The following is a 66,912-nucleotide window of genomic DNA, read 5'->3' as shown; positions in this document are numbered from 1 at the left end:
GCCACGCGAGGAAGAAGGAGGCCTTCCGTTCCTTGTTTCGCCAAGAAGCCCACCTCAATCTGTGGGGTCTCCCTTCACAAAGAGGGGTTTAGACTGGTTAGCAGGTTGGTTGCCCTGAAAGTGGTTTGGGGAATAACCCCCCCCCCCAGACCTCCCCAGTCCTGTATTAAAGCTAAAGTTCGTATATCAATCACAATTTACAAGCCACAACGTTTGAATCAATGTACAATGATAAGTCATGGTTTGTGGCAATAAATGTCCAGTTCATCCGTCACAAGAAACCTGGGAATATAATCTGTATATCAGCCCTGAAGCTGGCCTCAGCAGCTCCAATATGGCTCCTGTCAGGTCATCCTCAGGGTTGACGCTGTCGTGGCTTGACCCTTAGTGACTGACACGAAATAGCCAGAAACCAAATCAATCTCATTCGGTGTCAGTCAGTGGTGTGAACCAGGCTGGCAGCATGGCTTAGACATCATGAAAATGTCCCGCTATCTCTTTTGAGTCATCTACACCTAAGTACCTTCTAAGTCTGGTTTGCAAATCCCAGTAGCCACACATTCACACAACATGGGGACTCAAAAAAACCAGTGCACTCCATTCCCATGGGCTTTTTTTGGCTCCGTGTCTGAATGCAGCCCCTCCTACATGGAAAACAATTTCTTGAAGTTGACTTTCCCCAGAAAATGAAGCCTCTGAGTTCACCCCCATCCAGGGGTGAAATCCAGCAGGTTCTGACAGGTTCTGGAGAACCAGTAGCAGAGGTTCTCAGTAGTTCGGAGAACCGGCAAATGCCACCTCTGGCTGGCCCCAGAGTGGGGAGGGAATGGAGATTTCACAGTATCCTTCCCCTGCCACGCCCACCAAGCCACGCCCACAGAACCAGTCGTAAAAAATATTTGAATTTCGCCACTGCCCCCAACTGTTATTCCAGGTTTTGCTGGGCACTGCAAATCCCATCTCGACTGCCTTCCACGACCTGTTAAAATGTGATGCAACATTTCCTGAGCAAACAATGATAGCTGACATTTCGGTGGTTTCCTTGCCATCCAAGGGAGTCACAGCCTTTGGGTCTCCCTCCTGCGCAGTCCGGACACGGGTGAATCGTGTTCTGGGTTGCAGTTCCCATTATTTTTCTTTCCTTTTTTTTCAAGTTGTTTGTTTTATATTTATGCATATCAGTGTGTGAATGGTGTCATACTTGGGCATCATACATTTCAACACAAATAAGCATAATTTTATTACTCATAGTTATTACATTTCATTTTCATTGTTCCATGTTGTTTACACATACCTTTTACTATCGCCCTTCAGTTCTAAATCTCCTTTTTGTTCTTTCATCTATCTATCTCTATCGCTCTATATCTACATCCATCCATCCATCCATCCATCCATCTATTTGTCTGTATGTCTGCCTATCTATTCTATCTATCTATCTATCTATCTATCTATCTATCTATCTATTCTATCTATCTATCTATCTATCTATCTATCTATCAATCATCTATCTATCTATCTATCTATCTATCTATCTCTATCTCTATCTCTATCTCTATCTCTATCTCTATCTCTATCTCTATCTATATCTATATCTATCTATCTATCTATCTATCTATCTATCTCTATCTCTATCTCTATCTCTATCTCTATCTCTATCTATATCTATATCTATATCTATCTATCTATCTATCTATCTATCTATCTATCAATCATCTATCTATCTATCTATCTATCTATCTCTATCTCTATCTCTATCTCTATCTCTATCTCTATCTCTATCTATATCTATATCTATATCTATCTATCTATCTATCTATCTCTATCTCTATCTCTATCTCTATCTCTATCTCTATCTCTATCTCTATCTATATCTATATCTATATCTATATCTATCTATCTATCTATCTATCTATCTATCTATCAATCATCTATCTATCTATCTATCTATCTCTATCTCTATCTCTATCTCTATCTCTATCTCTATCTCTATCTCTATCTCTATCTCTATCTATCTATCTATCTATCTATCTATCTATCAATCATCTATCTATCTATCTATCTATCTATCTATCTCTATCTCTATCTCTATCTCTATCTCTATCTCTATCTCTATCTCTATCTCTATCTCTATCTCTATCTATATCTATCTATCTATCTATCTATCTATCTATCTATCTATCAATCATCTATCTATCTATCTATCTATCTATCTCTATCTCTATCTCTATCTCTATCTCTATCTCTATCTCTATCTCTATCTCTATCTATCTATCTATCTATCTATCTATCAATCATCTATCTATCTATCTATCTATCTATCTATCTCTATCTCTATCTCTATCTCTATCTCTATCTCTATCTCTATCTCTATCTATATCTATCTATCTATCTATCTATCTATCTATCAATCATCTATCTATCTATCTATCTATCTATCTCTATCTCTATCTCTATCTCTATCTATATCTATATCTATATCTATATCTATCTATCTATCTATCTATCTATCTATCAATCATCTATCTATCTATCTATCTATCTATCAATCATCTATCTATCTATCTATCTATCTATCAATCATCTATCTATCTATCTATCTATCAATCATCTATCTATCTATCTATCTATCTATCTATCTATCAATCATCTATCTATCTATCTATCTATCTATCAATCATCTATCTATCTATCTATCTATCTATCTATCTATCTATCTATCTATCTATCTATCTCTATCTCTATCTCTATCTCTATCTATATCTATATCTATCTATCTATCTATCTATCTATCTATCAATCATCTATCTATCTATCTATCTCTATCTCTATCTCTATCTCTATCTCTATCTATATCTATATCTATATCTATCTATCTATCTATCTATCTATCTATCTCTATCTCTATCTCTATCTCTATCTCTATCTCTATCTCTATCTCTATCTCTATCTATATCTATATCTATATCTATATCTCTATATCTATCTTGAGTTGTGAGCCGCCCTGAGTCCCTTCAGGGAAAAGGGCGGCATACAAATAAAGCAAAATGAAATATCATCTATAGCTACATCTACACCTCCATCCATCCATCCATCCATCTCTATATCTACCTCTATCATCTATCTTTCTATCTCACTATCTATCTACACACACAATTATTCCCCTCTTACTTCTATCTCTATTTTAACTTCCCCCCCAGATTACTGTAATATTCAAATGTGTTTTTTCTTTCTATTTTCCATATTTCACCTGTTTTATTATTCGTATTTCCCCCTTTTTAGCTCTTCACATCTATTTATGTTAAAGTCATTTCATTATTCAATATCTCAATATATACTTCTAGTACCAATCACAACCAGTTCAATATTTTTCTCTTCTGAGGTTGCCAGGAGGGCCTAGCTGGGCTCCAGAGATTCTATTTTCTTGGAAATTCCAGGAGTTCGCACTTTGCTTACGTGCGTTTATCTTAATGAAAAAGGAAGGGGGGCCCATGCAGGGCAGGTGCTGAGTGAAGAGTCCTGGGGTTCTTCCTAAGATGGGCAAGAGAGGGAGAGGCAGGACTGAAGCAGCCCTTGGATGTTGGCCTTCCCTGGAGAACTCTATCTGATGGACTTGGGATCCCTGGGAAAACTCCAGCCGTTCTTGGTTTTATGACAGGCCTGAGAAGCCCTGATGAGAACATTCATAATAAGTGACAAGTCTTTGGCACAAGGAGGCATAGAAGATGATGCACCTGGGCAGAGGAGGTTGGCAGTTGCACAAGCAATTTTGCTGGGTCACCTGTGCCCTATTTAACCGCAGTGGTTAAATGCAGCACTGCAGGCTACTGCTAGATCAGCAGGTCAGCGGTTCAAATCTCACCGGCTCAGGGTTGACTCAGCCTTCCATCCTTCCGAGGTGGGTAAAATGAGCACCCAGATTGTTGGGGGCAATATGCTGACTCTCTGTAAACCGCTTAGAGAGGCCTGAAAGGCCTATGAAGCGGTATATAAGTCTACTGCTACTAAATCAAGGGAGCAGCTCCGGAAAAGCTCAGAGGAACGATCACCAAAGTCCAGGGGCCAAAGGAACACACACCCCCTGGAAACACACCGCTCCTGGATGATTCTTGCAGCTCGTTTTCTCAGACACAACCCTGGAAAGGCTCCAATTTCCTTGCTGGAGAAGCTGACAAAATTGCCTTTTGCTCCAAGGACCTTCTGCAGCCAAATAGTACATGGAAAGGCTGCCACCCGCTGGCCACAAAAAATATTTCACCTTGGTGACTTCTACAATAGATGAGTTTGTTTGATAACACTTTTTATTAAAAGCTGGAAAGTGGAAATGGATGATTCTGTTAGCTGAAATGCAGGCCCCACATTCACTAATTGCCTCTGTACTACTTACAGCCCCTTGGCAGTGTGCACTGTCGTTCTCTGTATATCCCTCCCCTCCCCTATTTTAATTTTGTTCTCGGGGTTATGAAGAACGGTTGCAGGAACTGGGTATGTCTAGTTCAGTGTTTCTCAACCTTGGCAACTTGAAGATGTCTGGACTTCAACTCTCAGAATTCCCCAGCCAGCGAATGCTGGCTGGGGAATTCTGGGAGTTGAAGTCCAGACATCTTCAAGTTGCCAAGGTTGAGAAACACTGGTCTAGTTTAATGAAAAGAAGAACTAGCAATAGCAATAGCAATAGCAATAGCAGTAGACTTATATACCACTTCATAGGGCTTTCAGGCCTCTCTAAGCGGTTTACAGAGAGTCAGCATATTGCCCCCAACAATCTGGGTCCTCATTTTACCCACCTCGGAAGGATGGAAGGCTGAGTCAACCCTGAGCCGGTGAGATTTGAACCGCTGACCTGCTGATCTAGCAGTAGCCTGCAGTGCTGCATTTAACCACTGCGCCAACTAGGGGAGACATGATAGCAGTCTTCCAATATCTCAGGGGTTGCCCCAAAGAAGAGGGAGTCAAACTATTCTCCAAAGCACCTGAGAGCAAGACAAGATGGAAACTGATCAAGGAGAGAAGCAACTTAGAACTGAGGAGAAATTTCCTGACAGTGAGAACAATTAACCAGTGGAACAGCTTGCCACCAGAAGTTGTGAATGCTCCAACAGTGGAACTTTTTAAAGAAGATGTTGGATGGCCATTTGTCTGGGATGGTACAGAGTCTCCTGCTTGGATTAGAAGAAGTACTTTTCAAAAGGCAACTGGGTTTTGTTTTTCCTTGAAGATGTTTTGCTTCTCATCCAAGAAGCTTCTTCAGTTCTGCTTGGGCGAGAAGCAAAACATCTTCAAGGAGAAACAAAGTCCAGTTGCTGTTTGAAAGGACCTCTGAGACAGCCATGACCTGGGTGACAGAGTCTCAGGCACTTTGTCTGAAGAAGTCCGACATCAGATGCCTCCAGCGAATTTTGCACCCCAACAAACCTCAAATGTTGCTCTGCTCTGGGGAGTTCCAAGCCCCTCCTTTGGCTATTCCAGGGGCTGGAAGGGAGTTGAGGGAGGGGTGAGAAGTGGGGGCGCATCCACTACGAATTGCACCAGAGTTTAAGAGACCCTTCCCAACAATGTCCTTGCTGTTGATTAAACTGCCTTTTCATCCATCAGTAGCTCCAAATTATTTTATTTATTTATTTATTATTTGTCGACAAGTACAAGGAAACAAGTATTAAAACACATGAAGAAATGGCAGAAATAAATGGGTATAAATAAGCAAAACACAGGCCATAAACCCATAAAAAGAGTCCATGTAATCGGGGACAGTAGGACAGGGACGGGAGGCATGCTGGTGCGTTTATGCATGACCCTTTAGGGACCTCTTACGAAACGTGTAAGGTCCACGGGAGGCAGCTTAAGGTCAAAGGTAGGGGGATTAGAGGAACCAACAAGGGGATCAGGTAGGGGTTCCACACATTTACTACTCTATTGCTGAAATCGTTTCTCCTGCAATCAAGATTAGAAGACTTAGTTTGTCAATCAGTTGAGTCAATCCATTTCAGGAGGGGTGGGGTGAAACTTGCAGCCTGTCTGGAAATGCCATATGGCACTCCAGAATTGAATTGAATTGAATTTATTGCATTTATATGCCCCCCTTTTCCCCGAAGGGGACTCAGGGCGGCTCACAATCCAAGTCAAGGGAAGGGGGTACAGATAAGGGATAAAAAAGACAAACAGAACAATACACAATTTAAAACCACACAACAACCATACCATTCGAGGGGAGGGGGCAAAAGCTCTTTAGCCCCAGGCCTGTCGGAACAGCCAGGTTTTAAGGGCTTTGCGGAAGCCTGGAGGGTGGTGAGGGTTCGAATCTCCACGGGGAGTTCGTTCCAGAGGGTCGGAGCAGCCACAGAGAAGGCTCTCCTCCGGGTAGTTGCCAGTCTACACTGGCTGGCGGATGGAATTCGGAGGAGGCCTAATCTGTGGGATCTAATCGGTCTATTGGAAGCCCACCTTCTCCATCTCAGCTGCAGGGGAGTGGGCTGGGCGACCTTAGAAGAGAGAAAGGGGGATTCCTGCCCCACGGCAGCCTCCTTCTTCCTGGTTGCTCCCACACGCTCCATCTGAGAGGCTTGGCACCATCACCAAGGTTTCTGACTCCCCACTGCTCATCTTCAGCGGGCGATGGCACGATGGCAATTAGTTTGCTGGCACCCATTTCCAATCAATTAACTTAGAAAAGCGGCTCTCTTTGGAGGCTGCCAGTAACAGCCGCAACCTTGGATGCCCGGTGTTGGCGTGACAAGCCAGCGCAATCAATCCCAAGGTTGGGTCTGTGGGAATGTGCCACTCTGGAGAATCCCCAGCTGATTCCCCAGCATTTCCTGGTTCAAAGGCTACGTGCGGCTGTGAAAAGCTCAGCTCGGCCTGCAATCAACAAGGGGAGGCTGCCTTCGGAGACCAACGGAGATGGTTCCCGTAGTCAAGGAGGGCCGCGCAGCTTCCTCGTGCAGATGCTTTTCAGACCTTTGAAATTTCAACCTCCTGGGGGTAGGGGTGGAATCCAGCCGGTTCTGACAGGTTCTGGAGAACCAGAAGCAGAAATGTTGAGTAGTTTGGAGAACCAGCAAATACCACCTCTGGCTGGCCCCAGAGCGGGGAGGGAATGGGGATTTTACAGTATCCTTCCCCTGCCATGCCCACTAAGCCACACCCACCAAGCCATGCCCACAGAATCAATAGTAAAAAAAATTGAATTTCACCACTGGTGGCGAGCCCTCTTGAGTTTTCCCTTTGGGGATTCTGATAGGAAGGAAGGAAGGAAGGAAGGAAGGAAGGAAGGAAGGAAGGAAGGAAGGAAGGAAGGAAGGAGGGAGGGAGGGAGGGAGGGAAGGAAGGAAGGAAGGAAAAGAGGGAGGGAAAAGAAGAAAATGGAGAAGGAAGGAAGGTAGGAGAAGGAGAGGGGAGGAAGGAAGAAATAAAGGAAGGAAGGAAAGAAAGAAAAAAGGGAGGGAGGGGAAGGAAGTAAGGAAAATGGAGAAGAAAGAGGAAGCGGCCACTTTCATGGGTGAAATCCAGCAGGTTCTGACAGGTTCTGGAGAACTGGTAGCAGAAATTTTGAGTAGTTTGGAGAACAGGCAAATGCCACCTCTGGCTGGTCCCAGAGTGGGGAGGGAAGGGGGATTTTGCAATATCCTTCTCCTGCCACGCCCACAGAAACGGGTAGTAAAAAAAATTGACTTTCACCATGCCCAGGGGAATCACATACGGTCAGCTTGGGCAGGCTGATGGAAAGCTTGTAGCTAGAGGGCAGGGTAGAAACACCCAGGGGAAAAGATGGAGTTGCCACCAGCCCCATATGCAAGATTCTCCCGTTTCCGAGGTTATCTCTAGTAAATTAACCCCAAAGGTCACTTGCTGAGGCTGTGCCCCCCTTTTGTCTTCCTTTGCCCTGGAAATTCTCCTCTTTACCATTCTTTGTGGTTCTAGCATCCATAAGATCTAGGAAAACTCTCGTTGTTTATTTCATAATTACTTTCACAATATGCTGGCCAAAACACTGTATATCTGCAAACCACATTGATTAAACAAAGTTGGAACTTTGGGACTACGACCTCCAAAATCCACAGCCAACCTCAATTGCTTCCATGCCAAGGGCCCTCTGTGCCCATTGGGCCTTGCTGCCATCCGCCCTTCTTCTCAAATTCTTCTAAGTCCCGTTGAGGGAGTTCTGAAGGACATCGCGAGAGCACCAAGGCCCCGTGTGCCACCTTCCCAGCCAACCAGGGTCCTCCTTTCTACCCCAAGGGGTGCCAGGTGTCATCCCCTTCTAAAAGGTGGGCATTGTTTCCTTTACAGAAGGCCAGCTGCCCCACTGATACCAGTAGCCGAAGCTCACAGTGGCTGACAGAAGGGATGTTCTCCCCATTATCGCTGAGTAGTTCGAACAAAGCTTTTCTCGGAACTCCTTGAAAATGTGGAATGAGTCAAGAATTCCCACCTGGTTCCATCGTTTCAAAAGCTTTCCCATCATTATCTGAACCCACCTGTCAGTAAAGTGCAGTGAAGACGACCGGATGGTTCATCTCCTCCACAAACTACCTGGGTCTCTTCGCAACTTTGACAGGCACATCATTAGGTGAGCAGACCTGAGGACTGACAGCAGGAGAACCAGAGGAGGGGGAGGAACCCTGTGGATTTTTCTCCTGCTTGCAGGTATATTTGTTCAATCAGGTAAAGATAATCTCGCTCCGTATTCACTTGAACACCTGTCCCCGTGGTCTCTCCCCTCCCAGAGAGCAGCAATCAGACCTCGCCTCCCAAATTAATTGGTTCAAAGGAAGATGCTTGTCCTGCCAGCAGCCAAGTTTCCAAGCGTTCCATTTGAACAACAAAATTCACAACATATAAATACAAAATTTCCACCCGGGCTTTTGTCTTGCAGGAAAGACGTTCCGGAGATGTCCAAAAGGAAGGCTGCCGTTTTGAATGGTCTGGATGCCAGAACTCAACAGTTTCCCAGGCTTTTAAATATTCAAACCATAAAGTTATATTTCATGGGTTTTTTGGGGGGGGGAGGGAGGGGGGAAGTGGGACGCTAAAGGCCTGACTTTCCGCCTCGACTTTAAACAGTGCAACTGCCTTTAACAATGCAATCCATCATTTTTTAATCATCTCGTAAGATTTTAACGGTCTCAGGGATGGAATTAAGAATGAGATGCTAGCAGTTTGGTTGACGGTTTTTAGGGAATTATGTTAAATAAAGAGTTGCTGAGCCCTTTCATTCAAACTGATCCAGCCACGAAAACATCTCTGAGTGGCAGGTTTTCACGTTAAGTGGACCAGCCCAGGTTTTGTAAAGCAGAGGTGCTGACCCCGGGAACCAGATCTTGGGTGCAGTTCCCATGTAAGCCAAATATTATTACCAAATTGTAATTATTCCCTTCCCTTCTCTCCCTCCCTCCTTCCTTCCTCACCTACCTATCTTCCTACCTCTTGTCCTCCTTCCCTCGGCCTTCATCTTCCTTCCTTCGCTCCTCCCTCCTTCCCATCACTTTTCCTTCCTTCCTTCCTTCCTTCCTTCCTTCCTTCCTCACCCACCTACCAACCTTCCTACCTCTTGTTCTCCCTCCCTCGGCCTTCATCTTCCTTCCTTCCTTCACTCCTCCCTTCTTCCCTTCATCACTCTTCCTTCCTTCCTTCCTTCCTTCCTCACCCACCTACCTATCTTCCTACCTCTTGTCCTCCTTCCCTCGGCCTTCATCTTCCTTCCTTCGCTCCTCCCTCCTTCCCATCACTTTTCCTTCCTTCCTTCCTTCCTTCCTTCCTTCCTCACCCACCTACCTACCTTCCTACCTCTTGTTCTCCCTCCCTCGGCCTTCATCTTCCTTCCTTCCTTCACTCCTCCCTTCTTCCCTTCATCACTCTTCCTTCCTTCCTTCCTTCCTTCCTCACCCACCTACCTATCTTCCTACCTCTTGTCCTCCTTCCCTCGGCCTTCATCTTCCTTCCTTCGCTCCTCCCTCCTTCCCATCACTTTTCCTTCCTTCCTTCCTTCCTTCCTTTCTTCCTTCCTCACCCACCTACCTACCTTCCTACCTCTTGTTCTCCCTCCCTCGGCCTTCATCTTCCTTCCTTCACTCCTCCCTTCTTCCCTTCATCACTCTTCCTTCCTTCCTTCCTTCCTTCCTTCCTTCCTTCCTCACCCACCTACCTACCTTCCTACCTCTTGTTCTCCCTCTCTCCCTCAGCCTTCATCTTTCTATCTATCTACCTATCTTCCTTCCTTCTTTCCTTCCTTCCTTCCTTCCTTCCTTTTCTTTTGATAAATACAAATATTGTGGTCCTTTGAGGCGATATTAGAATCTTTGGAGTTCTTACTGCAAGAAATAAACCGAGTTCTCTTTTGGAAATTGCATATTTTATCATTCTACATTCTAAATATTTAGACAGTCTATATAACTTACAAGCCACGTATAGGACCCATGCTAATTCAGCTAATGCAAAAACCACACACACAAACACACACACACACACACACACATTTTGCTTCATACTTCTAGCAAGCCTTTCGTAAATGACTGTGTAAAATGGTGCCAAATTAAATGTGCAAGAAAGAACAGCAACAAAAAAAACCACTATGGAAGAAGATGAAATTTTCGGTGGCTGTTTCAAAAACGAGAGTTTGTGGATTTGTGACAACAGTGCAGATTCAGCCAGTTCACCTGAGACATTCATAAGGCCCTTCTCCTTGTCTGCCTCCTTCCCTAATCCCAACAATACCCCTCCAGCTGGAAGCCGGTGTGAATTAAGTTCAGCGAGTGTTGCTCTTGGAAAGATGCTGTGCAGGCCCAGTTAATGAGTGGACCGTGGCGGTTAACAAGGAAGAGGGTGGTTCATTTGCCAGGTATCTCTCCTTCCGCTCTTAATTCCTGCACACCTGGGCACCTTTAGCAGCGCTGTCAGTTGGCGTCTTTGGGGAAGCAGCTATGGAGGGTAAAATGCAAGTAAGCCAGAGAGGAGAAAAATGAAGAGCTTTAAATGGCCAAAGTAAAGATTTGGAAGGTCGTTTTCTGAGGAGCTGTTTAAACCAGAGGAGGGCAATCCTCGGCTGCAGGCATAGCTGTGGGGCAGAGAGAGAGGGCGAGAAGGGGCTCCAGCACTGAACACTTAGAACTGTGGGGCCCGGCCGACTCAAAACAATATTTAAAAGGGGAGGTTGGCTTTAAAAATGAGAGAGAAGGAAAAACACCATGAAATGATCACAGGTGCCCATTCCAAGCATCAACTGCTGAGCTTCTATCTCAAGTTAAACATTAATCTGGAGTTTGTTTGGGGGTTTTTGGGGGGTCAAATGTTAAAACAATTTTTAAGGGCTGTGCTAAGGAACAGCCTGTAGTGAACAAAGGTGGTTTGTTTGTCCAGTTGCCTTTTGGGAAAGCACCTTTGGACCAAACTGGACGAGTTTTCTAAAGTTGTTCCTATGGAGACAGTCAGCTCTGTTAGGGGGGGGGGCGGGTGTTCCCAAAAGATTACACCAGATTTCCTAGACCAAAATGACCGAATCTTTTTAAGATTCAGCATCGCCCTGGGCAGCGAAGGATGCAATACACTTGGGAGGCAAACCTATTGCTTTGCTGGAGATTATTCGCAGAGTTTTACAATCCACACACCACCTGTCTCCATATTCTCCTTCTATAACAGAATTAGAGAATTAATCTGACCCAGGAAGTAACTGAAGAGTAGATGGTGAAAGGCAGCGTAAACAAGAGCCTGCTAATGTCCCCACATCCTCCTCCTCCTCCTCCTCCTCCAAGAGAACCAAAATTGAGCCACAGAAAGCAAGGAAGAAGGCAAGCGTTTTGCAGAGCGGTTTGATTTTAATTCTAAAACAATTGAGGGGTGTTTGGGGCCAAATGGAAGCCATTCTCCAAGGACTGCAAGTATTCTCTACTTCTCAACTGAGGCAGCCTTGAAATGCCTCTCACACCCGGGATCCTGTCACGTCGCCCTTCTGAGAAAGCGACGGAGCTGAAAGGAGGTTCTGTTCTTCAGCAGGAAGACTGCCCCGGGCTCTGGAGGTTCTCCTAAAGGATCGGGATGCGGGATCAACTAAGAGGCTGTTCGCTTTCCCCGTTTTCCAACAGTTTCCTTTTCTTTTCGTCTGTTCTCCTTTTGAAGATGTGATTCCTGTAGAAATGCAGCTCTTTGATGCTCTCCCGGATGTCATCCAGGGCCCTAAAACAAACGATTCAGTAATCAAAGCAAATACTCTGAAGAAAGGATACAATAACCACAAAAATAGGAAAAAGAAGAAGTTAGGAGAAAGGGAGAGAAGAAGAAAAAGAATTAAACGTGGAATTTTGGAGAGCCCAAATGGTTAAAAGAGAAAGAAAGCGGAAAAGAGTTACATTAGTAGATCAAAGGGAATAGTAGTAAGACTGTTATTGTTATGTAATTAATTAAGAAATAAAGAAATTATAGTACATTGTTAATTGTAGAAAAATTGAAAGAAATGCTCTCTAAATTTAAATTGAATTGAAAATAAGAAATGAAAATTTGGTGTAATTTTGAAGGGGCAATTGAAGATACTGTTTATGTATTAAGGAAAATAAGTATAAAGATGAAAATAATAGAAGAGAATAACTTGGCTGAAAGTGAAAACAAAACTATGATATAAAATGGACTATGTAAATGAGAGGACGTAAAAAAAAACGCTTTATTCCTATAATATGTATAATTTGTATTTTTTTAAAAAATCTTGAATTACAAATAATAATAGATGGGGCGTGGCCAGCCAGAGGTGGTATTTACCGGTTCTCCAAACTACTCAAAATTTCCACTACCGGTTCTCCAGAAGTGGTCAGAACCTGCTGAATCCCACCTCTGCTCAGTGGAGACCCCGACTCAGGTCTCACAGTACTTGAGCACCTCTTCAAATGGTTCCCTGCCAACTCACACTTCCGCGCCAGGAGGGTCGTGAGAAACGCCCCTCAGCAACTCACAACTGCCATTCTGGGAAGTCTGAAGAAGTGAATGGGGTGGGGTAACGTGACCCAGCCTTCCCGCAGCCCCACGGCCTGTGGAGATGCTGGAAGTGGCGCTCCTATCGGTTGGGAATCGTGGAAATTGAAATCCCAATGTCACTGAAGGCCTTTGCTGAAGGAGGAGACCATCCCTGCTTGCAGACTGCGCGGCCCTTCCATAGATGCTGCACGCAGGGATAACTCTGGTGGCTGCCCTTAAACCCTTTGCCCAAATTATGCTGTGCAGGAGAAGCAGGAATGAAATGCTGGACGTTTAGGAGCGGAGAGGGCCCCTCTGAGGAGCCTTACCTGTGAGCAGCAGACTTCTTGGGAGCGGCCTCGTAGTCCTCAGGATACCAGCGCCTGGGTGAGAAGAAAGAAGGAGCAATTGTCCCCATGCTGAGGAAGCCAAAGCAGGAGGGCCTGCAGAGGCTTGGAAGAACTGTGGCCACAAGAGGAAATCAGCTTTACCAAAGACCCTTTAAGGTCCTTAAAGGCTTTTTCTAAAAATGTGCATTATTTGTCAACCTCAACTCCTCAAAAAGGCGATGACAAAATACAGATAATCTCAACTTACAATAGTTCATTTAGTGACTGTTCAAAGTTACAACGGCATTGAAAAAAATGACTGTCAGGCTTGGAAGCCATTGTTGATTGACCATGGGATGGACATGTGGGTGTTGGGGCAGGGACTGTAGCCATATTTGCCTGGGGATCTCTGGCCTGCCGCACTTTCTATTATTCCACTATGCATTTTCTATGGTGGGAAAATGGGGGGTGGGGGATTGTACGGAGTTAGATGCTATGTAGCCATAACAACATTCTTTCTAGAAAGCCAAGGTCATCGTTTGTCTTTGCACTTCTGCACCTGGCTGGAACTGGATAGGTGGAAGATGCCAGCATGGCGGTGGGAGATTGGACCATGGGATGGGCTTGTGGGTGGGGGGGTGGGGGGGCAAGATCTTGAACTTTCAACTGGGTGAGGGAAACCGGGAAGCTTTCAGATTTGGGTTTTCCCAGATGTGTCAACATGGCTCCCTTCATCAATTGGAACTCTGAGGAATCCTTTGCCTTGGACTCTGATTTAATTTTAGATGCTATTTGGGACCTGACAGTGACTTATGACCATTTTTTACAATTATGACCATTGCAGGGTACATATTTATGATGGTTGTAGTGTCCTGGGGGGGGGGGGGGGTCAGGTGTTCCCGTTTTGCAACCTTCTGACAAGCAGATGGGGAAGCCAGATTCACTTAACAACCTGTCTCATTGACAATTACGGTGATTCGCTTAACAACTATGGCAAGAAAGGAAATAAAACAGGGAAAATTCACTTTAACAACTGTCTTGTTTAGCAACAGAAGTTTTGAGCTCAATTTTGTGGTGGTAAGTCAAGGGCTCTCTGTACATTTTCAGCAAAGTTAAGTGTAAGCTATAAAGCAGTGTTTCTCAACCTTGGCCACTTGAAGATGTCCGGACTTCAACTCCCAGAATTCTGGGAGTTGAAGTCCGGACATCTTCAAGTTGCCAAGGTTGAGAAACACTGCTATAAAGCCTTCAAAATTCCCACCTAATTCGACAACCTTGACGTAGCACGTAAAACGCCAGGTATTTCCCCGAAGACAGCTCTCTGTCTCGCTGAGCTCCCCTTCCCAACCTCTGCTCATCCCAATTCCACCCTTCCATCTCTCCCACAAGTGGGGATTCTGGGGGGGCGCCGCCAGGCAGCTGAAGAAAAAGGGCCCCCTACTCCACCACTGAGCATTCAACAACCTGCAGAGCTCCTTCACGGTGCTGACGTCGATGATCCGGTAATGCAGGTGTTTCATGAACTGTGGCATGTGCTTGTCAAGAAACTTCTTGTCGGCATGAACAGAATTTCCTGCCCAGAAGGGAAAAACACCCAAGTGAAGCCAGGATTCTCAGCCAGGAGAGGCAAAGGAAAAGGGCAACATTTCCTTTCTACCCATCACAGTCGACTCTGGATTTAACAGACTAAATGTCCCTTAAAGCCAAACGCCCATTAAATGGAGGGTTGCCCTGAATACCAAAGGAACAAGTTGAAGTTAATCAAGTCCTGGCTGCCTTCTTGCCCCCCACCCCCACCCAGCAGCCCCTGCCTGGCCACCCCATTGGCCTGGCTCCCCCCCGCCACCTCCAGGTGCCAGGGCCAACGTCCCAGCACCATGGCATTCTCTTCCAGGCATCGTCTCCTTAAGTCCCTTAAGTCAACCACTGGAGTCTGGTTCCCAACCTCTCCCACTTTTAAGCCACGCAAACTTCAACTCCCAGAATTCCTCCAGACAGCTGGCTGGCTGGGGATTTCTGGGAGTTGAAGTCCAGGCGTCTTTCACCTTGCAAACCTTGGGGAACCCCGGTGGAAATGGACGGGGGGGGGGGGACCCAGTCCAAGGCTCCAACCTGCGAGAGGGCAGACCCCCGGCGGAGTCTGTTGTCGGATGAAGGACAGAAACTCGTACTCTGCTTGGCGCAGGGAGACCGTGCTCTCCTTCACTGCCTTGGTGAGACCGGACTGTGAAGAAAAGAGAACGGAGACGCTCAGACTCAACCGCCACAGCCTTCAAGGAGCCCATTTCTGAGGGTTGTTGCCTAAGAGCCGAGGTGGCGCAGTGGTTAAGGTGCAGCACTGCAGGCCACTTCAGCTGACTGCTATCTGCAGTTCGGCGGTTCTAATCTCACCGGCTCAAGGTTGACTCAGCCTTCCGTCCTTCCGAGGTGGGTGAAATGAGGACCCGGATTGTTGTTGGGGGCGATATGCTGACTCTGTAAACCGCTTAGAGAGGGCTGAAAACCCTATGAAGCGGTATATAAGTCTGGCCCCATTGCTGGGGGGGAGATATTCCTTTGCAACAGAGACATCAATGGCCTTCCCACCCATGAGCTCCTATCACAGTTCCTCTAATAAAGCATCGAGAAAAAGATTTAAATTCAGATATCAGGTCGCAGCAGGAATGGGCGATCTCCGAATCCCCAAGCTTTGGTTCTGCTGGCTGCAGCTTCGGTGCCCAAAACCCAAGGAAAAGGGTCCCTTCCTCAGGAGGGGCAGAAGGAACCCTAGGAAGGGGCAGGAGGGATGGTGAAGCCAAGAAGATGAAACCATTTCCTTACTTGGGCAGAACATACTAAGAAATTGGAGGTCTTACCTTCCCATGATGCTCTTTGCACCAGTCTGACATGCCATCAAGTAACTCATCTGGCTGGTTGATGATCAGGTTAGGACCCTATCCACCAAGAGAGGACATTTATGAATGAATGAATGAATGAATGAATGAATGAATGAATGGAATGAATGAATGAAATGCCTGGAATGCACTACTCAGTGGTTTCTTCCCCAAACCCTCAACTTTAACCTAAAACTGTCTACTGTTGATCTCACTCCATTCCTAAGAGGTCTGTAAGGGGAATGCATAAGCTCTGCTGGCTGGAGAATTCTGGGAGTTGAAGTCCACAAGTCTTAAAGTTGCCAGGTTTGGGAACCCTGCCTTTAACTAACCGTCAGGAGAGCCAGGAGGAGCTGCAACTTACTTCGGCCAAGATGTTCAGCCCTGAATCTGTGACAAGGCAGGCCATCTCCAGGATCTGGTCCTTCTCAATGTCAAGGCCGGTCATCTGTGTCCGAGAAGTTTAGTTTAGTCTACCTTATTCCCATTGCACAATGTGCAACAAAATTAAATGCCGTCTTCAGCGCACATTACAATTATGAAAATAAAAACACAAAACATCAAATCCTGTACATTCTGTATAACTGAAATTGAAAACCCGATATTGCACTGCACAGTTTTGGTTACTGCCCTGGGACAGAAGCTGTTTTTCAGCCCATCTGTCCTTGTTTTTATTGTCCTGTACCGTCTGCCAGATGGTAATAGTTCAAAAAAAAAAGTGCCCAGGATGAGAGATGGATCTTTAGAGCCGAAGTGGCGCAGTGGTTAAATGCTGCACTGCGGGCTACTTCAGCTGACTGCAGTTCTGCAGTTCAGCGGTTCAAATCTCACCGGCTCAGAGTTGACTCAGCCTTCCGTCCTTCCGAGGTGGGTAAAATGAGGACCCGGATTGTTGTTGGGGGCGATATGCTGACTCTGTAAACCGCTTAGAGAGGGCTGAAAGCCCTATGAAGCGGTAGATAAGTCTAACTGCTATTGCTAATTATTCGTGGGGGACAGTGGGGGCAAGTGGAGTATCTGCTATTGATGTCGGAGAAGAACACACGGGAGCCAGAGTTAAATGCACCATCAGCTTGGAGTCATTACGTTCCCACAAATGGTTTATATCAAACCCTGCTGAATTCTGTGGGCCCTTCTCAGGCCCCAGTTTGAGACTGAGCTTTGCTTGAAGAGCCGAGGTGGCGCAGTGGTTAAATGCAGCACTGCAGGCTACTTCAGCTGACTGCAGTTCTGCAGTTCGGCAGTTCAAATCTCACCGGCTCAGGGTTGACTCAGCCTTCCATCCTTCCGAGGTGGGTGAAATGAGGACCCGGATTGTTGTTGGGGGCAATATGCTGACTCTGTAAACCACTTAGAGAGGGCTGAAAGCCCTATGAAGCGGTATATAAGTCTGACTGCTATTCCTATTGCTATTTAAGGATGTTTTGAACTTTCTTAAGGCAGCGGGAGCTCTAAAGCTCTTCCAAAGAGGGGAGGGGGCAACCCATGATCCTCTGGACAATGACGTTGACCCTCTGGAGTGCTGTCCTATCTTCCAATCTTCCAATTGGCAAACCAGACACAGGCGCAGCAAGTTGAAATACTCTCTATGGTGCAGCGGTAGAATGTCACCAGCAGTTTTCCATTCATTTGTTGTTTCCTGAGAAGTCTCAGGTCGCCTCATCTCTGCTGGGCCCTTTTGACCAGAAGCAAAGTCAGCGAGGGGAAGATGGCGGGAATCAGGCCGGACCTTAAGGGAGGGCTCGCTAATTGATGGGGGAGGAAGGGGAGGAGACCTCCAGGTCTGTGGTTGGTCAGGAGAGATTCACCGTCATGCATTCAAGGGAAGAAGGCAACGGGGTGACGCTCGGGATGGGGAGCATCGAAGGGCCATCCGGGGAGGTCGCTCCACACCTTCTCCCCTTGCAGCTGGGCTGGGCACCCTGCCTGGTCAAGCCAGACCGGCTTTTGACCGACCACCTTGGAGGAGCCTTTCCGGGGGGGGGGGGCAAGACCCCAATGCAACTCTGGGGTCCCCCCAAAGGCGGGGAGAATTCTGGCACCAAAGGAAAACCCCGACTCCCCGTCCAATGGGGAGCAAACAAAGAGGGTGGGGGCCTTCTAGGCGCTTTAAAGCATGCAGACCCCATAAATCCCCCCCTTCCCACCCCCCTTGGCTTCTGCCTGCCTGTGACGATGATGGGAGGGGGATTGAGGGGACCCTCCCTCCAGCAGAGGGTCCAGGAAGGAGGCGCAGCTGCCCTAGCAACAGCATCCCCAGACCCAAGACCCCCCCTGCAGCCCCCTCCCCCCGCAAGCTGGGTCCCCTCTTAGAAGGGGGGGGGGAGTTGAGGTCTTTAGGAGGAGGAGGAGGAAGCCCCCCTCCCCTCCCCCCACGGGATCCCCCCTCCCTACCTCCAGGTCCACCCAGACGATCCTCTGGCCCATCAAGCCGGCCGCCTCGGCCATGGCTCGCCTCCCGCCGCGCCCCGGGACGCCGCCTCCGCAGAGCCGCAGCCAGCCGCGGGCGCTTCCGCAGAAGCCGCGCATCCCCCGCCGGACTCCCCGGAGACTACGACTCCCGGCAGGCAGCGCGATCCGGCCCCGCCTCCTCCCCGCCCGACGCCCGTTCCAGCCCTGCTGCAAGGGCTGCCGGGAGACCGAGTCCCGGAACTGACCCCTACGCCAGGCGGCCTCGCCGCGCCAGGCATGCTGGGAAGCGTAGTCCTCTCTGTAAGGAAGGCGGAAGCATCCGCGTTGGAGGTCGGAGGGCCACCCGGGACCCCGGACTGGCCTCCCAGGGGCCAGAGCGCCAGCTCCAGATGCCCAGCTCTGGGGAAGGAGGAAATGGGCACCTGGCTTGACCACTCCAGCAACTGCTTCCCCCCCTCCATGGGCTGCTCTGGGGCATGTTGATTTGCCTGCCAAGGGTTGGGGGGGGGGGGGGATTCGAACCACCGAACTGCCCACCCTTCTGATCGTCAAATTCAGTGTCTTAGCTACCGCGTCCCTAGACGGTCATTAGCAATCTTAATAAATTCAATTTTTTGAGTAAGAATTAAATTGCCAGGGGAAAGAAACGGCAGAAGCAGAAAATGCAACGTATCACTGAAGAGAGAGAGCAGAGGGGCAGGTTAATATCCACCCTAAGCAAGATTTGGGCATCCGGAGTATACAGCCCCTCCTGGGGGGGGGCAGATCAATTCTGTCAGATCCTCTCCAGGAATTTAGATTTTAGGGGAACGGGGAAATTAAGATACACAAACCAGGCAGGCGTTTTCAGACAGGTGTACATAGCTGACCCCGTATGAGAGGCAAAATACATTTGGAAAACTGAAAAGAACCACCAGCAACGAATGTAGACCTCAGGAAATTTTGTTTTCACACAAAGTGTTTTTACAAGAAAGGAGTTTATTTATTTTTTGCCATTATATACATATACATAAGCCTAAGGAAGGGCACGTTTAATACTCTCAACGAGATTTCCTGGAAAATTGTCAGAAATGAAATTTAGGGGCTTTTTTTAAATTTATGGCATCATCAAAATCATGGTCATTGAAATACTAGTAGAAAATGTTTCTTGCATATGAACAATGTTGTCAACATTAATATTAACAAAAATCAACCCCTTCAGGCATGCAGGGAAACCAAGGCTTAAAAACTATCTCAAAACAAAAAACAAAAGAAAGCAAAGCGAAGCAGCAAAAAAAAACCAACACTAGATCTGTTCTTTCAAGGAATTCTGTTTGGTAGAAAACATAATCGTGATCTTGGGACTGTAGAAGGAGTGGGAAAAGAGATTAAGGTGAACCAGGTTACAGATGCTGCTTCTTCCCTAAAATTCGCTCCAAGTGAAACATACACCAACTTTGCCAATGCGGGATGGGTACGGATTTCACGCAAAGCAGCGATTTGAAACGCAGTCCATGTTTCAGGTGTGCCCAGAAAACACAAACACTTAATTACTACTCCAAGGGCTAATGTTTTGAAAGGGAGCACTGGAGATGCCCACGGAAGCCGAGTGAAAGCTAGGCCTGCTAGTTTCTTATAATTAAAACTGCTCCCAGGCAAACACCTTTCCCCAAGTGCCAAATCCAAGATTTTTCAGAATACAAAGAGCTACAGTTGCATGCGGTGATGGCACTTTAGGGGCGAAAGCCAGGAAGGAAAAGGGGTGGGTGGGTGGGTGGTGTGGAGATCGTAGCCCACCCGGGGGACTGAAAAGCACGATTTCACTCTCCAGTTACTGAGCATTTTGAGGTCTCATCAGGAACCAGTCATTTTATGAGGAAATGTTTCATTACAAGCTTGCAATGGGTGCACATTCTCATCAATACTTACCTCTTTCTCGTTTCATTTAAATACCGGCTTTCTAACTTTACGTAAATGAGAAGTTTCTATTTTTCAAAGCGTTTTATGAAAGAATTTGAATTATTTTCCCATACGTTGTGTGGGGCAGAGGCATGCAATAATTTCCTGAGAAGTGGTAATCACTTAAAAATACTGCAGTGTCTCCTTGATATAAAAACCATGAGATCAATCAGCTAAAAAAAACCCCAATGAGCCAGCATAGAGAACCCATCCTTCATTACCAATTATCAAATTCTCGGGCAAATTTGCTCTATTTCTAGATCCCACGAAGCAAAACACTTAATACAATGAATATTCAAATAACTTCATTCCCGTAGCGAGAGAGTTTTACCCAAATGATCAACGGCCACCAAACTTTCTCCTTCCCGTTGCCTTTTCCCAGCAACACCAGAACCACCTCAGGGGTTCTTGCTATAAAAATACCAACGTTGGTTTCAAAATAAAACCAAAGCAGAACTTTTTTTTTCCCTTATAAAATTAACACAATGTCTTCTTTTCTTTACCTGTTTAAAAGTGTGGCACTTCTTCCTTTCCCTTTGCTTAAACCCTGAGGGGAAGTTAATACAATTCCAAAAACTCTTTTCTCTCAAAATACATACTGCAGATGATATGTATAAAACTTGTTTTTTTTTTCTCTTTTTAAAAAGATAACTTGTGAAGTTACCGTCTACAAGCTCTCTGTAAAAGGGAAGAAAGGAAGCTTTAAAAAGGGAAAGGACCGTCAAGAAGGAACGTCCATAAAATCCACTCTGAATACTTGCTAGTGACGGGCAGGGGCGCCATTCCCCCGTCCCGGTAACTCCGCCTGTCGTAATTCAGCTCCTGCCTCCATAGTTCCTGTCATCGTGGTAATGGTCTTCCCGGTTCCCTCGGAAGCTGTAATTTGAGACGCAGTCCGCAAGCCGCCTCTGGTCCTGGCCGTGGTGCCTGTGGCCAGACTGGTAGGGGTGGGAGCTCACTCTGCCCTTGTGGGGAGGCTCTGAGCGCCAGTGCGCTGGGGAGGCCGAGGACCAGGAGTAGCCCTGCTGGCCTCCAGGCGAAGGCTCGGGAAGCAAAGAGTTGTATCTTCTGCCGTAGGATGGGGCCTGCTGCCACGGCGAAGTTATCTGCATAGGGAGGCAAGAGGCCTAGATCAGCAGGAGTCTCCAGCAAGAGGGGCGAGGAGAGGAGGGCTCCCGCTGCCAAGAAGAATTTCCACGGCAGGCACAGGCCGAACCCACGTGTCCACCCCCCTCCTCCTCACAGCTGAGGATGGCAGGAAGGCTTCTCAGCCCTCAACTGCGGCCCAGCTGTGAAAGTGCAGAGGTGGAACTATAGTCTGCTAAGCCAAAGAGGGCAGAAGGAAACGTCCTTCCTGTTTTGAATCTCTCATAGATCTACAGCAGAAGTCTCCAAATTGGGGCTTGGCTGGCGGAGGAATTTGGGGAGTCCACAAAAGTCCTAAAAGTTGCCAAGTTTGGAGATCCCTGCTCTAGAGGGAACAAACAAGGGGGAGGCCTGAGAAAGACGAAGTTGCAGCAGGCAAGGTGGAAACACAATACGGGCAATCAATATACACTGGGGTTTTTACTGCATTTGTGTATAAATGTGCACACAGAGTTCCACTGGAGCCATTGGTAAAATCTTTGGGAGGCAGTTATCCTGGAAGGAAGGAAGGAAGGAAGGAAGGAAGGAAGGAAGGAAGGAAGGAAGGAAGGAAGGTAGGAAGGAAGGAAGGAAGGAAGGAAGGAAGGAAGGAAGGAAGGAATCCTTGGCAGGTGAAAAAATAAGGCTTAGAAAAGCTGACAGAAGTGTCAAGTTTGAGGTTACTTCAGGTAACCGCAGCATGGAATAAACAGGGCTGATGTTGTAGAGGAAAAGGCAGGCTCCCATCCCATCTTTGAACCCTCAAGGGATCTGGCCTGTTCTTTTCCAAACCTCACTGGGCGGGACCACTCACCATGGCCTTTGTCTGATGGTTATCAAGAGGGGAGAAGGACCTCTGGCCAACTGGCATATTCTCGGTATTCCTCTCGAACCTTTTACATCAAAAGCAGAAATTAGCTGTAGTAATCTTAATAAAGTTGCCCTTCAATTTTATTTTTCCAAGGAACCACATTTCATATATTTGTAAACTCAGCGTATATAAAGCAGCTCTTTAAAGAAAATTATAATTAACCAGTTTTACAACGGGCACATTTATCAAATGCCTCAGATCTAGTAGTGATTTCAAGTCATGGATCACAATGCATGAAACGTATTCAGAACATGTGGATATTCTTTTAATAAGTGGCTTTGAAATATTTTTTAAATAACACGCAACTTCTCCATTTTAGTGCTGTCGGTTCATGAATTTCATTTCCCACCCTCACCAGACTAAACGCAAATTATGCCAGTTTAAAAGCCATCAGAGAAGTCCTCCCAAGCCTACCTGTTGCTGTGTGCCGCTGCCAGAAGCTGAGGACTGGAGGGATTTCCGTTTGCAAATCCATGTGGGGCACAGGGCGAGGCGACCTCTTGAGACGCATGGCTGCTCCCTAAGAGACATTTTGGAAGGCAAATTAAAGCAAAAGAGACTCTTGAGGGAGGCAAACTGCGAGATGCCAGCAGCCAAGATGGAGCAATTAACTGGCTCTGAAGTATCACACCAGAGAACTACTACAGCACACAAGCAGATTTCCACAACAAATGCTGCAACCTTCTGAAATACCCAGTAGGTGACAATGCAAACATAATGCAACACTAAAGACACCGGAGCCCAAGTTAATTGCAATCTCAAGTCAGATGAAAATGAACCATCTTGAGCTGGGAAAATAAATAAATAAAGGCATTCTTTCACAAATACAACAGCCCCCTTCCACAAAAGTTTTAATTTCACATTTTTCTTTAAAGTAGAAGTGAGATTTAAAGTGTATTGACACACTGAAACCAAGCCTCCAGAATTCACTTCAGCAATGGGGCTGAATTGGGAATAAATTTGTTTAAAGTGGAATGTTTTGTGGCAACAGCAGATTGTATTTCACAACTGAACAATCCAAAATGCACACAGCATTCGGTGAAACAGAACAGCTGTTTGTAGCACAATGATTTGAGGATCTTTATCATGTATTTAAATATAAAATAAGCTAAAATTTAGACTAGCCCAGCGATGGATCTCAAGCACTGACAAACCACCCTCTTCTCAGAAGAATTAGTTCATGTTAATATACACACAATGCAATGTCAATATTATCGTATCTTCTACCTAAAGTATGGCAACTGTTTAATCCAGAATGGTTACACACAGCAATTTGCTTTCATGGTTTACACACTAGAGCTGGAAGGGAAGTGATAAAATCTTTCTACTTTGCCAAGATCATCTAGGCCACTTAAAACGTTTCACGGATACCTGATCGGAACTGAATTTTGAGTGGTCTCCCAAAAAGTTTGATCCCATTAAGCAGACTCATGCCATAGGGAACAGATTCTTCGTGTTTGAAATTCACAAATGCAAACTGTTTTTGTTTCCCATCCCTGTCCTTCGGGATCTTTACTTTAATGACTGGGCCTGCCTGCAAACCAAGAAACAAAACAAAACGTTAAATAAAAAAACAGACGGTTCTCTTTCCTGACATGCATGTCGATCAACACGCTCATCATTTTCAAAGAAACCTGCGAAGGGGGGGGGGCAGCGCTGGGCAATCAAACCGAAGCTATTGCTATGGGGCGAGTCTGCCGGCAACACGAAATGCCCCTTTTGCTTGGATTTTAAAAGCATCCTGCAAGGATGCTTCCAGCCCTTTAAATCCGTGGGGCCGTTTCCCACACACGCCCGATTTCGACTCCATTTCCTTCCCCCAACTCCGCAAAAGAAGCCAGCCTGGCCTGAACAAAACAAATCAAAATATTGATTAGTGTTAATTTTAATTCTTTTTTTAAAAAAATGGGCCGTTGTTAATTTTAATTGGGCTTGGGGGATATCCTATTTAATTTCTTTTTAACTTTTGTAGTATGTGTTCCTTTTAATGTTGTACGCCGCCCTGAGTCCTTGGGAGAAGGACGGCATATAAATCGAATAAACCTCAAACCTCAAGTCCATCCATTCGGCTTACCGATTCCCTTCTGGGGGGGACGTCTAAGGGGGCAGGAGGGCGGGCACCCCCTCCTCTTTCTCCAGGCCTTGAAAGTGGGGGCGGTGAGAGGCTAGCTTCTTAATGTATTAAATTCAGATGCCGCCCAAACTCTGGGCGACCTGTGGATCCAACAACCCCTTGTGTTATAGGGCCAAGGTGGCGCAGTGGTTAAATGCAGCACTGCAGGCTACTGCTAGATCAGCAGTTCAGCGGTTCAAATCTCACCGGCTCAGGGTTGACTCAGCCTTCCATCCTTCCGAGGTGGGTAAAATGAGGACCCAGATTGTTGGGGGCAATATGCTGACTCTCTGTAAACCGCTTAGAGAGGGCTGAAAGCCCTAGGAAGCGGTATATAAGTCTAACTGCTATTGCTATTGCTATTGCTATTGCTATTGCTATCTATCTATCTATCTATCTATCTATCTATCTATCTATCTATCTATCTATCTATCTATCATCTATCTATCTATCTATCTATCATCTATCTATCTATCTATCTATCTATCATCTATCTATCTATCTATCTATCTATCATCTATCTATCTATCTATCTATCTATCATCTATCTATCTATCTATCTATCATCTATCTATCTATCTATCTATCTATCTATCTATCATCTATCTATCTATCTATCTATCTATCTATCATCTATCTATCTATCTATCTATCTATCATCTATCTATCTATCTATCTATCATCTATCTATCTATCTATCTATCTATCATCTATCTATCTATCTATCATCTATCATCTATCTATCTATCTATCTATCTATCATCTATCTATCTATCTATCTATCTATCTATCTATCTATCTATCATCTATCATCTATCTATCTATCTATCTATCATCTATCATCTATCATCTATCTATCTATCTATCTATCTATCTATCTATCTATCTATCTATCTATCTATCTATCTATCTCTATATCTCTGTCTGTCTGTCTGTCTATCTGTCTATCTATCGGATTGTTGGGGGCGATATGCTGACTCTGTAAACCGCTGAGAGAGGGCTGAAAGCCCTATGAAGCGGTATATAAGTCTAACTGCTATTGCTATTGAATAATAATAATAATAATAATAATAATAATAATAATAATAGCAGCTAACCTGGAAAGCGCAAATAGGGACTCAGGCAAGAAAGGGGGGGGAGGGGCTATAGTCCAAGGTGGGGGGGGGGTCTCCAGAAAACAGCCCCCCCCCTATTCCTCCCCCCTTGTCCTCGGACGGCTGTTTCCCACGGGGACCCTCGCAGCATTTCTCTCTCCCCCCCCTCCCCACGCAGAGCTGTTACCTTGAAGCCCCCCCTCCGGAGCCGGAGACCCCCCCCCCAAAAGGCCCTGGGGGCCAGGAGGCGCTTGGGGAAGGGGTCGACGGACGGGGGCCACTCTTAAAGCACCCCCCCCTCTCAGCCCAGCCCTCTTCCGCAGCCAGCCGGCCTAACCTCACAGGCCTTTCGGAAGGCGGAGGGGATAAAGCGCCCCCTCCCCCCCCAGGCCTAGATCAGCAAAGCGCCCCCTCCCCCCCCCCCAGGCCTAGATCAGCAAAGCGCCCCCTCCCCCCCCCCAGGCCTAGATCAGCGGCGGGACGAAGAGAAACACCGTCCCCCCCGGCGACCCCCAGATCCGGCCTCCGTACCTGGTGGAAGAGCTCGAAGACCAGCTCCTCGGTCACGCGGGGGTCGAGGTTGCCCACGAAGAGCGTCCGGTCCGCCTCCGCCGCTCCCATCGCCTCAGCCTGCCGTCGGCTGCCGGAGCGCATGCGCGTTAAGAAGACGAAAATGGAACCTCGGAATCTCTCGCGGGACTCTCGGAAACTGCGCAGGCGCAGAAGGCAAAACTCGCTCCTCTCCCCTCCCCCTCCCCTCCCCCCCCCACGGCCAGCCGTCCGGAAAGGGACGGCGAGCGGCGAGAGTCAAAAGGGCCAGAGCAGCCAGCGCGTGCGCAGGGAGGGGCTGTGTCTGAGCAGCCCCCGGGTTTGATTTGAACACGTGTCTCTGCGGGAGTCCCAGGTGGGAGGAGCAAAGGAGGATTTTACCATTATTTAAAAAAAGGCAACCCTGCCTGAAATTATTTTCTTTCAGCAGACCAGAACAAAAAAAATTAAAGATCTTATTTTTTAAATGCTTCTCTAAAGCAGGGGTGTCCAAAACGTGGGAACTTTTAAGACTTCCGGACTTCAACTCCCAGAATTCCTCAGCCAAAAAAGCTGTCTGAGGAATTCTGGGAGTTGAAGTCCACAAGTCTTAAAGTTCCCAAGTTTTGGACACCCCTGCTCTAAACCCTTATTTTAATCATTGGCACTTCTTAATGTATACAAATCACCGCAGGAGATTTAAGCATCCCTAAACCCAGTTTTGCAAAGCGGCCATCGGTTATCCAAAAAAAGAACTAAAAACGCTCCACTCCTGGAATACCATCCAGCCGAAGCCAAGGAAAAGAAATTTGCAATATTCCAAATAAGCCTTCAGCCCAGCTGTGGCAGGAGGACGGGAGTCACGTAACCGCCTGGAGAGAGAGGAAGAGCTGCTTTCCTTGGGCACGAGAATAGAGGGGTGAAATGCAGCCGGTTCTGACAAGTTCTTGAGAACCGGTAGCGGAAATTTTGAGTAGTTTGGAGAACCAGCAAATGCCACCTCTGATTAGCCCCAGAGTGGGGGAGGGAATGGCATTTTGCAGTATCCTTCCCCTGCCATGCCCACCAAGCCATGCTCATAGAACCAATAAAAAGGTAGTAAAAAAAATTGAATTTCACCACTGACAAGAAGTCTCTCTTGATTCATTCCACTTTCCAAGTGGAGTCTTGGAAAGCGACCAGATGGGTGGGCCTGAGTGGTCTCTTCCTGCTGGACGGCAGGATAACTCTCCAAAAGCTTCACAAGAGGCAACCCAATTTAAGCTGTGGAGAGAAGCCGGCAAAAATGAGAGTGGGCTCAAAAAATGGGGTGCATCTGTTTGGGGGCTGTAGAGGGAAATGTTCCTGGTAATTCCCCCAGTCCATGGGTCTGGCCCACTCAGTCCTAAGCTCCCCACCCCTTTCCTGGATGCACAACCACGGATGCTTCCCCCTTCAATGCTGCCTGGAGAATCCACATGCACAAACACAGAGAGACCCAACCCTGGGAAATAAGATGTATGGACTCATTTAGTGTATGGCATATCATGAATGGACCAGCAATTTATACTAACATTTCACCTAGATCAGTAAAACACAACGAAGCATAAATGTGTGGGAAGTTATCATCCAGCCCTCTCCCAGAAAAATGAAATATCCTAGGAAATATTGAAAAGGCAGAATATTTCTCTGGATATGAAAAGAAACATGTTTTAAAAGACAGAATAGTTGCCTGTAGCTTCCTGCCCATCCCCACTGTTAATGGGCCATTAAGAAGGCCAAGCTAAGTCTCTTTTACATAATAAAGACTTCTCCACTGCAACCCCAGGGGGGATGGGAGTAAAGGCATGATAATGTTGGAACTTTATTCAACTGACCACATGGTATCTGAGAACTCATCCATACCTGGATTCAAAACACAGCCTAGAGAGTAGCCCCTGCATGGCCCCATGGGAGTCTGACAACCAATCAGAATACATTTCTTACACAGGAACAGGAAACAGAGAGGTGGGACTGAACAGGGTATAAAAATCCTAGCAAGCCCCTCCCTCAGCCCTTCTCTTCTTCTCCACCAACACTGAAGCATGCGATCACCTTTTCTGTTCAGGGCTCAAGCCATGTGGCCCTGTCCACCATTAAAACCATCTTTCCAAGCAGCCTCCATGCCTCCAGTGTCTTCTTCCCCACTTGGAGCCGAACCCAGAAGGACATTTCTTTCATCAGTGTTTTTTAATTTATTTTTTTGTTACAAATTTTAAAACCTCTTTACAAACAAAGTGTTGTCCGGGTTCCCTCTAATACATAATTAATTTTACATCACATTATCATTTCTAATTTCGGTCCCACATTTTCTCACCATATTTCCATCTTGGATTTAAGTTATTCTTAACAAGTAGGCAAAATCACTTTTCACCCTTTCGGAAAAAAGTATACCAGCTTTGTCATTTCATTTTACATTTGTTATTTCTAGTTTCTATATATGCAGCATGTATCATCAAGTGGACTCAAACTGTATATTAAGCACTCATATGCGATAAAACCAAAATGGACTAATAAAACTTATAAAAAAAAGCCCCAGCTGTCTAATTTTTCACGGGCTGCATTTCTGGGCAAGAAGGATGTACCGCCCTTTTGCATCGGCTTCGGGCGGAGGGCAGTTGATCCTCATCTCCTCAGTCCACTTAATGTCAAAGCCAGCCTGTCTCACTGCCTCTTCGATCACCTCCTTCTCCAAGTAGAGGGCAAAGAACTTGTGTTGGCCAACCATGTAGTAGTGCGCTTCAAGAGATGAATTGAACAGGAGGTGCCCGCCTGGCTTCAGGAGGGAACTGATGTTCCTGAAGGCCGATCGGTAGGTGGGGATGTCCTTGCAAGCTGCATCAAGGCACAGAGTGGAGAGCAGACAATCTGCGGGAGGAAGAACCAAGGGGGCCAAAGGGTTGGCTTGGGTCACGTCGCATTTCAGGTACCGCTTGACGGCTCTTCGGACTTTCTCTTCCTTCTCTGGCCATTTGTCTCTGGGGGGGAAAGAAAGGAAGAATGTGACCTGCTTATCTCCAACCTAGGTCAACCTAGAGTTGGCCTTCTTTTATGGATGGAGATAAGTCAGGCTTCCCAGGTCTGCTGTCCTTCAAAAAAAGGAAAGCCCTTCTCTCCAGAAAATCTCCTTCTTGCCTCAGTTCAAATATTACTCTGGGACCTGGAAGGTCTAGATCTGTGTCTCCCAACCTCGACAACTCTCAGTATAGAAAGTCATCTTTCTAACTCCAATGAAAGAAGAAACAGAGATGGAAACTCTACTAAAATAAAGGACCCACCAGGAGAGAGAGCTTGGGAAGCGGAGGCCCAAAGAAGACATGCACCATTGAGCAGGAGATGAATCTGCAGCATATCTGGAACAACTGGTTCAGCCCTTCCGATTTGCTCAGAAGAAACTGGAATTGCTGCCACTTTACTTGCAAGCAGAATGGGTATATTTATCTGAAAGAGAGTTCCTATTGGTTCTTCGGTGTGGACTCTTCCGGTCTGCACAATTACTCTCCTGTTAAGCTCCTGACTGCAAAATCTCTCCTGCTGCATTTTCACACGTGGACAGATTAGCCAAAGTTAAAAGGAAAGGATCTGGTTGCCTTCCCTAGTTCAGTTTAAATTAACCTGAGCCTTGAAAAGTGTCAAAATCAAAGGATACCTTCTTCCTCTACCTACCTGTCTCCCTCCAACTCACAGACGTATTTCACGATGGGGGTCCAGTCAAAAGCCCCCGGCTCCTTCTTCAGCCATCGCTGCACCTCCGCCCCGTTCTGGAGAGAGTAGTCAGTGGCTATGATCTCCCGGAAGGACTCACAGGCGGAGAGGAACTGGTGGATGGATGCACCACTGCCAATGTCGATCAGGGTGTCTCCCTTGATGCCATCTGGAGCCCATCAAGTGAAATGCAGAATTTTTCAAGCTCAGCCTGCTTTGGCTCCTTCCTATCTGCTGCATGCCCCTCTATATTTTCCCCATCTAAATTGCCTCAGAAGCACCAGAGACCCTTTAAAGACCATCCTGGAGACCACCTTAACATCTAGCAACCCCTTCTCTTCTTGGCATCCCCACGAATATATTTCCAACCCACCCATTTGTCCTCTCTCACGAAAAAATAAACACATGTGAAAGAGATTGGGGAAACTTTGCAGAAAAGTTTGCAGAAAAGGCCAAATAACAAAACCTAGAATTATAGGGCTGGAAGGGATGTTTCTGAACATTTTGACACCTGCCTTTTGTGAGCTACTTTCATTCCTTGGCTGTTTGTACCCTGGAGAGGACCTCTAAGTGGTGCAGGTTATGATCAGCAGAATTGTGAAGATGAAACCTTGACTTTGAGATCTGCCTCCTGGCTCCTCTTGAGCCTCTCAGATCAACAAGCATCCCTTACCTTGAGGTTAACGTTGGGGAAGTCAAGACTTACCTACGGTGAATGCCCTGTGGGCCCCTCTCAGGAAAAAGGTTACAAACTGACCCATTCCTTCATCCACAAGGCTAACGTTGTAGTACTTTTCCAGATGGTCCCTGGGATCAAAACGTTGAGCGTAAAAATCTTTCTCTGTGTAAGTCTCTTCCATCATCCCAAAAATACTTTTACCAACTTCTGGTCGCTCCTTTCCTGATCCGAGAATTATTATACCTTTGTCTTTGCTGGCTCCACCTCCTCATTTCCCTTTCTCAACAAGGCTCACCATAGGCTTAAACAAGGTGTAACTCCATACTAGGTAATAGCTTACAGGCAAGAACAGAACATAAAATCCTAGGGCTTGGAATCTGGATCTGGGGCCTCCCGTTATGCAATCCGATATTCTCCCTTGGAAAAGAGGCATCAGAAGACCCTCCCCATCCGGGGAAAGAGAGGAAGGGGGAAAGGAATGGGTGCGTCCCCTTGCCGGAGGTCAGGAGAAGTAGAAGAGGCAGGGCAGAGGAGAAGGCCTAGATGTCCAAATAATCAGGTCAGCTTCCCTTCTCTGACCACCCTTCTTCTGGGACAGAAAACATCTGTTTTGGGCTTGAAGCTTTTCTCGTGTTGCGCCTGGCTGCCCCACTGCTCCTGTGGATCTCCCTTTCTCCAGGCCCCTTGCCCAGGATTGTGTGTTCACACGTTCCTCCCTTCCCCGCACGTTGGACACCAATTCCACGCCTGTCCAACTCTTCCTTGGCAATTAGCGCTGGGGAAGGGAACAGCCTTTCTATTTTGGGACCGGATGCCAGGACAGGGGGCCAGGTTCCCCGGAATGCAGCTTTGCAGGGGGCAGCAGCAGAATCCCTTCAGTGCCCCTTGCCAGTGGCATCCGGACTTTACTCAGTGAGAGGCCTGGAAATCTGCAGAGCAGAGGGGAATACAAGAGGGCATTTGGGGTTGGAAGCCTGGGTGCCATGCCAAAGGGGCCTCAGGGAGAGTTGAAATGAGGAAGTCATAATCCAGCACCCAAAAAATAAACCAAAGGCACTTCCCACTTTCCTGGAAAAACAAATCAATTATTTTTATTGCTTATTTTCATAGGGGAATTCCAGGATTTGAAGCCCACCCATTTTTGAGCTGCCAAGGAACCAAAGAAGCTTTTGAAGTAGTAAAGACCAGCTGAATCACCCAGCAGAGCCTGGGGCTGCCTGGGGTTCAGAAGGAGCGCTTGTGCCCAGGAAGAGCCTGCAACTTTGGCACAAAATCGGCTTGGCAGATGCTGATCGACAACTGAAGGCGGCTCAGCTTTTGCACCAGCCCCACGTGTCTCTCCAGTGGCACCAAAGCAATCGCCAACCGGCTGCATCTCCTTGGCACAAGTGCAGGAAGGTAGCTTAGCCCCTACCCAGTTCTGCCTCTTTGCCAGCTGCGGTTGCTTGTCCCGATCTGCTCCACAACTTCCCCTTGCAGCATCCTTAAGAAATGGGGCAGCCGCCTGGCACGAGGGTACCTGTGGGCAGCCTGAGCCGTGCCAAGGGGCATGGGACTAACCAAGGTGGAGAAGGGGATGGGTTCATCATCCTGAACCAGCTCTGGCATGCAGCTGCCTTGAAAAGCAGCCTCCCCCCATCTCCTGGAAAGCCCCCCTCTAGCAGACCCTCTCAGCTGGAAATACGGCTGGCCGTGCCTGGCCAAAGAACCAGAGAGCAATGCGTTTGCCCTGGCCTTGCGAGAGCCAGATGTGGGGGTGGGGCCCTGGGCAGAGGCAAAGTGGGTAAGACCAAGGGGGCTGAAGAAGGCTGCCCTCTCATCTCCCAGCCACCAGGGGTGGCCCCGTGGCTGATCTGTCTCTGCTTTGGAACTGGCTCAGCATTGCGGCTCATCTCGGGCAGCGAATCGGGAGGGAAGGGTGGCTCCAACTTGGAGGAGAGCAGCGAGAGAGGGTCACCCCTCGACTCCTGGGAGGGTAGCTGAGAAGAAGGGAGGGCAGCCTCGGAATGGGCAAAGCCAAAGACACCACAGGGCCACACAGACACAGAGAATCCACGTACATAGAAAGCAGTGAGGCACAACACAAAGAAAGCACAAACCAACACACAAAAACAGAGGCAAGATGCTAATTTATTACACACGGAGCCATTTCTGTTCCCCGCTTCCTCTGTGCCTTCGAGGAAACTCATGGGAAGGATCCCTAACTTCCTAACAAAATCACAACAATGGAGAAGTCTGCGTGTTACACAACAACTGCCTAATTTTCACACACTACATTTCTGGGCAAGAAGGATGCACCGCCCCTTCCCATCCGCTTTGGATGGGGGGCAGTTGATTCTGATCTCTTCAATCCATTTAATGGCAAAGCCAGCCTCTCTCACTGCCTCCTCTACCATCTCCTTTTCCAGGTAAATGTTAGAGAACCTGTGTTGACCGACGATGTAATAGCGCGATTGAAGGGTTGAGTAAAACAGGAGGTGCCCCCCTGGTTTCAGCAGGGAACTGATGTTCCTGAAGGCCAATCGGTAGGTGGGGATGTCTTTGCAAGCCCCATCAAAGCACAAACTGGAGAGCAGACAATCTGCGGGAGGAAGAACCAAGGGGGCCAAAGGGTTGGGTTGGGTCACGTCGCATTTCAGGTACCGCTTGACAGCTCTTCGGACTTTCTCTTCCTTCTCTGGCCATTTGTCCCTGGGGGGAAAGAAAGGAAGAATGTGACCTGCCTACCTTCAAACCTTGGTCAACCTACAGTTGCCCTTCTTTTTATGGATGGTTTCAAGAACAGGAAAACCCTTCTCTCTAGAAAATCTCCTTCTTGCCTAGGTTCAAATATCAATCTGGAAAGGTTGAGGATGGTGTTCCTCCACATTGGCAATTCCTAAGATGTTTGGGTTTCAACTCCCAGAATTCCCCAAACAACACAAGAAATCCCAGTCTTGAGTGTTGCCTGTGGAAAGCAACAGACATGTAACTTCCATGGCAGTCACCAATCTCTTTCTCTTTTTACCACTACCTCAGAGATGGGGAGGGGGCTATAAATAATTTCAATAAACTGATTATGAGCTATGAGTGACTATGTCATCCTGAAAATTTCATAACTTCTGTCCCTCAATTAAATGATCAAGATGGAAATAGGTGATGGCAGCCTTTGTGTGAGGACAAAGGATGAGGACCACTAGTGTCCTTACCAGGTTAATGGGTAAGAGCAATGAGTGATCCCACCGGGCATTTGGGCCAAGTAAAGCAAGGAGGAGAACATCAAAGTATGGAGGGTTGAATAGGCTGAAAACTTTGATTCTTCATCTTTCTGAGTTTGATGCAAGAAGAACCTGAGAAACTCAGAACATGAGATGGAAGCCAATGGAGTGTTGACTAGGTGGAGATCCCACCAGGAGTGAATGCTTGGGAAGGGGAGATCCAAAGAAGAAATGGATCATTGAGGAGGAGAGGATCCTGTAGATCCTGCCGAAGACTTAAACCAGAGACCGAGTCTGGAACAACTGGTTCTCCCCTTCCCATCTGCTCAGAAGAAACTGTGGGCTTCTTCCCACTTTCCTGTCCCAGCAGGATGGGCCCAAAAGCCATGTCTCAATCTCGGCGGCAGCTAGCCTTGCTTCCTGAAAGAGACGCCCCTTTGGTTCTTCCATGTGGATTCTTCTGGTCTGCACAATTGCTCTCCTGTTAAGCTCCTGACTGCAACATCTCTCCATTTTCACACACATACGGATTAGCCAAAGTTAAAAGAAAAGGATTTGGTTGGCTCCTCTAGTTGAATCTTAGATAACCTTAGTCTTAAAGACTTCCAAAGGAAAAGCTACGTTCTTCCTCTACCTACCTGTCTCCCTCCAACTCACAGACGTATTTCACAATGGGGGTCCAGTCAAAGGCCCCCGGCTCCTTCTTCAGCCATCTCTGCATCTCTTCCCAGTTCTGGTCAGCACAATCAGTGGCTATGATCTCCCGGAAGGACTCGCAGGCGGAGAGGAACTGGTAGATGGATGCACCACTGCCAATGTCGATCAGGGTGTCTCCCTTGATGCCATCTGGAGCAGAAGAGGTATTCAGCAGGTTCTCCTTCCCTTCCCTTCTTAGCATTCCCATGAACCTGTTTCCAACCCACCTGTTTCTCCATTCTTAGGAAGAAATAAACACACATGAAAGAGATTGGGGAAGCTTCTTCGTTGTGTTTCATTTCCAGATCAGTCTTCCCAAAAGGTCGAATAATAGAGGATAAAATTACAGGATTAGAAGGGATGTTTGTGACCATTTTGGCATCTGCCTTTTATAAGCTACTTTCATTCCTTGGCTGTTTGTACCCTGAAGAGGACCTCTAAGTGGTGCAGGTTATGATCAGCAGAATTGTGAAGATGGAACCTTGACTTTGAGATCTCCCTCCTGGCTCCTCTTGAGCCTCTCAGATCAACAAGCATCCCTTACCTTGAGGTTAACGTTGGGGAAGTCAAGACTTACCTACGGTGAATGCCCTGTGGGCCCCTCTCAGGAAAAAGGTTACAAACTGACCCATTCCTTCATCCACAAGGCTAATGTTGTAGTACTTTTCCAGATGGTCCCTGGGATCGAAATGCTGAGCGTAAAAATCTTTCCCTGTGTAAGTCTCTTCCATCTTCCCAAAAATACTTTTACTGACTTCTGGTTGTTCCTTTCATGCTCTGAGGATTATTATACTTTGGCCCTGGCTGGCTCCACCTCCTTATTTCCCTTACAGATACATTCCTCAAGAAACCAAACTGTTGTATCTCATTTGCCCATTTCCTGATTTGAAGCAAGGAACTGACCGCTCTGTTTTATGCAATCAGATGTTCTCCCTTGGAAGAGAGGCAGCAGAAGACCCCCTCTCAGGACAAAGAAAGGAAGGGGGAAAGGGAGGGCTGGATCCTCTTGTGGTTGAGCCAGAGAAACCAGAGAGGCATGGCAGAGAAGAGGTCTTACATGCCAGGGCAGATAGCCAAACCGTCAGGCTCCACATCTCCTTTCTTACTGTCCGACCTCTTTCCCAGAATCATAGGGCTGGAACTTCCAGCCTGGAAGGGACCTCAAAGATCTTCCTCTCCCACCCCCTCCCTGCTCAAGGCATGAGTCCTATACCATCCCACTCAAATGGCTGGCCACCCACAAGCCAAGAAGACAAGCTATTCCGTTGACCAATTGTTCTCACTGTCAGAAATGTCTCCTTATTTCTAAGTTGTATGTCTCTTTGACAAGCTTCCACCCATTACTTCTTCAATTGACCTCAGGTGCCCTAGAGAATAAGTCAAAATAGGTAGTTTGTGTCCTGAGCTGCCTCGATCCTCAGGGCTGTGGGAGCTCTTTTTCAAACTGATTGGACAGGACAAATTCTGGGTAGGACTTTTCTCTGGAAAATCTGAGGAATGTCCTCTGTTCTCCTGAATGCCTTCTCTGTTCTCAGAAACATTTTGGGTTCTGGGCATTGAGCCATCTCTTGTCTTCCAAGTAAGGGAAACCCAACAAAAGTGGATCTTGTGATAATGGAGATGATCTTCTTCTTCTTCTTCTTCTTCTTCTTCTTCTTCTTCTTCTTCTTCTTCTTCTTCTTCTTCTTCTTCTTCTTCTCCTTCTCCTTCTCCTTCTCCTTCTCCTTCTCCTTCTTTCTCCTTCTTCTTCCTGCTTCCTTCTTCCTTCTTCCTTCTTCCTTCTTCCTTCTCCTTCTCCTTCTCCTTCTTCTTCTGTGGCCACGTCTGCCACCAGCCTACTCAACGCCTTTTTCCTATTAGAAGCACAATGGCAGAACTTGGGAATATTGATCCTCTCTCTCTCTCGATGTCCTTATATTAGCGCAGAGCCCCTAAAGTTGAATTCAGAAAGTGGGATGACCCCCAATGAGCCTCCAGGAAATGGAAGAGAACCTCCTGCAAGCCTATCTCTCCCATTTATCCTCAAGGGAACTTCAGACCTCTTCTTCCCAACCTGGTTCCGACAAATAGTGTGCATGGTGCCATCTTTCCCACCTTCTGAAGACACCATTCTGCAGAAGACTCTTTCGGGCCCTGAAGGCGTGCAGGGGACCTTTGGACGAGTCTTCAGAACCTCTGCAGATGAGCGGCTACATCCATTCAGGAGTTCTGCCAAGATGCAGAAGCAAATCTTCATGTGAGGAGCAAAGTGCATACATTCTCAGAGATGCCTGGACAGCTCAGATCTGCACCAATCCATCGCTTGTCTCCCCTGGCACGAAAGTACTTGCCAACCAGAGGTGGGTTGCTCCCGGTTCGGCTGAACTGGTAGTGGAATTCAGGCCTGGGTCGCACAACCGGCAGTTGCCGTACCCCCCGAACCAGTTCCCTCGCCACCGCTGGGCAGCCACCATTTTTGACGGTGCATGCGCAGTTCACTGTAAATAGTTCTGGGCATGCATCTGGCAAGCGGGGGGTGGGGTGGGACTGCGAACTGGTAGTAAAACGGGCAGCATCCCACCCTTGTTGCCAACCAATTGCCTCTTCTGGACATGGGCACTATCTTGTTCTGCTTCTTCGCCAGCTGCGGTTCCTTGTCCTCACTTGCTCCACAATTTCTGCTTCTGCAGACAGCAGCATATTTTTTTTAAAAAACAGAACGAATTCCTGCCACAAGGATGCCTGTGGGCAGCCTGACCCATGCCAAAGTCCATGGGACCTATTATCAAGGTGGAGGAGGGGAGTGGTTCACCAGCTTAAAACAGTTCTGGCATGCAGTTGCTTGGCAAATCCTCCTCCCCCACCACACACATTGTCCTGGAAAGACCCCACTCCCAGACAAACTCTGTTGGAGCCCCTCCCTGGCCAAAGAACCAGAGTGCAATATGTTTCACCCATCTCTGCATGGTCCAGATGTGGGTGGGGGGACATTTACAGGTGGGTTACTGAGAAGTTAAGAAGGGGATAAGACCAAGAGGGGTGAAGGGAGCTACTCCGGTGGTGGGATTCAAATTTTTTACTACCGTTTCTGTGGGCGTGGCTTGGTGGGTGTAGCAGGGGAAGGATACTGCAAAATCCCCATTCCCTCCCCACCCCACTAACCTGCTTTCCAGCTCTCTCCTCCTGTTCAGGGCAACAGAAGAAGACCAGCTGGGAGGCAGGGAGGCAGTGGGGGCAGTGCCAGCCTCTGCCGGTTCTCCAAACTGCTCGAAATTTCCACTGCCGGTTCTCCAGAACTGGTCAGAACTGGCTGAATCCCACCTCTGGGCTGCTCCCTCATCCCCCAGCGACCAGTGGTGGCCCCGTGGCTGATCTGTCTCTGCTTTGAACTGGCTCAACCTTACTGTTCATTGGGGAAGCAGACAGAGAAAGGGGTGGGTTGCTACCAGTTTTAATACCAGTTCGAAAACCCCCATGCGTGCCAGACCTCCACTATGCGCACATGCACTGTACGATGTACATTGCCCTTCATGCATGCACAGAACAATTTACAGTGCACATGCACAGTCACTAAAAACCAAAATCGTGGCAGCCCAGCAGTGGCGAGGGAACCACTTCGGGGGCCTAGCAGGCCTCAGTCGCTGCTGGTTCTGCGACCCAGGCCTGAATTCCACTACCGGTTCAGCCGAACTGGAAGCAACCCACCTCTGGCTAGGCGGCTCTGACTTGGAGGAGAGCAGCCACCAGAGGCACGGAGAGGCTCACCCCTCGGCCAGTGGCATCTCAGAAGGGGCAGAGCCAAGGACAGCCCAGGGCAACATATGCCCAGAGAATCCATGTACATAGAAAACAGAGAGACACAGGAAAGCAGAAACCAACACACACAGACACACACAGAGGCAAGGTGTTACTTTATTACACACAGAGCCATTTACTAGATGTTTACCAGGAAAGGCATGGAAAAGAGGACGGAAGCCAGGTGGTCTGTGCTTTCCCTAACTTGTATAACAGATTCATTACAATGGTTAGGGAAACCTTTGGATGTTACACTGACAGCTGTCAAATTTTCATGGGCTACATTTCTGGGCAAGAAGGATGCACAGCTTCTTCCCATTAGCTATAGAAAGAGGGATCTTCAGTTTGGTCTCCTCAATCCACCTAATGGCAAAACCAGCGTGTCTCACTGCCTCTTCTACCATCTCCTTCTCCAAGTAGAGGGCAGAGAACTTGCGTTGGCCAATCACGTAGTAATCTCCCTCAAGCATTGAGTAAAGCAGAAGGTGCCCGCCTGGCTTCAGGAGGGAACTGATGTTCCTGAAGGCCGATCGGTAGGTGGGGATGTCTTTGCAAGCCCCATCGAAGCAACAAATGGAAACCAGACAATCTGCAGGAGGAATAACCAAGGGGGCCAAAGGGTTGGGTTGGGTCACGTCGCATTTCAGGTACCGCTTGACGGCTCTTCGGACTTTCTCTTCCTTCTCTGGCCATTTGTCCCTGGGGGGAAAGAAAGGAAGAATGTGACCTGCTTATCTCCAACCTAGGTCAACCTAGAGTTGGCCTTCTTTTTATGGATGGAGGCAGGTCAGGCTTCCCAGGTCTGCTGTCCTTCAAGAACAGGAAAGCCCTTCTCTCCAGAAAATCTCCTTTTTGCCTGGATTCAAATATCTATCTGGAAAGGTTGCGGACGATGTTCCACCACCTTCGTAATTCTTAAGATGTTTGGGTTTCAACTCCCAGGATTCCCCAGACAACACAAGGAACCCTGGATTATAGTTGGGTCCCCATGGACCTGCCACCACGATCCCAATCTTTGTCTTGATACCTCATAGATGAAGAGGATGCTATAAATTATTTCAATCAATTAATAATAGCCAGGAGTGACTAAGTCATCATAAAAATACCATGACTTTCTGTCCTGGATAAAATACTGTGATGCAGAACGATACAGGCAGCCTTACTCCCCCACCCCCCTCTGGCACCTTAAGGTTGCTCTGGAAATGGTCAATTTATGTGGTCAGTTAATTCACTCCTGAGCACAACGTGGCTTCCCACCACCTTTCTTTTTCTTATCCGGTTAGTGGGTGAGTCCACTGGGCAACGTGCCAATTGAAACAAGGAGGAGAACATCAAGGTGTGGGGGTTGAATAGGCTGCAGAGTTTGGTACCCATCTTTCCGAGTCCAGGACAAGAAGAAATAAAGATGGAAGCCAATGGAGGGCTTTGGCTAGAGAGACCCTGCTTAGATACAGATCCCACCAGGAGAGAAAGCTTGGGAAGGGGAAGCCCAAAGAAGACAAGGACCATTGAGGAGGAGATGAATCTGCAGGTCCTTCTGAAGCACTGCAGAAGAATTAAGACAGAGGCTGAGTCTGGAGCAACTGCTTCTCCATCTCCCGTCTGCTCAGAAGAAACTGCATTTTTTGCCACTTTGCTTTCCTACCACAATGGGCACGAAAGCTCTTGCAGAACCAGCTAGCGAAGCTTCCGGAAAGAGAGTCCCCTTGGGTTATTCAGTGTGGACTCTTCTAGTCTGAACAATTACTCTCTTGTTAAGCTCCTGATTGCAAAATCCCTCCTGCTGCATTTTCATCCATGGACAGATTAGCCAAAATTGAAAGAAGAGCGCTTGATTTCATTCTCTGGCTGAGACTAAATTATTCTTTGGGTCTTAAAGACTTTCAAAGGAAAAGCAATGTTCTTCCTCTACCTACCTGTCTCCCTCCAACTCACAGACGTATTTCACGATGGGGGTCCAGTCAAAAGCCCCCGGCTCCTTCTTCAGCCATCGCTGCACCTCTTCCCGGTTCTGGTCAGTATAATCAGTGGCTATGATCTCCCGGAAAGACTCGCAGGCGGAGAGGAACTGGTGAATGGTTGGGCCGGTGCCAATGTCGATCAGGGTGTCTCCCTTGATGCCATCTGGAGCCCATGAAGCCAAATACAGCCAAATATTCAAACTCAGTTTGCTTTGGGTCCTTCCTGTCTGCTATTCTGCACACAGTTGCCTATTTCCCCTCCCTAAACTGCCATCAAAAGCCTTTCAAAGAAATTCTTGGGGGCCACCTGATCATCCCTTTCTTCTTATCATTCCCATGAACCTCTTTCCTTCCCTCTCTCAAGAAGAAATAAAGGCACGTGGAAGAGATTGGGGAAACATCTGCTCTGTTTGTACCCTGGAGAGGACCTCTAAGTGGTGCAGGTTATGATCAGCAGAATTGTGAAGATGAAACCTTGACTTTGCCTCCTGGCTCCTCCTGAGCCTCTCAGATCAACAAACATCCCTTACCTTGGGGTTAACGTTGGGGAAGTCAAGACTTACCTACAGTGAATGCCCTGTGGGCCCCTCTCAGGGAAAAGGTTACCATGCGACCCACTCCTTCATCATCATCATCAGGGTTAACGTTATAATATGTTTCCAGATAATCTTTGGGAAGAAAATTCTTGGCATAGAACTCTCCCTCTGTGAAAGGCTCCCCCATCATTCCAGAAACTCTTTTTCCAACTGCTGGTTGCTCCTTTCATCTTCTGAGTTTTATGGTATTTTTACCCTGTTTAGCTCCACCCCCTGATTTCTCTATCCGGTGGGTTTCTCAACCAAGCGCCCTGTTGCAGGCTGCAGCATGATCGTCTTGCCCACCTCCTGCCAAAGAGAGATTTGAAGTCATGGTCTGAGCCATCCTCTCCACTCTTACGCAATCAGATGTTTTCCCATGGAAAAGAGGCAGCAGAAGTCCCCCTTCCTCTCCCACCAAGAGACCCCCTCTCTTCCCTTTATTTTCTGAATTCTGAATTCCAAGTTGATTTCTTAAAACAGCTCCCATCCCAATGTTTGGCCTAATCAGCCTATCCCTTTTTTTCCTGTTATTGGCTCCAAAAGAGCTGCTAATGATAGCAATTAGGGAGTAGCATCTATGTCAGCTCCTGCTTTATTACTCTCCTACACTTAAGTCCAGAACAGGTAGAGCCGTGTTTCTCAACTGTTGGAAGAAATATCCTTCTGGGTTCAGTTCCAAGTGGGGAAAAAGACACGGGATTTATGGAAGTTGCTTGGGAAGAAGATTTATTGATGGACAGGATCACATGGCTTGAGATCCTGGGCCAAGGAAAGGGAAGAGATACTGAGAGTTCCTGGGTTTTATGCCCCCTCTGGGTTTTGAGCTGGTGTTCTGATTGGTTGTCAGACTCCCATGAGGCCATGCAGGGGTACCTTTGTAGGTGGTCTGGGTCCCAGGCTTGGTTAAACCTTGCTGGGTGATGATGTAATGAAGGGAATTTGGGCAATTCCTAAAAGGGGAGGCAGAAACTCATCCTCCCCACCGTTGTAAATGGGCCATTAAGGCCTGAGCCAGTTTATTCTACACAACAAAGATCTTCCGGAAGAGCCATAGGAGGAATTGCCCAAAGCCCTTTCATTACATCATCACCCAGCAAGGCTCAACCAAGCCTGGGACCCAGACCACCTACGAAGGTACCCCTGCATGGCCTCATGGGAGTCTGACAACCAATCAGAACACCAGTTCAAAACCCAGAGGGGGCATAAAACCCAGGAACTCTCAGTATCTCTTCCCTTTCCTTGGCCCAGGATCTCAAGCCATGTGATCCTGTCCATCAATAAATCTTCTTTCCAAGCAACTTCCATAAATCCTGTGTCTTTTTCCCCACTTGGATCTGAACCCAGAAGGATATTTCTTCCAACAGTTGAGAAACACGGCAAGATTCGACTGTCTGGAAGAATTATAATACTGCTCTCCAGCACAGGAGTTAGGAAGAAAAGGAAAACAGAAAAAGTTTTCTTCAAGAGAAAACCTTCAATCCCCCCCAAAAGCCCCCTTCTAGCTCCACCTGCCTGTCTCACAAAGGACCCAAAAAGATACTCTGCTCCATAGGCTTATTAGAACAGCGAGGTGGAGCTGGAGGTAGGGTTCCAAATAGCATCCTCCCCTCCCCAAAAAAAGAATCCAAGGCAAGAGATTCTTCAACATTCCAATTTATTAAGACAGCCATGTTGGCACATCTGGGAAAACCTGAATCTGAAATCCTCCAGGTTTTCCCCACCTAGTGGAAAGTTCAAGATCTTGCCCACACCCACAAGACCATAACATGGTCCAATTCTTCATTGCCATGAAGACAGATTCCTCCCATCCACATCTGCCCAGGTGCAGGGTCAAAAGTGACCTTGACTTTTGGAGAAAGAATGTTATTATGGCGACACATCACTCACCTAGGTATAATCCCCCGTCCTTTCCCCCTTGCTGTCTTTGGTGGGAGAGGAAGGGGGACTTCTGCTGCCTCTTTTCCATGGGAAAATGTCTGATTGCGTAAGAGGGGAGAGACAGCTCAGATCATGACTTCAAATCTCTCTTTGGCAGGAGGTGGGCAAGACAATCACGCTGCAGCCTGCAACAGGGCGCTTGGTTGAGAAACCCACCGGTTAGAGAAATCAGGGGGTGGAGCTAAACAGAGTAAAAATACCATAAAACTCAGAAGTTGAAAGGAGCAACCAGCAGTTGGAAAAAGAGTTTCTGGAATGATGGAGGAGCCTTTCACAGAGGGAGAGTCCTATGCCAAGAATTTTCTTCCCAAACATTATCTGGAAACATATTATAACGTTAACCCTGATGATGATGATGAAGGAGTGGGTCGGTTGGTAACCTTTTTCCTGAGAGGGGCTCACAGGGCATTCATCGTAGGTAAGTCTTGACTTCCCCAATGTTAACCTCAAGGTAAGGGATGCTTGTTGATCTGAGAGGCTCAGGAGGAGCCAGGAGGGAGATCTCAAAGTCAAGGTTTCATCTTCACAATTCTGCTGATCATAACCTGCACCACTTAGAGGTCCTCTTCAGGGTACAAACAGAGCAGAGGTTTCCCCAATCTCTTCCACGTGCCTTTATTTCTTCTTGAGAGAGGGAAGGAAAGAGGTTCATGGGAATGATAAGAAGAAAAGGATGATCAGGTGGCCCCCAAGAATTTCTTTGAAGGGCTTTTGATGGCAGTTTAGAGAGGGGAAATAGGCAACTGTGTGCAGAATAGCAAATACGAAGGACCCAAAGCAAACTGAGTTTGAATATTTGGCTGTATTTGGCTTGATGGGCTCCAGATGGCATCAAGGGAGACACCCTGATCGACATTGGCACCGGCCCAACCATCTACCAGTTCCTCTCCGCCAATGAGTTCTTCCGGGAGATCATAGCCACTGATTATACTGACCAGAACCGGAAAGAGGTGCAGCGATGGCTGAAGAAGGAGCCAGGGGCTTTTGACTGGACCCTCATCGTGAAATACGTCTGTGAGTTGGAGGGAGACAGGTAGGTAGAGGAAGAACGTAGCTTTTTCTTTGAAAATCTTTAAGACTATAAGAATAATTTAGTCTCAGCCAGAGAATGAAATCAAGCGCTCTTCTTTCAACTTTGGCCAACCTGTCCATGGATGAAAATGCAGCAGGAGGGATTTTGCAATCAGGAGCTTAACAAGAGAGTAATTGTGCAGACAGGAAGAGTCCATACTGAAGAACCAACGGGGATTCTCTGTCAGAGAGCAAGGCTAGTTGGTTCTGCAATAGCTTTCGAGCCCATTGTGATAGCAAAGCAAATTGGCAACAAATGCAGTTTCTTCTGAGTAGATGGGAGATGGAGAATCAGTTGCTCCATACTCAGCCTCTGTCTTAATTCTTCTGCAGTGCTTCAGAAGGACCTGCAGATTCATCTCCTCCTCAATGGTCCTTGTCTTCTTTGGGCTTCCCCTTCCCAAGCTTTCTCTCCTGGTGGGACCTGTATCTAAGCAGCGTCTCTCTACCCAAAGCCCTCCATTGGCTTCCATCTTTGTTTCTTCTTGCGTTGGACTTAGAAAGATGGGTACCAAACTCTGCAGCCTATTCAACCCCTCACACCTTGATGTTCTCCTCCTTGTTTCAATTGGCACATTGCCCAGTAGACTCACCCACTAACCGGATAAGAAAAAGAAAGGTGGTGGGAAGCCACGTTCTGCTCAGGAGTGAATTAACTGACCACATAAATTGACCATTTCCAGAGCAACCTTAAGGTGCCGGGGGGGGGGGGAGTAAGGCTGCCTGTATCGTTCTGCATCACATATTTTATTCAGGACAGAAGTCATGGTATTTTTATGATGACTTAGTCACTCCTGGCTGTTATTAATTCATTGAAATAATTTATAGCATCCTCTTCATCTGTGAGGTATCAAGACAAAGATTGCGGGTCGTGGTGGCAGGTCCATGGGGATCCACCTCTAATCCAGAGTTCCTTGTGTTCTCTGGGGAATCCTGGGAGTTGAAACCCAAACATCTTAAGAATTACCAAGGGGGTTGAACATCATCCACAACCTTTCCAGATTGATATTTGAATCCAGGCAAGAAGGAGATTTTCTGGAGAGAAGGACTTTCCTGTTCTTGAAGGACTGCAGACCTGGGAAGCCTGACCTGCCTCCATCCATAAAAAGAAGGCCAACTCTAGGTTGACCTAGGTTGGAGATAAGCAGGTGACATTCTTCCTTTCTTTCCCCCCCAGGGACAAATGGCCAGAGAAGGAAGAGAAAGTCCAAAGAGCCGTCAAGCGGTACCTGAAATGCGATGTGACCCAACCCAACCCGTTGTCCCCCTTGGTTCTTCCTCCCGCAGATTGTCTGGTTTCCAGTTTGTGCCTTGATGCAGCTTGCAAGGACATCCCCAGCTACCGATCGGCCTTCAGGAACATCAGTTCCCTCCTGAAACCAGGGGGGCACTTCCTATATTACACAACGCTTGAGGGAGATTTCTACATGGTGGGCCAACACAAGTTCTCTCTCCTCTACTTGGGGAAAGAGATGGTAGAAGAGGCAGTGAGGCAGGCTGGCTTTGCCATTAAGTGGATTGAGGAGACCAGGATCAACTTCCCACCTTCTCTAACCGATGTGAAGAAGTTGTGTATCCTTCTTGCCCAGAAATGTAGCCCATGAAAATTTGACAGCTGGGTTATATCAGTTTTATTCCTCCATTTTTATTTTATCATATATGAGTCCTTAATATAAAGTCCAAGTCAACTTACTTAAGCATAATAACAGTACTAATAACAATATTTACTCATATATAATAGTATTCTTCCAACTTCTCCTTTCTACCTTTGTTGTTGAACCATTGGTAAAACAAATCCCATGTTACAAAATATTCGGGCATGTAAGTGATGGCTCTGTGTGCAATAAAGTAGCCCCTTTGCTCTGTGTTTATATTTTTCTTTCCCATGGGATTCTCGGGCCCATTGATGGGGGTGGAGGTGGAGGTGCGTCTGGAGGGCAGAACGTGGAACGTGTCCCACAGGAGCTGCTGTGGTGTGCAGTGTTACAGCCTCCCAATCTCTCCGGCTGGTTCCCAGTGTTGTCCTCAGCCCAGACCATTCTGGGATTGCCATCGCCCTTTCTTGGCTACCGTGATACTGACCATTGGGTGACCCTCTCCATGCCTCCAGCCACTGCTCTCCTCCAAGTCTGAGCCACCCTCCCTCCCTCTGTGCTGCCCAAAATGACCAGCAATGCTGAGCCACTTCCAAAACAGAGACAGATCAGCCACGAGGCCCCCTCTGGTTGCTTTGAGGAGAGGGGGCAGCCTTCTTCAGCCCCCTTGGTCTTACCCACTTTGCCTCTGCCCAGGGCCCCACCTCCAAATGTCTCCCGCTTACATCTGGCTCTCGTAAGGCTAGGGCAAACGTATTGCTCTCTGGTTCTTTGGCCAGGCACGGCCAGCCGTGTTTCCAGCTGAGAGGGTCTGCTAGAGTTTTTCTGCAGGGGGGGGGAATTTCCAGGAGATGGGGGGAGGCTGCTTTGCAAAGCAGCTGCATGCCAGAGCTGGTTCAGGATGATGAACCCATCCCCTCCTCCACCTTGGTCAGTCCCATGCCCCTTGGCACGGCTCAGGCTGCCCACAGGTACCCTCGTGCCAGGCGGCTTCCCCATTTCTTAAGGATGTTGCAATCTGCAGAGGTGGAAGTTGTGGAGCAGGTCGTGCCTAGAAAAGGCAGCAAGTGGGCAAGTGCTTGGTGGCCAAAAGAGAAGAATGATGGGTTGTTGCAGAAGTGAGCTCTGGTTTAGGAGGGCATCTCCAAGGAGATAAGATCAGACAATGTTGGATTTTACATTCTCACATCGGGGAGGGAATTCTGAGAGTTGAAGTCCACTCCTCTGAAAGTTGCCAGGATTGAGAAATGCTGCTCTACCTGTTCTGGACTTAAGTGCAGGAGAGTAATAAAGCAGGAGCTTTATTACTCCTACTAGCTACTCCCTAGTTGCTACCATTAGCAGCTCTTTTGGAGCCAATCAGCAGGGAAAAGGGGATAGGCTGATTGGGGCAAATATTAGGATGGGAGCTGTTTTAAGAAATCAACTTGGAATTCAGAATTCAGAAAACAAAGGGAAGGGAGGGGGTCTCAAAGGAGAGCTGGAATCAGGAGCAGAACTGAAGCCCAGATGAAAAGGGGGCCATGGCAAGAGGAACAGCATAAGGGGGATGGGGAAAATAAAATAAGTTCTCTCTCTCTCCCTCTCCCCATCACTCTCTGCAAAGGAGAGGAGAGGAGAGAGGGAAGGAGGGAGAGAGAGAGAGAAAGAGAGAGAGATGGAAGGCTAAATAGCCTGGAAGAATCATAATGCTGCTCTCCAGTACAGGAGTTAGGAAGAAAAGGGAAACGTAACAACTTTTCTTCAAGAGAAAACCCCAAGTTCCCTTCCACTTCCCCCTCACACACACCCATCTCAGAAAGGACCCCAAAAGACACTCTGCTCCGTAGGCTGATCAGAGCACGGAGGAGGAGCTGAACATCTGAACATCTGGCCCCAAAGACCTTTCCTCACTGGCAAGAGGACCCACCCCCTCCTTTCCCCCTTGCTGTCTTTGGTGGGAGAGGACGGAGGCCTTCTGCTGCCCCTTTTCCAGGGGAAAACATCTGATTGCGTAAGAGGGGAGAGACAGCTCAGACCATGACTTCAAATCGCTCTTTGGCAGGAGGTGGGCAAGACGATCATGCTGCAGCCTGCAACAGGGCGCTTGGTTGAGAAACCCACCGGATAGAGAAATCAGGGGGTGGAGCTAAACAGGGTAAAAATACCATAAAACTCAGAAGATGAAAGGAGCAACCAGCAGTTGGAACAAGAGTTTCTGGAATGATGGAGGAGCCTTTCACAGAGGGAGAGCTCTATGCCAAGAATTTTCTTCCCAAAGATTATCTGGAGACATATTATAAAGTTAACTTTGATGATGATGATGATGATGATGATGATGATGATGATGGAGTGAATAAGCTTGTGACCGTTTGCCTGAGAGAGGCCCACAGGGCATTTCATGGGCATAGCCCATGAAATAAAGCAGCCATTGAGGTAACACCCAGAGGTTAAACAGATTAACAGAGATGGAGGGGACCTTATAGGTCATCTAGTCCAACCCCCCCCCCCCATACAGGAGATCCTACACCACTTCCAACAAACTGCAATCCATTCTCTTCTTGAAAGTCTCAAGTGATGAAGCCCCCACAACTTCTGAAAGCAACTTCTGTTCCATGGGTTGATTGTTCTCATGGTTACCCTCAAAGTTCTTCCTTATTTCTAGTCCATTATTCCTTGCCTGGCCTCCCCAACAATTGTTGTGATTGTGTTATGCAACTTAGGGAAAGCACACACACCATGTGGCTTCCGTGATCTTTTCCATGCCTTTCCTAGTAGGCATGTAGGAAATGGCTCTGTATGTAATGAAGTAACACCTTGTCTCTGTGTGTTGGTTTCTGCTTCCCTTTTGTTGTGTCTCTCAGTGGCTCCTCTGGGGGGAGACTTCCCTGGGCCCGGCTTCCAGGAAAGAGGAGGGACCCAGTGGGCAAGATGCACTGGGGGAATTACCAGGAACATTTTTCTCTGCAGTCCCCAAACAGATGCACCCCAATTGTTGAGCCCACTCTCATTTTTGCTGGTTTCTCTTAGTGGGTTAAAAGACACTCTGCTCTGTAGGCTGATCCGAGCAATGGGGGGTGGATTTTGCTGTGAAGATCTGCCCCCAAAACCCTTAGTCTCCGCCATGCCTCCCTTGCCCTCTGGCCAGAGGACCCTCCCTCTCCTTTCCCCCTTCTTTCCCTGGATCACAGAGGAAGGATGTCTTCTATTGTCTCCTTTCCAGGGGAAAACATCTGATTGCATAAGAGGGGAGAGGACAGCTCAGGTCCTGGCTTCAAATCAGTTGGCAGGCGATGGGCAAAAGAATCAGGCTGCAGCCTGCAACAGGGCGCTTTGTTGAGAAACCAATCCGTAAGAGAAATCAGGGGGTGGAGCTAAGCAAGATAAAAATACGATAAAGCCCAGAACTTGAAAGTGGTTGGCAAAAGAGTTTCTGGGATGATGGAGGAGCCTTTCACAGAGGGAGATTTCTATGCTGAGAATTTTGTTCCCAAAGATTATCTGGAAACCTATTATAAAGTTAACCTTGATGAGGATGATCAGATTGTAACCTTTTTCCTGAGAGGAGCCCACAGGGCATTCACCACAGGTAAGTCCTGACCCATTTTAAGCTCTTTAAACGAGGGAGCCTTGTTGATCGGAGATGGCCAGGCCCAACGCAAGCTCATTTGCCCAAATTCCCACTTGGAAGGTTGTATCAAGCTTTGTTCACCATGCTATAAAACAGATGTTGGGACTCTAGGAAGAGAGCATAGAAGAGCAACAAAGAGGATTAGGGGGATAGAGGCTAAAGCATATGAAGAACGGTTGCAGGAATTGGGGGTGTCTAATCTAGTGAAAAGAAAGGCTAGAGGTGACATGATAACAGGCTTCCAATACGTGAGGGGCCACCACAAGGAATAGGGTTTCAAGCTATTTTCCAGAGTGCCAGAAAGCAGAACAACAAACAGGGGATTGAAACTAAACAATAAGAGAAGCAGTCTGGAATTAAGGATAAACTTCCTAACAGTGAGAACAATTAACCAGTAGAACAACTTGGATCCAAAAGTTGGGAATGCTCCAACACTGAAAGTTTTTAAGAAGATGTTGGACAGACATTTGTCCAGAATGATATAGGGTTTCCTGCATGTCCAGGAGGCTGGACTAGAAGACCTCCAAGGTTCTTTCCACATCTGTTATTCTGTTCTATTCACAATTCTGTTGATTATAACCTGCAGCACTTAGATATCCTCATCAAGGGACAAACAGCCATGAAATAGCTTACAAAAGGCAGATGACAAAACATTACTTGACCTTTTCTAGAATGGCATGGCGTGGCGTGGTGTAGCAATGCCCTATAGCGGCATCCAGAGGGGAGAAGTTGAAACGGTTTACAGGCTGATGTGGAAATGAAAGCCAAGCCATTGGCTTCAGGACAAAGGTCTTCACCTGTGTGTGCTTCTCTTTGAGAAATGGCCAGGTTGGAAAGGGGTTCATGGCAATAATAAGGAGAACAGGGAATACCAGGTGATCAGGGGTTCTCCGGGAGCCTCTTCGAAGGGCTTTTGGCACTTCTGGGGCAGTTTAGATGGAGGAAAAAAGGCAATGGTGTGCAGAATAGCCGATAGGAAGGACCCAAAGCAGACAGATCTTATAAAACTCTGCATTTCGCTTGATGGGCTCCAGATGGCATCAAAGGAGACACTCTGATCGATATTGGCACTGGCCCAACCATCCACCAGTTCCTCTCCGCCTGTGAGTCCTTCCGGGAGATCATAGCCTCCGATTACACTGACCAGAACCGGGAAGAGGTGCAGCGATGGCTGAAGAAGGAGCCGGGGGCTTTTGACTGGACCCCCTTCGTGAAATACGTCTGTGACTTGGAGGGAGACAGGTAGGTAGAGGAAGAAGGTATCCTTTGATTTTGACACCTTTAAAGGCTCAGGTTAATTTAAACTGAACTAGGGAAGGCAACCAGATCCTTTTCTTTTAACTTTGGCTAATCTGTCCGTATGTGAAAATGCAGCAGGAGAGATTTTGCAGTCAGGAGCTTAACAGGAGAGTAATTGTGCAGACCGGAAGAGTCCACACTGAAGAACCAAAGGGGAGTCCATTTTCAGAGAGCATGGCTAGAGATTGAGACATGGCTTTTGGGCCCATTGTGGTAGGAAAGGAAAGTGGCAAGAAGCCCACAATTTCCCCTGAGCAGATGGGAGGTGGAGAACCAGTTGTTCCAGGTCTCTGGTTGAGGTCTTCTGCAGGGCTTCAGAAGGACCTGCAGGATCTTCTCCTCCTCAATGGTCCATGTCTTCTCTGGCCCCGGGTGGTTCCTTTCCATCCAGTTGCCCCTGGAGAAAGGCAGTGGGAATCCATGTGCTGCTCAGGGGGGGATTAATTGAACATATAGATTGACCATTTCCACAGGAAGCCAAAGATGAGAGAGAGGAGACTTTAGGACAGAAAGGCTGCCATCGCCTATTTCCATCCTGACCTTAAATCATGGGATTTTTAGGATGACAAAGTCACACATGGCTCATTATTAATTCATTGAAACAATTTATAGGGACCTCTCCATCTGTGAGGTAGGCAGTGCCAAGGCAGAAATTGGTGACTGTGGTGGAGGATACATCTGGACCCAACTCTATTCCAGTGTTCCTTGTGCTGGTTGGGAAATTTTGGGATCTGAAGTCCATACATCTTAAGAATGGCCAAGGTTGAAGAATGCTGCCCTTGGCTTTTCCAGATTGATGTTTGAACCTAGGAAAGAAGGAAATTTGCAGAAAGGAGGATTTTCCTGTTCCTGAAGGGCAGCAGACATGGGAAGCCTGACTTATCTCCATCCATAAAAAGAAGGCCAACTCTAGGTTGACCTAGGTTGGAGATAAGCAGGTGACATTCTTCCTTTCTTTCCCCACAGGGACAAATGGCCAGAGAAGGAAGAGAAAGTCCGAAGAGCCGTCAAGCGGTACCTGAAATGCGACGTGACCCAACCCAACCCTTTGGCCCCCTTGGTTCTTCCTCCCGCAGATTGTCTGCTCTCCACTCTGTGCCTTGATGCAGCTTGCAAGGACATCCCCACCTACCGATCGGCCTTCAGGAACATCAGTTCCCTCCTGAAGCCAGGCGGGCACCTCCTGTTTTACACAACGCTTGAGGAGCGTTACTACATGATTGGCCAACGCAAGTTCTCTGCCCTCTACTTGGAGAAGGAGGTGGTAGAAGAGGCAGTGAGAGAGGCTGGTTTTGCCATTAGGTGGATTGAGGAGATCAAAATGAAGATCCCCCTTTCTATAGCTGATGGGAAGAAGCTGTGCATCCTTCTTGCCCAGAAATGTAGCCCATGAAAATTTGACAGCTGTCAGTGTAACATCCAAAGGTTTCCCTAACCATTGTAATGAATCTGTTATACAAGTTAGGGGAAGCACAGACCACCTGGCTTCCGTCCTCTTTTCCATGCCTTTCCTGGTAAACATCTAGCAAAGGGCTCTGTGTGTAATAAAGTAACACTTGTCTCTCTGTGTGTGTGTTGGTTTCTGCTTTCCTGTGTCTCTCTGTTTTCTATGTACATGGATTCTCTGGGCATATGTTGCCCTGGGCTGTCCTTGGCTCTGCCCCTTCTGAGATGCCACTGGCCGAGGGCTGAGCCTCTCCGTGCCTCTGGTGGCTGCTCTCCTCCAAGTCAGAGCCGCCTAGCCAGACGTGGGTTGCTTCCAGTTTGGCTGAACCGATAGTGGAACTCAGGCCTGGGTCGCAGAACCAGCAGCGACTGAGGCCTGCTAGGCCCCCGAAGTGGTTCCCTCGCCACTGCTGGGCCGCCATGATTTTGGTTTTTAGTGACTGCTGGTTGCTCCTTTCAACTTCTGAGTTTTATGGTATTTTTACCCTGTTTAGCTCCACCCCCTGATTTCTCTAACCGGTGGGTTTCTCAACCAAGCGCCCTGTTGGAGGCTGCAGCGTGATCCTTTTGCCCACTGGCTGCCAAAGAGAGATTTGAAGTCATGGTCTGAGCTGTCCTCTCCCCTCTTACGCAATCAGTTGTTTTCCCCTGGAAAAGAGGCAGCAGAAGGCCTCCTTCCTCTCTGGGAAGGAAAGCAAGGGGGAAAGGAGCCGGGTGGGTCCTCTTGCTGAAGGGCAGGAGAGGCATGGCAGAGACTAAGGGTCTTTGGGGCCATAGCTCCAAAGAGGCAGCTCAACTCCCTGCTCTGATCAGCCCACAGAGCAGAGTGTCCTTTAACCTGCTAAGAGAAGCCAGCAAAAACGAGACTGGGCTAAAGAAAATGGGATTTTTGGGGACAGCAGAGAAAAACGTTCTTGATAATTCCCCCAGTGCCTTTTGCCCACTCTATCCTAAGCTCCCCTCCTCTTTCCTGGAAGCATGCCCCCCATGCCCCCCAAAGGAGCCACTGAGGGACACAACACAAGGGAAGCAGAAACCAACACACACACACACAAACACACACACACACAGAGAGGGAAGGTGTTACTTTATTACACACCGAGCCATTTTCTCAATGCCTACTGGGAACGGCATGGAAAAGAGCACAGAAGCCACGTGAGGTGTCCTTTCACTAAGTTGTGTAACAAAAATCATAATAATAGTTGGGGAAACGTCTGGGTGTTACATCAACAGCTGGCTTATTTCACAAGCTACATTTCTGGGCAAGAGGGATACATCTCCGCCTCCCATCAGTTAGAGAAGGGGGAGGGGTGCTCCTGGTCTCCTCAATCCACTCAATGACAAAGCCAGCCTGTCTCACGGCCTCTTCTACCGTCTCCTTCTCCAAGTAAAGGGTGGAAAAATTGCATTGGCCCACCATGTAGTAACGCTCCTCAAGCGTTGTGTAAAACAGGAGGTGCCCAGCTGGTTTCAGGAGGGAACTGATGTTCCTGAAGGCCGATCGGTAGGTGGGGATGTCCTTACAAGCCCCATCGAAGCACAAACTGGAGGGCAGACAATCCGCGGGAGGAAGAACCAAGGGGGCCAAAAGGGTTGGGTTGGGTCACGTCGCATTTCAGGTACCGCTTGACGGCTCTTCGGACTTCCTCTTCCTTCTCTGGCCATTGGTCCCTGTGGGGAAAGGAAGGAAGAATGTGATCTTCTTATCTCCAACCTAGGTCAGGCTTCCCAGGTCTGCTGTCCTTCAGGAACAGGAAAAACCTGCATGAATTCCTTCTTGCCTGGATTCAAATATCACTCTGGGACCCGGGAGGTCTAGGGCAGAGTTTCTCAACCTTGTCTACTCTCAGGCGTGTGGGGCTTCAGTTGGCCCAATTTCCCCAGCCAACAGTAGAAGCATGTCCCCATATAGCTATCATGGCTCTGTTGCCAATCTATTTTTTTATAGCAATAGCAGTAGACTTATATACCGCTTCATAGGGCTTTCAGCCCTCTCTAAGCGGTTTACAGAGAGTCAGCATATTGCCCCCAACAATCCGGGTCCTCATTTTACCCACCTCGGAAGGATGGAAGGCTGAGTCAACCCTGAGCCGGTGAGATTTGAACCGCTGAACTGCTGATCTAGCAGTAGCCTGCTAGATCAGTGCTGCATTTAACCACTGCACCACCTCGGCTCTTATTTGCCTTGTCACTGCTGATGGGGAGGGGGCTATGAATCATTCCAATGAATTAATAATAAGCCATTTTCATTATATCATGGCTTAATCTCCGGGTGAAAGATTGGGGTGGAAATAGATAATGGCAGCTTAGTGTGATGAAGTCTCTTCTCTGGCATTATAGTGCTGCTCTGGAAATGGTCATTTTATATGTTCAGCTAATTAAGAGTTCAGTTAATTCCTGAGCAAAACATGGATTCTCATTAGCTTTCTCCTGTTGGAAGTGGCAGGAGGAGAGCCACTTGTTTCCTTATCAGATTAATGGGTGAGTCCGCTGGGCAATGGGCCACTTGAAGATGGAGGAAAACCTGAAGGCATGGAGGCCTTTTGACTGGTTGAAGAAGAAACAGATATGGAAGCCAATGGAGGGCTTTGGCTAGAGAGAGCCTGCTTAGATACAGGTCCCACCAGGAGAGAAAGCTTGGGAAAGCGAAGCCCAAAGAAGACAAGGACCATTGAGGAGGAGATGAATCTGCAGGTCCTTCTGAAGCACTGCAGAAGAATTAAGACCGAGACCCTATGGAATGAACTACTCCCAGAGATCCGGACCCTACCCACTCTCATGGCCTTCTGAAAGGCTATCAAAACCTGGCTATTCCGGCAGGCCTGGGGCTGTTGACCTCGTGACTGAGGTCCAGCCCCGACCAGATTGGGTGCATGATGTGGTTTTAATTTGTTTCCTCTGTTTTTTTAATTCTTCTTTAAAATTTACTTTCTGTAAGCCGCCCGGAGTCCTTCGGGATTGGGCGGCCTATAAATCTATTAAATACAAATACCCAGCCTGGAACAACTGGTTCTCCACTTCCCATCTGCTTAGGAGAAAGTGTGGGCTTCTTGCCACTTTGCTTTGCTACCACAATGGGCACAAAAGTTATTGCAGAACGGAAAGAGAGTCCCCTTTGGTTCTTCAGTGTGGACTCTTCCGGTCTGCACAATTACTCTCTTGTTAAGCTCCTGATTGCAAAATCTCTCCTGCTGCATTTCTAAACATGAACGGATTAGCCGAAGTTGAAAGAAGGCAGCCTGATTTCATTCTTTGGCTGAGACCCTTATAGTCTTAAAGACTTTCAGAGCAAAAGCTACGTTCTTCATCTGCCTACCTGTCTCTCTCCAGCTCACATACATATTTCACGATGGGGGTCCAGTCAAAAGCCCCCGGCTCCTTCTTCAGCCATCGCTGCATCTCCTCCCAGTTCTGGTCAGTATAATCGGAGGCTATGACCTCCCGGAAGGACTCACAGGCAGAGAGGAACTGGTGGATGGTTGGGCCGGTGCCAATGTCGATCAGGGTGTCTCCCTTGATGCCATCTGGAACCCATCAAGCGAAATGCAGAGTTTTATAAGATCTGTCTGCTTTGGGTCCTTCCTATCTGCTATTGGCTACTGGTGCCAATTTTCCCGGAAGGACTCACAGGCTAGGTAGCATCATCAGTGCCAAAAGAGAGTAGAATTTGCACTTCTAGCACTGATGCTGTTTTATGCTTTGTTGGGTCATGAAACATCTGCAAGAAAACCACCAAGCTCAGAGAGCACCAAGGACCCCATTTCAACCCTGAGTTACAAATATTCTCTTCTATTGGAACAAAATATGCATTTCTGCTGTTCTCAATGCAGCCCAATTGATTTTGAACAGCTTCCAAGAATACTCTTAATTTTTTCAATCAAATACTTTTTTTTATTTTCCACTTTCATAACATACAATCACATGTATTACTATTACATAGCCAGTATCCTATTGTATTAAGTAGTAATTACATCAGCTCCTCTTGTCATCAACGCCCAAAAAGATAAAAACCCATTATTAGCTTTTAATTTTTAATTGCTGACGATAATAATGACAACTATAAACCTCCGTAGCTCCTAGTTGCTACTTCATCTCCTGTGAGCGAGGAGTACACAGGCCCCCTTAGAATCGGTTTTTGAGGAGGGCAGTTTGAACCTCATCTCTTCAACCCAGTTAATAACAAAGCCAGCCTCTCTCGTGGCCTCTTCCACCATCTCCCACTCCAAGTAGAGATTGGAGAACGTTTGCCGTCCAACCATGTAGAAGCTCTCCTCGAGGACCGTGGATAAGATAAAACGCCCTCCTGGTTTTACCAGGGAGCCAATGTGCTTCAGGGCTGACCGGTAGGTGGGAAGGTCTTTGCAGGCCGTTTCCAGGCACAGAGAAGACATCACACAGTCTGCGGGAGGAAGAACCACTGGCGCCAAAGGCTTTGGTTCGGTCACGTCGCATTTTAAGACTTGTTTGATGGCTCTTTGGACTTCCGCTTCCTTCTCTGGCCATTTTTCCCTATGTGGAGACACAAGGTGAGGTCCACAGCCCTTCTTCCCAAACCTTCATGGGGAGAATTGGTTCGAGAACAAAAAATGCCCATTGTTACACTAGGTTAATATGACCATCCTTAAGGAAGTGCACTCTTGATGTCTTTGACCATCATTGGCCTGGAGTGAGACATCTGCTCAGTTGACTGTTTTAGGAACTTTCTGTGGTTTCCAGAGGAGATCCCATTGGTTTATTTTGGGCTTCTCTGCCTTATGTGGGATCTGTACTATTTTATTTAGTATATGTAATAGCTCCTTCTTCAGCCATCGCTGCACCTCTTCCCTGTTCTGGTCAGTATAATCGGTGGCTATGATCTCCCGGAAGGACTCGCAGGCAGAGAGGAACTGGTGGATGGATGCACCACTGCCAATGTTGATCAGGGTGTCTCCCTTGATGCCATCTGGAGTGTATCAACCCAAACACAATTTTTCAAGATCCTTGGACAGCATTTCCTTGACTATGTGCCGTTGATGTGGCTAACCTGCTAGCTTGGGTTGTGTTTTGCTAAAGTGCTGCAGCTGTAGGCACAGTTAGAAACCTCACCACTGACTCCTGTGCTCCATCAACTGAAGCATGATTTGTGGCGGTGACCCTTCATGCCAGGCAAACAGATTCAACAGCACCTTTGGGAAGAAAGTAGCCTATTTACGGAATAGATACAACCCTCCTTTTTACATTCTTCAACTGGAAGCCGTGTGTGTGTGTGTGTGTGTGTTTGTGTGTGTGTCCATTTCAGTTTCTAAACACCTTTGCATGTGATGCATTTTCATAGACACAACCTTGACCGCGTTTTTTTTTATTTTATTTATTTTATCAATTTCATATATACATTCACAATTATATGATCTCATAACTGTTATTAATAATATGTATTTATAACAATTTTTCCCTACTGTTGACAATATACTTGAAGATTGCTTTCTTACCATCCCATAGATCCATCTTATCTTACAACGGTCCTACTTCTTCTTCCCTCCCTCCCTCTTTCCTTCCCTCGTTTCTTCTCTCCTGCTCCCCTTCCTTCCCTCCTTCCTTCCCTCCCTCCTTCCCCTTCCCTCCTCTCCTTCCCTCCTTCCTTCCCTCCTTCCTTCCCTCCTTTCTTTTCTCCTTCTCTCCTTCCTTTCCCCCTTCCTTTCCTCCTTCCTTCCCCCCTTCCTTCTCTCCTTCCTTCCTTCCCTCCTTTCTTTTCTCCTTCTCTCCTTCCTTTCCCCCTTCCTTTCCTCCTTCCTTCCCCCCTTCCTTCTCTCCTTCCTTCCTTCCCTCCTTTCTTTTGTCCTTCTCTCCTTCCTTTCCCCCTTCCTTTCCTCCTTCCTTCCCCCCTTCCTTCTCTCCTCTCTCCTTCCTTCCCTCCTTTCTTCTCTCCTTCTCTCCTTCCTTCCCTCCTTCCTTCCCTCCTTTCTTCTCTCCTCCTGACCGCGTTTTTAATCAATAAATGCATTTTATGTAAATGCATCATGCTACCCATATGTTAATATCTGTAAGATAACCTGAGCAAAATATCTACAGACATGTGGCCTTCACATCTATTTTTGAGCCAGTTCTGTTGCATAGTTGGTATTGGTATTGGTATTTATTCGATTTGTAAGCCGCCCTATTCCCCGAAGGGACTCACATATTTGCAGAAAGGACATCAGTTTTATGTTCTAGTCTGTGCATTAGTCAGAGATCATCAATTACACTGATTCCACTTAAAATGGGAGCTAATTTATCTCCACCACCACCTGTTAAAAACACTTACCTGAAGTGAATATCCTGTGGAGATTTTTCAGGAAGAATGTTAAATGGTCCCTGTCTGCATCGTCTCCAGAGCTCATGGTGTAATACGATTCCAAATAATCTTTTGGAACAAAATGCTTAGCATAAAATTCTTTTCCTGTGAACGTTGGCTCCATTTCCCTCCAAAGTCTCGCTTCAGCCCTCACTTTTTAGTTTGGTTGCGTTGAAGGTTTTCAGGTGTTTACTGGATGCCTCCAAATCCTCCTAGTGCCCAGAATTCCCCCATATGAAGTTTGTCCTCTTTACTCTTCTTTCTTCCTCATTCTTTTGGGCCAAAGCTTTTATGTCACTATCTCACTACTATCTGATCTTTCTCAAAGATGCCTCGGAGGCCCAACAGTTGATCAGATGGTTGCGAGGAGGACATTCCTTGGAGAGCAGCAACTTTTATGATGAGGCCGAAGGATTTCTCCCATGCTTAAGTCCTCCCCATCCACTCTTGGCTGGATCAAAAATTAACTTGCTTCCAGTATCAAGTCTAAGGGTCTTGGCAACCCCCCTCCCCCAAGATTCCCCGTGGTTTTAGGTCCACAGAGAAGACACATTAGCTTTAAGAAAGATGCAACTTTCCTCGTGTCAGGGTTGGGTTTTTTTGTCCGAAGATCACCTTGATCGAACAGGTGCGTAGGTTTCTGCAGCAGAGCAAAATTTCAGGGAAGCAGAAGTGATATTCAGATGAGAAATGCCACCATTGATCGAGGCAAGAAAACAGCTGGGTTTTTAATCAATGTTTGCTCTTGATCATTTTGCTGCATAAATCTACAAGATCTAAGCCAGCTTGGTCTAGAGGTGAAGGCACCAGTTTAGAAATCAGGAGACAGTGAGTTGTAGTCGCACCTTAGGTGTTGTGGCCCACCAGTGGCCAGTGGAGCTGGCAGCAGATTCGGACAGTGGGGAGGTTGTGGAGGAACCTGGGCCAGTCCTGGAGTCTGGGGAAGGCCCTGAGGAGGGCTCTGTGTCAGAGGCAGAGAGGGGGCCAGGGCCGTCTGACAGTTATCAGCTGCCTTTGGAGTCAGACATCAGTGAGGCAGAAGAACACCTGGAGCCAGTTCCCAGTGTGTGCATGCGCAGAGTTGCTAGACGAAGGGAACAGCTAAAGAACAGGGGTCAACTTGGGAGTAAAGCCACAGGTGGATGGTGAATGCCCCTCCCAGAGTAAATAAAAGAGGAGCAAAAGGGGAGTGGAGTTTGCAGGAGGCAAATAGTTCACTTCATTGGTTGACTCTCTGAGATTCCTTGCCAAGTTCTGCAGATATCGTCCTGGCAGCTCTCCAAGCCAGATAAGGTCTGTGGCTGTAAATCCTCCCTTGAAAGACTTTGCTGGATGTGAATTCACAGTAAATTAATATAAGAGGTTTTTGTCGGGACCAGGAGTTTGCTTCCTGCTCTCGGGAAGCCTCGGTCAGAATATTAGGCTCAAAAGCTGGCTGGGGGGAATTTAGGCCAGACCATCTTTTTCAGCCCAATTCATCTCACAGGGTTGAAGTTGCCAGAAACTAGGAGGAGGAAGGAGTATTAGGGTAGATATGTTTACTGCCTTAGATTGTTTATAAAGGCAGGATAACAACATTCTAAAATAAATAATGACTAATAATTAATAAACAAGTTCTCTTGGGAAAAACCTTTGCCCTGACAAAACCGCCTGGCCATTTGCCAATCTGCAAAAACATTGATGAGCCACAGCCAGTCAGAGGCACGAAAGCTCCCAAAAATGCCTCTTGCTGCCCTGTCTACAACCTGCCCCACAAGAACCTCCAGCTGTGGCCCACCGCTGACCAGGTGACCTTCCTGGGGCTCAGAGAAAGTAATCGGATCAAGAGAAATCAGCTGGCTTTCGAGCTTGATGCCTTTATCACTGCACTAAAGTGACTTTCTCTAATCAGTTTAGAATGCATAAAATTAAAAAAAAAATCATCCATTATCCAACTTAATTAAAGCCATTCACAACAAACTATGAAACACTGTTAGAAAAAACAGCTCCTTCCCCCCCCCCCCCCAAAAAAAGGTTTTCCCAAAAACCTGGACCAGTCCCACCTTGGCACATTTCTCATACTTTGCATGTCTCCATCAAAGGGCCCTTTGAGCGTATCTGGTAACGTCTCATTCAAAGTTGTCATTTTCTACACGGTCAAGTAGACTGAAACTTCCCAGAATAAACCTCTCTGCCTTTGTGGCCTCTTGACTGGGTCAAATGCATCCCATCATCTTTTATTCATGTACAGCCACACAAATATATGGTATAAAGCTGAAGATTATTACCATATCATAGGGTTATGTAGTGATTGGCACTAACATGGTTATATTCTGTGGAATATGATTGTGATTGTGGTGTATAGAATATGTTCATTTTCTAACAATTGTTTCCCTAGTAGAACCTTCATCTGTGACCCACCACTGACCAGGTGACCTCCACCCACCTGCTTTCTTGGTTTGTAAAATGAGCTACTTTGGAGTATAGGTGGACGTGCCTGATTAGAAACTCAGAATCCCACTCAGTGTGGTAGATGCTATGTTGGTGGCATTTTCAGACAAAAGGCTAAGCTGTTGCTTTCTATTGAGCTGTGTGAAATTCAGGAATAATCCAGTCTGGGACCCAGGGTCCTTCACCCCCTCTGGCCACCTCCATGGGGCCTCTTGAATAGAATAACAGAGTTGGAAGGGACCTTGGAGGTCTTCTAGTCCAACCCCCTGCTTAGGCAGGAAACCCTATACCACTTCAGACAAATGGCTATCCAACATCTTCTTAAAGACTTCCAGTGTTGGAGCATTCACAACTTCTGGAGGCAATTTCTGTTCCACTGATTAATTGTTCTAACTGTCAGGAAATTCCTCCTCAGTTCTAGGTTGCTTCTCTCCTTGAATAGTTACCACCCATTGCTTCTTGTTCTACCCTCAGGTGCTTTGGGGAATAGCTTGACTCCCTCTTCTTTGTGGCAACCCCTGAGATATTGGAGCACTGCTATCATGTCTCCCCTAGTCCTTCTTTTCATCAGACTACACATACCCAATTCCAGCAACCATTCATTGTATGTTTTAGCCTTCAGTCCCCTAATCGTCTTTGTTGCTCTTCTCTGAACTCTTTCTAGAGTTTCCACATCTATTTTTACATCGTAGCAGCCAAAAGTGGATGCAGAAGTGTGGCCTTCCCAAGGCCTTATAAAGTGGTATCAATACTTCACGTGATCTTGATTCTCTCCCTCTGTTGATGCAGCCTAGAACTGTGTTGGCTTTTTTGGCAGCTGCTGCACATGGCTGGCTCCTATTTAAATAGTTGTCCCTCTCACAGCTACTATTGAGCAAGGTACTAAAGCAGGTTAAAATGTGAATTAAAATATAAAAGTCAGACGTGGCAAAAGGAAGAGATAAAAGCCTGCTTGTAAGTCGTGTACAAAGACAGGAAAATGTTATTAGCCTTAAACCACAGAAGTCCAGTAAAGGTTCCAGTAAAAGTCCTTATGTCAAAAGCCCAAAACCACAAGGTTCAGCTAAAGGTCGCATAGAGACACGTAGCCAGTACCTATGATCCAAGACAAAAGGAGAAGTAAGACCATATCTACTTACAAGGCTTCTTTCCTCAAGGTAACCAATAAGAAATGAGTTAAGTGTTTCCATGTTGCGCTGCATGAATAAGAATGTGTGCTCCGATAATGAAGGTTGTTCAGAACTTGCAAGGCTAGCCTTTGGCTAGTTTTCTGAACCTGGCTGCCAATAAACTCCTCCTTGCATCCCGAGAAGTCTAAGCCCTGTCGTTTTCTGCAACAGCACCACCTATACTGTCCCTGCGCAGTTCATTTTTCTTGCCTAAATGTAGAAGCTGACTCTTTTCACCCTTGAATTCCATTTTATTAGATAGTGCCCAATGTTCACCTTTGTCAAGATCCTTCTGTATCTTAAGCCTGTCTTCTGGAGTGTTGGCTATTCCTGCCAGTTTGGTGTCATCTGCAAATTTGATGAGTTCCCCATTTATTCCCTCCTCCAAATCATTGACGAAGATGTTGAAGAGTCCTGGGCCTAAAACAGAGCCTGTACTGCGTACTTCAAAAGGCAGACCTGGGTTTTCCTGGGGGTTGATCTCTTCTCAGTTCCCCCTTGAATCTTGGGAGACGTGGCCAAGGGACGTGGGGCCCTCCAGGGCCTCCCCCCTTGGGCTGAAAAGGCTCTGGCTTGTCTGTCAAAGGCAGAGCACGTCACAGAACAACCAAGTAGAAACTGTGACATAAAAACACCAGAAGATTGAAGGACTCCCTCCTTTACTCAAATGCAGGAGTTTTATTTTAATCAAGTGTATTCGTGTGTATTGTGTAAATGCAACCTGGGAAAAACTTTGGCTAATCTTGATGCCCAAAGGTTTTAAGCTCACTGAAAAGTCAATGTTTACCATCAATAAATAAATAAAATTGGCCCATTTATGAAAATCCAGGTGGATGCTGACATTTTCATTGTTTTCTGCATGATTTGTTTATTTTTCATTAAATCTTCACTAAAAATAGATCAAGACAAAGCTTTTTTTTTTTTAAAGAAAGGGCTTTATTTTAACTCCTTCTGTCTTTGCTGGGGCCTGGCCTACAAGATGGGCTATGATGGCCTCCATCAGGTGTCACTTAGAAAGCTAAAACTGAGAAGAGGCTGCAATAGAGACGGGCTTGGAACAAACATGTTCCAGAGCCAAAGTGATGCTGTGGCTTTTGGGATACAATAAAAGCCACAGGGGTTTACACTTCTTTGTCCTTGCGGGCGAGAATGACGTACTTTCCGGAGAAATCGCAGTCCTCCATATTGGTCTTAAAAACCCTGGGCTCCACGTTGAACTCTACAACGGCAAAACCAGCGGCGCTCAGGCCGTTTTTCAGCATCTCCTCCGTGAAGAGCATGCTGGAGAACCTCTGAGGGCCCACCCTGTAGAACGTGCACCCTAAAACCCCACCGAGTACCAAGTGTCCCCCGAGCTTCAGCAGAGAACTGAGATTCTTCAAGGCGGCGTGGAAACTCGGCTGGTCGTGGCAGGCCGACTCCAGGCACTCGGTGGAGAGAAGGCAGTCGGCCTGGGGCAGAGAGATGGGAGCCAGTGGGTTGCTTTGGTGGACATCACACCTGAGGACCTGCTTGATGCTTCTCCGCAGCTTGGCCTCCTTCTCTGCACACGTCTCTCTGCGGGGAGAGCGGAAAGCCAATAAGTAGGCGGCTGGGAGACCTCTCGGGAATGCAACAGAACCAGCTTAGAAGTGGCGGATTGAAGTAGCTCTTCAGCACAACCCAAGTATGTTGAGGAGGAGAGTGGTTGAAGCCCTTTTGGCTGGTATCTGCAGCCTTATGGAGACTCTCAAGTGCCAAAGCAAAATGCCTGTCAATCAAGGGGCTCAAAGAATATAGAATGTTGAGAGGGAAATAGGCTAAGTATGCTTCCGAATGGTGGGGTCCTTGAGTTTGGTTCTTTCCTTACCCAGCTAGGTAACCACGAGTATATAAAATGGGAGCAATCTCCACTCTTTTCTAATACTGATGATGTTCCCTAGTTGGGTCATGAGATGTCTATAAGCAAACAACCAAGCTTAGAGAGCACCAAGGACCCCGTAGTCGTCGTCATCCTCCTCCTCCTCCATCTCCTCCTCCTCCTCTCTGCAAATCAAATCTACCCCATTCCAGCTTGGGCTGAATATTCCCTCCCACCCACCCCCCTCTCTCTGTCCTTGCTCTATTTTCCTTGGCCGGTTTGATTGCTTCCCTCTGGCCAGCCTCTCTCCCTGTGGTCTCTTATCAGGATGGCCTCTCCCTCCCCCCACAGACAATTTCAGCCTTTGCCTGGCCTTTCTCCATTCCTGCCGTTAGCCAAACATGAACTTTCTCTGGGACTTTGGCCTGATCAGCCGTAAGATTAAGCCCATGTTCCAGGTCCTTCCCCTGCCTACCTGTTCCCCTCCAGCTGGCACACATACTGAACCACCGGGGACCAATCGAAAGCGCCCGGCTCCTTCTTCAGCCATTTTGTAATCTCCTGGCAGTTCTGGTCCAGATAATCGGTGGCTATGATGTTCTTGTAGGACCCGCAGGCAGGGATCAGCTGATAGATGGTGGGGCCACTGCCGATGTCGATCAGGGTGCCACCTTTCAGGACCCCTGGCATAAACGAGAGGAAGATTTGGGAGGGGGAAAGAGAAGCGGAAAAAATTCAGGTTTATCTCCTCTAATCCCCTTTGCCCAAGACAGTCGTATGCGAATTCCCTGTGGAGGTTCAAATAAAACTTACTGAAACTATTTTAACAGCCCAAATGTTAAAAGCCCAGCGAATACCTGGTGATATCTGGAAGATTCCAGCAGGCTCTCTTGAAGTTCCACCCTACACGGAAGCCCTCCGTGTCCTTCAATACAGTCTAACTCAGGGGCTTCCAAACTTGGGAACCCCTGGTCTCACTCCTCCACTTTTTCCTATTTTGATTTTTTTTTTAACTTCAACACATTTACGTGGAATGCTTCCAATGCATTATAAATTCATTTTCTGGAATCTTATCCCCTTCCTCGTTGCATTTTATTCGGTTTAATGTTCACCAATTGCAGATGTCTGAAATGCAGGGACGTGGCAACGACACATGTGAAATAAATAAAACCTAAGACGTCCACAGGATCCGTGAATGAGGAAGGCCAGGAGCTTCACGGAGGTTGAAGCAAACCTCCTGTCTAAGGCACAAAAAGTTGCTTGAGAATAAATCACAGTTCCCAGCAAAGGGCTACGTAGCGATGCTGAAAACATTCAAAAGACCTTTTCCCCGGAGTTATAGTTTGGCTCCTTTTTTAAAGTAAACTTTCTCCCCCTCTTAAAAGTGACTGGATCACCTACCTGAAGAAAAGATTTTGCAAAAGCATTTCAGGATGAACTCCAGGAATTCATCTTCGACAGACCCTTTCCCGAAATGAAAATATTCCAGGTAAGCTTTGGGATCGAACGCCTTCCGGTAAACGTCTCCTCCAGTGAATTCCATCACGGCAGCACAGTCTCTGGGTGCGCAGATCTCAAATGCAGACTCTCCCTGCCAGGAGCCTCCAGATATAACTCAGAAGAGGAGACTCTGTGCCAGCTGGCCTTGGCCAGCAATTCCTCTCAGCCTATCAGAAGCAAATACAGCTGGAGGTTTGGACTGAAAAAGTAAACTCTTTCAAAATACACTTCCCAACAAACTATTATTATTAATTAGTTTTGTATGCCGCCCACTCTCGGAAGACTCAGGGCGGCTCTGATATTTTGCAAAATATTTTGCAAAATATTTGGGTGATCTTTAAAACAAGGTCGGTAAAAACACTTCACTAAAAAGGACCATTAATAATGACTAAATCAGAGGTCTTCAAACTTGGCAACTTTAAGACTTGTGGACTTCAACACCCAGAATTCTCCAGCCAGCATAGCTGGGAGTTGAAGTCCACAAGTCTTAAAGTTGCCAAGTTTGGGGATCTCTGGACCAAATGGTGCTTGTAATAACTGGCTCTAACATGGTGAGAAGTGTCATTTGCAAATATACAGGGCAGACCTTGAGAAGCAGCAGATGCAATGCAATGCAATGCAATGCATACAATACAATACAATACAATACAATACAATACAATACAATACAATACTATAGCAGAGTTGGAAGGGACCTTGGAGGTCTTCTAGTCCAACCCCTGCCTAGGCAGGAAACCCTATACCGTTCCAGACAATAGCAATAGCAATAGCAGTAGACTTATATACCGCTTCATAGGGCTTTCAGCCCTCTCTAAGCGGTTTACAGAGAGTCAGCATATTGCCCCCAACAATCCGGGTCCTCATTTTACCCACCTCGGAAGGATGGAAGGCTGAGTCAACCCTGAGCCGGTGAGATTTGAACCGCTGAACTGCTGATCTAGCAGTAGCCTGCAGTGCTGCACTTAACCACTGCGCCACCTCGGCCAGATAGCCAGACAAATGGCTATCCAACATCTTCTTAAAGACTTCCAGTGTTGGGGCATTCACAACTTCTGGAGGCAACTTCTGTTCCACTGATTGATTGTTCTCACTGTCAGGAAATGTCTCCTCAGTTTTAAGTTGCTTCTCTCCTTAATTAGTTTCCACCCATTGCTTCTTGTCCTACCCTCAGGTGCCTTGGAGAATAGTTTGAGTCCCTCTTCTTTGTGGCAACCCTTGAGATATTGGAAGACTGCTAGATAACGTTCTCCAAATTTTGCAGAACTCACCAAAACTGTTCTGGGAAGATGGTCAGCTAGCTTAAAAATGCCTGAAGCAAGCATGAAATCAGGACCTGGTATTTCCAGAACTGTGTGTAAAAAAGAGAGGAAAGAAGATTTTATTTTCAACATTTACGTATCAGGATTGAAGAAGAAATATGTAAACCCAACAATCGAAAGAGGGAATGGAGAAAGGAGTAGAGGTAAAGGCAGGAAGAGAAGAGGAGAAGAGAGGAAAGGAGAGGGAAAGAAGAAAGGGAGAGAAAGAAATGGAGGGGGAGTAAGAGTAGGAGAGAGGGCAGGAAGAGGAAGAAAAAGAGAGGAGTGGGTGAGAGGAAGGGGAAGAAGAAAGGGGAAAGGAGTGGAAGAAAGAAGAAAGGAGAGAAGGAGAGAAGAAGGGAGGGAAGGAGAAAAGGAGAGGGAAGAAGAAGTAGAGTTGTTGTAAAACAAGATGGATGCATGGGATGGCAGGAAAGCAATCTCAATTATATTTTTAATTTTAGGAGGAGAAATGAATTGTTATCAATGTAAAACGATAACACATATTATTCATAATAGCCATGAGATTGTATATTTATGAATGTACGTATGGGAAATAAAAATAAAAAAAACATTTTGTTTCAG

At 47.1% G+C, this 66,912-nt stretch overlaps 8 protein-coding genes across 9 annotated transcripts; 2 read left to right on the top strand and 6 right to left on the bottom strand.

The window, feature by feature from the left end:
- Positions 1-11,784: 11,784 nt before the first annotated feature.
- REXO2 (RNA exonuclease 2) lies at positions 11,785-18,695 on the bottom strand. The gene is made up of 7 exons (XM_032230061.1): positions 18,527-18,695; positions 16,497-16,580; positions 16,115-16,192; positions 15,372-15,483; positions 14,724-14,832; positions 13,260-13,313; positions 11,785-12,162 (listed from the first exon to the last, which is right to left on the bottom strand). Exons 1-7 carry the CDS (start codon positions 18,659-18,661, stop codon positions 12,033-12,035), a joined length of 702 nt encoding a protein of 233 aa, XP_032085952.1. The 5' UTR covers positions 18,662-18,695; the 3' UTR covers positions 11,785-12,032.
- An 807-nt stretch (positions 18,696-19,502) lies between these two features.
- On the bottom strand, positions 19,503-26,353 carry RBM7 (RNA binding motif protein 7). The gene is made up of 5 exons (XM_032229785.1): positions 26,217-26,353; positions 23,850-24,012; positions 22,893-22,998; positions 22,422-22,500; positions 19,503-21,588 (listed from the first exon to the last, which is right to left on the bottom strand). The coding sequence occupies exons 1-5, from the start codon at positions 26,337-26,339 to the stop codon at positions 21,298-21,300; spliced, it is 762 nt and encodes a 253-aa protein (XP_032085676.1). The 5' UTR covers positions 26,340-26,353; the 3' UTR covers positions 19,503-21,297.
- A 2,283-nt stretch (positions 26,354-28,636) lies between these two features.
- LOC116517140 (nicotinamide N-methyltransferase-like) lies at positions 28,637-31,464 on the bottom strand. 2 transcript variants are annotated; one of them, XM_032229932.1, is made up of 4 exons: positions 30,956-31,464; positions 30,643-30,743; positions 29,898-30,105; positions 28,637-29,209 (listed from the first exon to the last, which is right to left on the bottom strand). In XM_032229932.1, exons 1-4 carry the CDS (start codon positions 30,970-30,972, stop codon positions 28,783-28,785), a joined length of 753 nt encoding a protein of 250 aa, XP_032085823.1. In that variant the 5' UTR covers positions 30,973-31,464; the 3' UTR covers positions 28,637-28,782. The 2 variants fall into 2 exon arrangements, with proteins under 2 accessions (XP_032085823.1, XP_032085822.1); XM_032229931.1 differs by having other exon boundaries at positions 30,643-31,464.
- A 1,355-nt stretch (positions 31,465-32,819) lies between these two features.
- Positions 32,820-35,239, bottom strand: LOC116517141 (nicotinamide N-methyltransferase-like). The gene is made up of 3 exons (XM_032229933.1): positions 35,086-35,239; positions 34,451-34,658; positions 32,820-33,306 (listed from the first exon to the last, which is right to left on the bottom strand). Exons 1-3 carry the CDS (start codon positions 35,237-35,239, stop codon positions 32,880-32,882), a joined length of 789 nt encoding a protein of 262 aa, XP_032085824.1. The 3' UTR covers positions 32,820-32,879.
- Positions 35,240-38,379: 3,140 nt separating this feature from the next.
- Positions 38,380-40,981, bottom strand: LOC116517139 (nicotinamide N-methyltransferase-like). Its single transcript, XM_032229930.1, has 3 exons — positions 40,807-40,981; positions 40,199-40,406; positions 38,380-38,981 (listed from the first exon to the last, which is right to left on the bottom strand). The coding sequence occupies exons 1-3, from the start codon at positions 40,967-40,969 to the stop codon at positions 38,555-38,557; spliced, it is 798 nt and encodes a 265-aa protein (XP_032085821.1). The 5' UTR covers positions 40,970-40,981; the 3' UTR covers positions 38,380-38,554.
- Positions 40,982-42,972: 1,991 nt separating this feature from the next.
- LOC116516901 (nicotinamide N-methyltransferase-like) lies at positions 42,973-45,650 on the top strand. The gene is made up of 3 exons (XM_032229571.1): positions 42,973-43,177; positions 43,585-43,792; positions 45,008-45,650. Exons 1-3 carry the CDS (start codon positions 43,015-43,017, stop codon positions 45,432-45,434), a joined length of 798 nt encoding a protein of 265 aa, XP_032085462.1. The 5' UTR covers positions 42,973-43,014; the 3' UTR covers positions 45,435-45,650.
- A 3,083-nt stretch (positions 45,651-48,733) lies between these two features.
- LOC116516902 (nicotinamide N-methyltransferase-like) lies at positions 48,734-51,899 on the top strand. Its single transcript, XM_032229572.1, has 3 exons — positions 48,734-48,993; positions 50,070-50,277; positions 51,301-51,899. The coding sequence occupies exons 1-3, from the start codon at positions 48,843-48,845 to the stop codon at positions 51,725-51,727; spliced, it is 786 nt and encodes a 261-aa protein (XP_032085463.1). The 5' UTR covers positions 48,734-48,842; the 3' UTR covers positions 51,728-51,899.
- A 10,702-nt stretch (positions 51,900-62,601) lies between these two features.
- Positions 62,602-65,129, bottom strand: LOC116516885 (nicotinamide N-methyltransferase-like). Its single transcript, XM_032229546.1, has 3 exons — positions 64,931-65,129; positions 64,005-64,212; positions 62,602-63,246 (listed from the first exon to the last, which is right to left on the bottom strand). Exons 1-3 carry the CDS (start codon positions 65,070-65,072, stop codon positions 62,811-62,813), a joined length of 786 nt encoding a protein of 261 aa, XP_032085437.1. The 5' UTR covers positions 65,073-65,129; the 3' UTR covers positions 62,602-62,810.
- Between the last annotated feature and the right edge of the window lie 1,783 nt (positions 65,130-66,912).

The sequence above is a fragment of the Thamnophis elegans genome, chromosome 13 (assembly GCF_009769535.1).
Source record: "Thamnophis elegans isolate rThaEle1 chromosome 13, rThaEle1.pri, whole genome shotgun sequence".
In the NCBI taxonomy this organism is placed as follows: domain Eukaryota; kingdom Metazoa; phylum Chordata; class Lepidosauria; order Squamata; family Colubridae; genus Thamnophis; species Thamnophis elegans.
Note: the sequence above shows the minus strand (reverse complement) of the source record. Positions and strands in the feature narration are given on the sequence as shown.

Excerpts from the sequence above, each read along its gene's own strand:
- REXO2 (XM_032230061.1), bottom strand. The coding sequence starts at position 18,661 with ATGCGCGGCTTCTGCGGAAGCGCCCGCGGCTGGCTGCGGCTCTGCGGA. Across the intron at positions 16,581-18,526 it reads TCGTCTGGGTGGACCTGGAG|ATGACCGGCCTTGACATTGA; the intron begins GTAGGGAGGGGG and ends TCTCGGACACAG. Across the intron at positions 12,163-13,259 it reads AAGAAGTCTGCTGCTCACAG|GGCCCTGGATGACATCCGGG; the intron begins GTAAGGCTCCTC and ends CGTTTGTTTTAG.
- RBM7 (XM_032229785.1), bottom strand. The coding sequence starts at position 26,339 with ATGCGCTCCGGCAGCCGACGGCAGGCTGAGGCGATGGGAGCGGCGGAG. Across the intron at positions 22,999-23,849 it reads CAAAATTCAGTTCCGATCAG|GGAGCAGCCATGCGTCTCAA; the intron begins GTATCCGTGAAA and ends AATGTCTCTTAG. Across the intron at positions 21,589-22,421 it reads ACCATCAGACAAAGGCCATG|ATAACTTCGCCGTGGCAGCA; the intron begins GTGAGTGGTCCC and ends CTCCCTATGCAG.
- LOC116517140 (XM_032229931.1), bottom strand. The coding sequence starts at position 30,799 with ATGATGGAAGAGACTTACACAGAGAAAGATTTTTACGCTCAACGTTTT. Across the intron at positions 30,106-30,642 it reads CCACAGGGCATTCACCGTAG|ATGGCATCAAGGGAGACACC; the intron begins GTAAGTCTTGAC and ends GATGGGCTCCAG. Across the intron at positions 29,210-29,897 it reads TGTGAGTTGGAGGGAGACAG|AGACAAATGGCCAGAGAAGG; the intron begins GTAGGTAGAGGA and ends TTTCCCCCCCAG.
- LOC116517141 (XM_032229933.1), bottom strand. The coding sequence starts at position 35,239 with ATGGAAGAGACTTACACAGGGAAAGATTTTTACGCTCAGCATTTCGAT. Across the intron at positions 34,659-35,085 it reads CCACAGGGCATTCACCGTAG|ATGGCATCAAGGGAGACACC; the intron begins GTAAGTCTTGAC and ends CTTCTGCTCCAG. Across the intron at positions 33,307-34,450 it reads TGTGAGTTGGAGGGAGACAG|GGACAAATGGCCAGAGAAGG; the intron begins GTAGGTAGAGGA and ends CTTTCCCCCCAG.
- LOC116517139 (XM_032229930.1), bottom strand. The coding sequence starts at position 40,969 with ATGATGGGGGAGCCTTTCACAGAGGGAGAGTTCTATGCCAAGAATTTT. Across the intron at positions 40,407-40,806 it reads CCACAGGGCATTCACTGTAG|ATGGCATCAAGGGAGACACC; the intron begins GTAAGTCTTGAC and ends CATGGGCTCCAG. Across the intron at positions 38,982-40,198 it reads TGTGAGTTGGAGGGAGACAG|GGACAAATGGCCAGAGAAGG; the intron begins GTAGGTAGAGGA and ends CTTTCCCCCCAG.
- LOC116516901 (XM_032229571.1), top strand. The coding sequence starts at position 43,015 with ATGATGGAGGAGCCTTTCACAGAGGGAGAGTCCTATGCCAAGAATTTT. Across the intron at positions 43,178-43,584 it reads TCACAGGGCATTCATCGTAG|ATGGCATCAAGGGAGACACC; the intron begins GTAAGTCTTGAC and ends GATGGGCTCCAG. Across the intron at positions 43,793-45,007 it reads TGTGAGTTGGAGGGAGACAG|GGACAAATGGCCAGAGAAGG; the intron begins GTAGGTAGAGGA and ends TTTCCCCCCCAG.
- LOC116516902 (XM_032229572.1), top strand. The coding sequence starts at position 48,843 with ATGATGGAGGAGCCTTTCACAGAGGGAGATTTCTATGCTGAGAATTTT. Across the intron at positions 48,994-50,069 it reads CCACAGGGCATTCACCACAG|ATGGCATCAAAGGAGACACT; the intron begins GTAAGTCCTGAC and ends GATGGGCTCCAG. Across the intron at positions 50,278-51,300 it reads TGTGACTTGGAGGGAGACAG|GGACAAATGGCCAGAGAAGG; the intron begins GTAGGTAGAGGA and ends CTTTCCCCACAG.
- LOC116516885 (XM_032229546.1), bottom strand. The coding sequence starts at position 65,072 with ATGGAATTCACTGGAGGAGACGTTTACCGGAAGGCGTTCGATCCCAAA. Across the intron at positions 64,213-64,930 it reads TTGCAAAATCTTTTCTTCAG|GGGTCCTGAAAGGTGGCACC; the intron begins GTAGGTGATCCA and ends CGTTTATGCCAG. Across the intron at positions 63,247-64,004 it reads TGCCAGCTGGAGGGGAACAG|AGAGACGTGTGCAGAGAAGG; the intron begins GTAGGCAGGGGA and ends CTCTCCCCGCAG.